At 40.9% G+C, this 66,497-nt stretch overlaps 3 protein-coding genes across 4 annotated transcripts; 1 reads left to right on the top strand and 2 right to left on the bottom strand.

Annotated features, from left to right (window-relative positions):
* Positions 1 to 559: 559 nt before the first annotated feature.
* On the bottom strand, positions 560 to 2,539 carry DNAJC28 (DnaJ heat shock protein family (Hsp40) member C28). 2 transcript variants are annotated; one of them, XM_009954294.2, is made up of 2 exons: positions 2,322 to 2,539; positions 560 to 1,870 (listed from the first exon to the last, which is right to left on the bottom strand). In XM_009954294.2, the coding sequence occupies exon 2, from the start codon at positions 1,815 to 1,817 to the stop codon at positions 696 to 698; it is 1,122 nt and encodes a 373-aa protein (XP_009952596.1). In that variant the 5' UTR covers positions 1,818 to 1,870; positions 2,322 to 2,539; the 3' UTR covers positions 560 to 695. The 2 variants fall into 2 exon arrangements, with proteins under 2 accessions (XP_009952596.1, XP_086317426.1); XM_086461300.1 differs by having other exon boundaries at positions 2,355 to 2,380.
* Positions 2,540 to 8,037: 5,498 nt separating this feature from the next.
* On the top strand, positions 8,038 to 29,476 carry LOC104348762 (trifunctional purine biosynthetic protein adenosine-3-like). The gene is made up of 21 exons (XM_009954118.2): positions 8,038 to 8,182; positions 8,981 to 9,076; positions 9,740 to 9,914; positions 11,530 to 11,641; positions 12,091 to 12,150; positions 12,985 to 13,110; positions 13,802 to 13,889; positions 15,070 to 15,155; positions 15,651 to 15,819; positions 17,937 to 18,168; positions 18,304 to 18,398; positions 19,133 to 19,242; positions 21,283 to 21,481; positions 22,063 to 22,314; positions 22,606 to 22,758; positions 24,057 to 24,263; positions 25,290 to 25,433; positions 25,757 to 25,887; positions 27,328 to 27,469; positions 28,624 to 28,739; positions 29,204 to 29,476. Exons 1-21 carry the CDS (start codon positions 8,038 to 8,040, stop codon positions 29,474 to 29,476), a joined length of 3,111 nt encoding a protein of 1,036 aa, XP_009952420.1.
* A 4,085-nt stretch (positions 29,477 to 33,561) lies between these two features.
* GART (phosphoribosylglycinamide formyltransferase, phosphoribosylglycinamide synthetase, phosphoribosylaminoimidazole synthetase) lies at positions 33,562 to 64,574 on the bottom strand. Its single transcript, XM_009954117.2, has 21 exons — positions 64,430 to 64,574; positions 60,202 to 60,297; positions 59,312 to 59,486; positions 58,778 to 58,889; positions 57,476 to 57,544; positions 55,357 to 55,482; positions 54,398 to 54,485; positions 53,900 to 53,985; positions 53,121 to 53,289; positions 52,294 to 52,525; positions 49,362 to 49,456; positions 48,065 to 48,174; positions 47,304 to 47,502; positions 42,898 to 43,146; positions 42,382 to 42,534; positions 41,014 to 41,217; positions 40,555 to 40,686; positions 39,814 to 39,944; positions 38,154 to 38,295; positions 34,944 to 35,059; positions 33,562 to 33,744 (listed from the first exon to the last, which is right to left on the bottom strand). The coding sequence occupies exons 1-21, from the start codon at positions 64,572 to 64,574 to the stop codon at positions 33,562 to 33,564; spliced, it is 3,012 nt and encodes a 1,003-aa protein (XP_009952419.1).
* Between the last annotated feature and the right edge of the window lie 1,923 nt (positions 64,575 to 66,497).

The raw sequence follows: 66,497 nt of genomic DNA, 5'->3' as shown, positions 1-66,497 counted from the left end.
TATTCTAAAAATATTTAAATGGTGCAACTACTTTGAAAATTAATATTCCTTTCTCCTCTTGCCTCCAAAAAAGTCGTGACTAGGGTACAGTCTTGGCCTGTCCTCCTTACCTGCTCGGATGCTTTCTCAGACCTCCTTCTGTCTTAAAAGCCAGATCCAAAAACTGGACTTCCACAGAACGTAGTCCAAGTCCAGACACCCAGAACCCTCCCTTCGTTCCCATTTAACCTCAAAGAGATGAATGTACTCTTAGAAAAATGCATGAAACCTGCCAACAATTTATGAGCTGTAAGCATTTAAATAAGGAAAGACAGAGGTCAAACTAACAGGGCCCAGCAAGACTTTTACTTCCACTTCGTCCTTAACGTGGTTTTGTTATGCCTCAGTTCCACCTCTTGAAGAGATAGCAGACTGTAAAAGTGGTTATGTTCCATGCCAAAGTGAAGCGTTAATTTTGATTTAAGCAGACGTAAAATGAGCTAGTAACTGAATTTATTAGTTCCTTGACAATATTCACAAATAAATCAATCAAGCACCTGCAAACTGCACATCAGACAACCCAATTGATTTTAAATAGTGTAAGAGTGGACAGCTGGATTTTACATTTTCAGTATACCTGAAATTTCTCTAGTGCTACAAGTTCCATTAATAAAGTGCATTCAAAACCTTGACAAGACAGATGAATTTGTATTATCTTATTTCAGTGGAAGGTTTAACCACTTGAATAGAGAAGACTTCCACCCAAACCGTTTAACATTTTCCTCTTCATTTTCCTTTGTGTCTGAATTAGAAGCCTCTCTGTTTTCCATCAAAGCTTCGTAAGTCTTTTGTGCTCGAACAATTTCTTTGTCTGCACTGAAGTGCACCATTTGTCTGCTCAGAATAGGAACAACTAAATTGAAGTTGTCGATTCTTTTGTTTAATTTCCTGATATCTTCTATAAACTGCTCACAAATACGATTCCATTGCCTTTGCCTATACGGTGTCATTGGCCCTCCAAGCTTACTTCTAGATGCCACTATGCTCTTCCTTAACTGCTCAATAGTTTCCCGGATTTCTTTCTGCATCAGGATCCACTCTGGCTGGTACCCATTGTCTATCAGAATCCTGTTCAAGTTGTGAGTCATAGGGTCGATATGGGGACAGTCTGAAAACTTCTGCAAAGGTTTTCCTTTGCCGCTGAGGTTGTCGAAGTCTCCTTTCGCCATCGATTCCTGGATGAGGTCCTCAACCAACCGTTCAACCGCCTGAGTTATTTTCACCTTTTTGCTCTGCCTCACATCTTTGGCTTTCATTAGGTCTGTCACAGCGTACTGGCCTTCAAGTCGCTGCTTCCGGTACTCCAACACTTGTTCAGTAGCACGGTCTACTCGAAATTGCATGTATTGCTTCTCTCTTTGGCTTGGTGTTCCAAAACCAACACCTTCAAAACTCAAGTAGTGTCTATGCTGTGGCGCTTTTGATTTGAACGGGTCTTCCTCCTCTTCATTATTCTCGTTTGATTTCTTTTTGGTCGCCACATCACTGAGCACAACTCTGTACGCTTCTTCCACTTTCATAAATGCTTCGGAATCGGCTGTGGCAGAACCGCTGTCTGGATGGTATTTTTTGGCAAGACTTCGATAGGAGTTTCTGATATCATCAAGGGAACATCCTTCCTCAAGCTCAAGAACTTTGTAAGAGTCCTTGATGTTGCTTTTAGGTTTGTATCCCGACAGCATTCTGCTGCCACAAATGTAGGGAAACGGCTTCAGGTTTCTTGGAATCATTGCTTGACGTACCATCAAACAATGATGCCCTATGTTGCTGGTCAGCATGACACAAAGCCACTTTGTAGTTCTTCCGATGCAGCTACATTATAAACAATGACCTATAAACACATGTTTATAAAAATTGTGTTAAATACACTTTTTAAAAGAACTTAAGACTTATCTTTAACTTGTTATATTATTTGAAGACATCCCTACAACATTTCAGAACAGTATGCAACGTTCTTTTCTTTTGCAGGCTAGTATTGAAATCTGCACTTCTTATTAATTACTATTGAAGTGGCGGTATTACAGTGTAAATTAAAATTACTTCACAATATAGTTTTCTCCTGGCACAGCAACAGTAGCACAGGTCTGTTCTGGCACTGCAGAATTCCCAAAAGGCCAAAGCTTTATTGCCTTTCTGCAAACTCAGTGCAATGTAAACTGGAAATACACTTTATGTTGAGCGGTAACTGCTGAAACAAATCTCTCCCTTTTCCTCTATACACCTACATGCAGCCATCAACTGAATTTTCTATTCACACACATCAATGCCTCAAGATCGACTACCTGGTCCATTCTCAAAGGACTTCATTACAGTACCCTTTTGGTATTTCACAGCAACAAGTGAGGCAGTGTCCAGATTATAGATCCATTTAGATTAACTCTTGTATCCCGGCAGGGCTTTCACATCCTAGTGGCCAACCTCCTTCGTTTGTGCCAGGTAAGGCTGTAAATCTGGAACTCAGAACAGATCAATAGCAGACAGTATCTCATTCAGTCAGGAATATCAGTGCTTCTGAATTATTTTGGGAATCAGCAAAAGCAACACCTTTAGCAAATGATGACATAAGTTAAGTCTTCACGTAAAATCAAAAGTAGAAAAGTATCATACAAATGGCACACACAATTCATGCATCAGCTAACTTCTCTTTATTAATGAAAATCCTAAAGCCACATACATGGTGTTAGAGCCTCCTTTTTGCAGATTCATCAGTGACTGCAACATATCCTTTGATGACTTCCTTTCCAACAAAAAAATAGGTTAAACTAAGGTTAAGCTTCAGGAACAAACAGTGTTTAGATGTTCTGCATATAACAAACTGCCCTGCTGTGCTAACCTATCTGAAAAGAGAAGGGAAAGCAGATATACTTGGAACTGGATCAAACCTGAATGTTTTCAGTTGATTCTGATCCAAGTAATGTATTAAGTCATTAGTTGTGGTTTTAATAATGGACCTTAGGAACATGGTGGGGTTTTTTTATTTATTTCCAGTACAGATTAGTGATTTCTTTCCTTCTAGGTGGTTGGCAAAGGCAATCATTAGATTCCGTATGGCCATAAAAGCCCACATTACTACTACTTAAATGGAAAGATCAATGAATACACTTTTGAAATTCAACATCCTGATCTGAAGCAGACTTCCTCATAACTCCGTAGACTTGATTTTAATATATTTGTGCTTAAAAAAACCCCAAACCTGCATCAACCTGTACGCACAGCCCTCGCCCCACAGCATCGAAGGCTGCCGGCCGGGTGGATTTTTATTCCCCGGCTCTCTGAATCCAGGTCTCCCCGCTGCCGCTGGGTAAGGGGGCGGGGGGACAGGACCGAGCCCCCCTGCGTCAGGCCGAGGGCGGCGGCACCCAACGGAGCCCCCTCCCCCGCCGGGCCTGCCGCACCAGGCAGCTTCCCCTTCCCCTCTGCAGAGCGGGGGGGGGGGGGGCCCCCGCGGCGCCACACGCCCTCGTCCGCCCAGCGCCCCCGCCTCACCTGCTCCCCTCCCGCGCAGCGACGCAGGCCCGAGGGGGCGCGGCAACCGCGGGCCCCGGGGCAGGGCGCCAGCCACGGAGGAGGAGGAAGAGGCGGGGCGACGGCTTTTACCCTTCGCTCAAGGACAGGCGCCCCGTCCGAACGGCAGAAGGGGCGCTCGGGAGGGAGCGCATGTGTGAGCGGGCAGCGCGGCCCGCCCCCGCCCCCGCCCCCGCCCCCGCCGCGCCGCTCGCCAGCGGAGGGAGCCCGCGGCCCGCTAGAGCCGGGCGGCCCGTGTTGTCAGTGCGCTTGCGCAGCTGGTTGTGACGGGCCGGCTGGCTGGCGCATGCGCAGTGCGGCAGGGGGATGGGGGGGGGGGCTTGGCGGCTTCCGGCATGGCGCCGGGTTTGGCTCGCCAACGGCCTTCGAATGGGGGCGTGTGGGAGGCGCAGTTTTGCTTATTCTTTTATTGTGTATACGCATATACGTGTAGACCTTAACTGCTTTTTAGCCTTTGTTCCCCTGAGTGAATTCCGCCTTTGCAGGTGATGAGTCCTCCTGCCTTTTCGGCTTGTGAAACGGCTTCCCCTGCAGTGCTGCCCCTGGCCAAGGCTTGGTCTTCCACAGTGTTCCCATCCTTGCCCGTAACACGGTCCTCCGAGTGCTGTGAGCATCTCTGAGCCGCCGCGCCAGCAGCAGGGTAAGCTGGCATTTGCTGGGCTCACCCGAAAAGGCTGTGCTGGAGCGGTTGTGACCTGGAGCTCCTGGCCTCTGCCGCCTCGCTGCGGGGCAGGGAACACCTGATGGGTAGGCCTCCGTTGTCCTACAGCCTCCGTGCGTGGCGTCAGCTGGCTGTGGGGGAATGTCAACTTCAGCTACAGAAACCCCCAGCCAAGAAACAGTTCTCATCCTCAGCCTGGAAAGGAGGGCCCAGACGCACAAACTAAAGGCCCAGCAGATGGAAGACAATTAACAATTTGTTTCCTCCCTGAACACCAGCATCTAGTATTAAAAACAAACAAACCCCTTTTGTTTTTTATTAATGGTATTTGATGGGGTATGGTCGAGCATGCTGCATGCCCAGACATTGAAATGGTGGCACTGACATCTGAAAGGAAGCAACAATGACATAGAGCATTCTGCTTTGTTTTACAGCTTCCACTATTACACTCTGACTGCTCATCCTGTTACGGCTTTGCCAGTATGCTATCTTGGTGAATAAACAATACTAAAATAGATTGTTTCAGAGAAATTTTCTCTTCTAGGTATTAAGCTATGGTTTTCTACATAATTTTTTTTAAAATTCCCTTTCTGTAAATGTTAAATTTTTATACTGGAATTTTCCATATATATTGTCTTTCTCTGCTGCATATTCATTTCATCACCTAAGAAAGCAATTTGGTCAAATAACTGCAATACGAATTGACCTGCTGGAATGAATACAAGTTTAAATTATCTTCTTCTGGCCAGTCATGTAGCAGACAGAAATTTCAGGGCTGTATGAATTCCATTTCTGACTTAAATCATCACAGCCTCCTTAACTAGAAGAAAAAATTCCAAAAACTGTTGCAAAAGAGGGAGACATTTTATTGTCTTATAAGAAACAGGATTCTTCTTTCCTTGTGGCAGTTTGCTGTTCAGTCACAGACAGAAAATGTGAATTTGCAAATCTAAGAAAGGCAGTACTCAGAAAGTGATGCTTAAGGCTACTGTAGCAGGCATGTCTCCTTAAACTGCGAGGTTCAAGTACAGAATCTGTTCAGCAGTACATAAGCCATTAATTCCGTAGAAGTTTTAAAAAAACTTGGCAGATTTCCTTTAAAAATTGTGTTAGTTGTGTGAAAGGGTGGCTTCTGTTTCTATGAATGTATTTTTTTATTTCTCATTGCCTGACTTTAAGGCACACAGATACTCCTCAGTGCTGTGTTGGGATACGTTAATTTTGCTTTCAGTAAAGAGTGGTAGCATTGCAAGCTTGCCAAATGTTAACCAAAGGATTTTGGATGCTATCATGAAAGGACTGGGCTGTTGAAGAGAGTGGTGTAGGAAGCAGTGGAGAATAAAATACCACATTTTATATATTGTGTCTCTGGCACTGCATGTATTAAATGTCTTAAAAAGGTAAAAAAGGTAGTAATTAAGGGGGGCACAATTCCAGATGTGCTAGATATTAAAATAACAGTTATATATACATCCAAGGATATGTTCCGTTACAAAGAACAGGGCTGTGGGAGTTATGTGTGCAGGTTTTAACTGGAGTGTTTCTGTTTAGCTGTAGACCATGAAAGCATGGTTTATTTTTGTAAGTTGTCTCTGAGATTCTTTACTTATTGGAGGATATGAAATTGCTCTTAACATGGGAACTGAGCAATGATCTCAGCTTTTTAATACTTCATTGTAGCTTCTTTTTTTTTTTTTTTCCTTGAGGTTGAATCCTGTTAACGTTGTAGGACTGATTGGTGGGGAGGGTTTTTTTCCGTTGTTCGTTATGGAAAAATGGAAAGAGAGGAGAATGGTCCATGCTGCTGAAGTCTGTGGGGAGGTCTGTTTGGTAGGGCGGTCAGCGTTAAGGGGGTCCTGCTGGGGATCCTCCCGTTAGATAGGAGGATAAAAGGGGACAGGGCAGCATGCAGATCTGTCTGCTTCTTTCACCCTCTCACTCTTGTCCCTGGCTTTAGGAGATCAGAAATCATTTGGGTCTGAAGCAGGAGCTGAAGGAAGAACTCAAATCCATCTGTAGGACTCCGCAGCCTTTTGTGTGGAGAAACAGCAGTGTCTGACACGGTAAGGGAAGACGATTCAAGTGAGGTGTCCCTCTCTACAGCCTTTCCTCTAGGATCAACTGACTTACCAGCTTTCTTTTCTTCCAGCACACTTTTGAATTGGTTTGCAAAAAATGTCTTTAGTGTCCTCATAATGATGTGGCACGGAAATGTGCATTTTTTCCACAGGGTAGGAGGCACTGCTTGATTTCATTCTCGTCCGAGTCACGAACTTTAATTTATTCTGCCTTAGAAGGCTTCAGTGAATTGTGAAATTATATTTAAGGAAAAAATAATTCTGCTTTTAAAAATACTTTGGTTTTTATTAATAACAGTTGGACTGTAGAGCCTAATGAAGCTTTGTAGAGAGCATGTAGATGTCTCTGTTAGAGATAGAGCCGTTGTAACCCTTTGCTTTTAAATTCACAGCGACTTCCTAGTGACTCCAGAATTACTTGTCAAGCAGTGACAAAAGGAAAGACGAAGTCTGACATATTGGATAGTTACACAGTATAAAGACTTAGAAAAGCCTTTTGCAAGGAAATCAGTCTGGGAATTGGTAGAGCGTTAAGCATATGCTCTGTGTTTATATGCCTAGAGCACAGTACCTAAAACTTAAAATTAGTCTCTTGGATGATCCACAACGGTCTGTAGTCCCCAGGGACAGGCTACTCAAAGTACTTAAAATATTGTACTTGGACAATTTAATAATTATGAGAATATAAAGGTTAAATTTTATTTTGTTGATATTAGGTTAAGACATCTTAATACTGTCTCAGGAACTCTAAACATGATTATTGATTTGTCCAGTTCTATGAACATCTTTTCTGAAATATACCTCAGTTTCACCATTTAGCTTCTCTTTGTCTTTGGAAGCCATGTAATGAACTCAAACCAATGGTTATGATTTCTTGGGAGAAGACTGCTGACATGTTGCTTGCAAAGCTGATGTTTTATGGTGTCTTTAATTTATTATCTATTTCCTGGGTAAGGACTGGTTTATGCCATTAGCGTCTTCCTTAAAGGTCATGTTCTAGGGTGTTTTTTCTTGCTGACATTTGTCCACATTCAACACATATGGAAAAATTAAGTTTGCAGATGTGACCTGCGTTGAGTATGATAATATTTCTGAAATAAATCAAAACTAATTTGCCTAGAAATATTACCAAGGAACTGTTTTAAATGTCAGTGTGCTAGTGAAATTAACAGTTGTTCTTTTATTGAGCATGCTCTTCTGCTGAAGCTGCCGTCTTGGCAATTGTGAAAGTATAAAATCTGTTCTGAAAACTGTCTTTCCCATTTCTTACTGAGGATGTTTACAGTCGTAAACGTTCCTAGATTGACCACAGTGTTCAATTTGAAATATATTCATCTGGTAAGTTACCGAGAGCATTTGTATGAAACTTTCAGTCCTGTCCTTTGTAATTGTGGAAAGGACTTGATGAGACCTAGTCATGACAAGATTATCTCAGCCTGGATACTTGAGAGAGGAGATCTTGACTACGCTGAAACAAGTGGAAAAAATATTTCACAGTGATTTTATTGTTGTCGGTATTTAAACCAAATCTGAATGTTGCATCCATCCAGTGACACTACTGGTACGGTCACTCTGTTCAGATGTCTTATAGATACCTTTTTATAGAAACTGGATTGATATTACTTACCAATTATAAGTGAGAGATATAATTTAAATGTTTTTGCTCATTTTTACATGGCTTTGTGAAATAAATAGATAGTACTATATATGATGATTCTGGGTTTGCACAGGTTAATGGCCGATCGGGTGCTTGTGATTGGCAGTGGAGGGAGAGAGCATGCGCTGGCCTGGAAGCTGGCCCAGTCTCCACATGTGAAACATGTGTTTGTTGCTCCAGGAAATGCAGGAACAGCTGACAATGGAAAAATTTCCAATTCAGGTAAAAAGGGGGGCAAAAATAAAATATTGTGCCAAGCAATCAGTAATACAGGTGTTGGAACTGAAACAAAACTGACCATGTTTGTATTGAATCGGTAGGAGATGACAATTACTCTTCTTTTTTATCGGTACCACAAATTATTTAAGGCACATATTTATTTTTTTCTGTATGTTTTGTTTCTGAATTTTAGAACTGCCTAGTAAAACATCATGCTATATCTATTTTTAGCCTAATTTCTTAAGATTGTGAGGCTTATATGAGATGGTGTATTTCTACATCTCATCTCTTTCCTCCCACTGTTATTCTTGAATACACTGACCAATTTTGGCGAAACTTAACAGAGGAATAGAAGGCTCAAAGTTACTAACTTCTGGATACCAACTTATCCGATGTCTGCCCAGGCTGCTCAGCTAAATTTAGCTACATCGTGCACTGGCATTGAGTAAATCTTTGCTCAGTTGTTGAAATTGAATTTCCTTATGAACTTAGTTTTATTTTTTTAAAGTTTTTTTTTTTCTGTTAAGATAAGCAGCTTTAAAAGTTTATATTGATTATGTACAGCAAATAAAATACATTTAATAAGTTAGCAGATGTGTATTAAAAACAATAGTGTAAATTGGAAATATTCACTGGTCCTTCTGCACTCCGTTATTATTATATTGTTTATTTTACTTTGCCCTTCCTGGGCTGTTTTCATTATTTTAATCATACTTCTTAGGGAGACAGAACAATGACATTCTCATCTCCCATCTCTTATTTAGGCTTTACGGTGTTAACTCAATTATATTTCCTTTTCAGCTGTATTAGTGAGCAATCACACTATTGTTACCCAGTTCTGCAAAGATCATAACATTGGACTTGTGTTAGTTGGACAAGAAGCTCTTTTGGCAGCTGGTAAGGCTGAAATAAATTAACTTGACAGTAAAAATCAGCCCCTTGAATTCCTCTTTAAAATGACCTCTTTTGGCTCTTAGGACACACAATGATTTGATTAAACTGGAGAGCAAGAAAATTTGGATTATCTTGTAAATGTAAATTGTAGTCACTTAAAACATTTGGCTTCATAGCTGTATGCTGCTTTTTGTGTGTTAGAAATCATCAGGGGAAATCGTGGAGGATCAAGAATCAGTAATGGTTACAAGTACTCTTGTGTCTTCTGCTCTGCTTTCCTTTATATAAAGAATTTTCTTGCAATGGTCCTAGCGTTGTTGCTGTATGCAACAGTACCCGGACCATCGCGTGCATTTATTGTCATGTGGTACAGTAAGGGCTCCATGTCTTAAATAGTGAGTGAACAGAAGTACCAGACGGTCCTAACGGTAGTCATGGGGTGGTAACTGTGACAGTGCTTAGCAATGTCAAGAGCAAAAGACCTCTTAAAACTAAAGGATGAAACAGGTTATTGGATATGCAGAACCTTATTTTAGGGATGAATGAGCTGTTTGAGACGAGGAAAAGTGTAACAGTGCCGGAAGGGTTATGTGGTTTTCCTTTTGTCAGAATGACTTGGTGTTTCCAAAGACGCCACTTGGTTCTTTTGCTGGTTTTGATAATTAGGGATTGTTGATGACCTGAGAGCAGCGGGAGTTAGGTGTTTTGGGCCATCTGCAAAAGCAGCCCAGCTGGCATCCAACACCAGTTTTGCCAAAGCCTTTCTGGATCGACATGGGATCCCGACAGCAAGATGGAAAGCCTTCACCAATCCCCAGGAAGCTTGTAGGTTTATTATCAGGTACGTATTTTGATACTGGAATCTCCTCTGTCAAGACATTTATGCATTTGGCCTTCACCCATGATAGTTACCTAGAAATTGGTAACTTTTCAGCTCTTGTTCTTGTCAAGTAGCTGCTGAATGAACTAGTTTTGTAATTAGAGAGATGGTTGAAGGTGCAGGGAACTTAAACTAGTTGATTTTTATGTTCATGGATGACAGCTCTTCTTCCCTTTGATCAGCTTCTTCAGTTGCTGGTTAGCCATTTAAAAAAAAAAATTGTAACAGAGAAAAATACTTCAATAAATCTTTCTGTAAAGGCAAGAATCATTTCTACACAGACAGGTACCAGCAAAATGCTGTCTGTGGAGTGATTTGGGAGGTACTGGTCAAATACTCTAACTTAAGGAGGATACTCATATTTCTTCAAGGCTAGACAGCATCTCTCTTACATGGAGAGGGAAATGTAACTGCGTCTCTCTGCAATTGCTTTGAGCGGTAATGCCTCTGAAGTCACTGGGGATCCTTTGGGAGAGTACCTTACCACTGCGGCTAGTTTGGTCCAGTCTCACAGCAGCTGCTATGTTCAGCTACACTGGTCTGTGGCTGTGTGTTGGTTTCACAGAGTTCTTGTCTTTGCTGTCACGTGCTGCGTGTGGTATAATCTAGTGGAACTTTTTTTTTTTTCTTAAATAAAACCAACCTTTTAACTGACTTTACTGTTTAACAGCATTTAGTCTGTATTACCGCCGTGTAGAGAAACAGGCCAACAACTTCTATGTCTGTAAGCATACATAAGACTCAAAAAGAAAAACTGTATCTTGGGTCTGCACACTGAGACGTGGAGAAAGGGGGCTTTGTGTGAGCGTGCTTTGGCTGCTTGTGTAAATCTAGGGTTGAGATTTATCCTAATATAAATCGTAATGTGGAAAGGAGGAACGAGATGTTGTTTCAGAAAACAGGCTGGTGGTGTGTAGAATCAGCTCTTCAAAAGGAACATTTTATTTGACTGTCCGCAAGCCAATGAGAGGTGAATAGATAAAGTGTAGTTAAAATAAGTTAATATTATGCTGTTTTCTGCTCTTTTTTTCTTTTAGATTTAGTTTGTCTTTAAGAGTAAGTGGAGCAATTCTGAAGATACTCTGTTAATGCAGTAGTTCTAACATATTTTTTACGTGCAAGACCTAACTCAGCCTTAACCTTACAATGCTAAACAGAACTTCAATAGTGGTTTAAGGGATTATGCACTGTAATCTGGTGTTACAAAACTATAAATCATCAATAAATTCATCTTTCTAAACCTATGACAGCAATCAAATAGTAACCAAACTCAGGGAAAAGAGGAAGAAACTGTGGGGTGTTAAAGTTCAGTGACTTGTCCAAGGATATGTATTGAGTTGGTGTCAGAACCAACAATGGAATTCACGGATTTCTGATTCACAGTCCTGTGCTGAGGGCTATGAGAGTCTGCTTACCTTCATGACAGGATGGGCTAGCAGGGAATGTGCTTTTCTGATGTGTTATTCTTCAACTATTCAGAAAAAAAGGAAGAATATGGTGGGTATTCAACTTAAAAATGGTAATTTCACTGGATGCAGTAGGGGTGCCTGAAGCTCACTTTTACTTTCATTTAAAGCACAGACTTTCCTGCACGAGTCGTACGGGCAAGGGGCCCTGCTGCTAGAAAAGAAGTGACTATTGCAGCCAGCAAAGAGGAAGCCTGCAGAGCTGTCCAAGAGATTATGCAGGTCAGTGGGAATCGCGTTCTTGATGTTCTGTAGCCTCTGAGTTTCTAGTTTCAGCCACAAGAAGCAAGTATTTGCAGGAGAAACTTGCCTGTTTGACTAAGGAATTTCTCTGGGTATCATCCTCAAATTCCTCATGTTTGCCCTGGAGAGTGGGCGGTGAGCAGGGCTTTGTAGAGTTTGTGACCGAACTCTTGCTCCAGCACTGAGTCCTGCTGCCCTGCCCCTCCAACTTTTTAATTTTTCATTGACTCCCAGGATCTGATAAAGTGCATTTCAATGCCTCTTCCTTATCTCCAGATGAGATTCTGTTGGCTTTGGTCAACATAGCAGAATTCAAGCAAGCCGGTACTTTTTGTGTATGTTGTTTTTTTCTGTCAAAAGAAAATAAAGAGAGGATTTAGCCGGTAGATGTCATGTTTGCTAACTGGAGAAATATTTTTTTTTTACAGGACAGAATGTTTGGAGGGATGGTTGTTGTTGAAGAACTTCTTCAAGGGGAAGAACTTTCTGTATGTGAATGGTGGTATCTTTTTTTTTTATTCTTTGGCATTATTGCTATGCCCTACGCATAAACATGCAAGTTTGTTTCAAATAGTTTTTTGGTTTATTTGCACTTAGATAAATAAATATACAATCTAAGCAATTTGATGTCATACTAATCCATGTATGTTGTCAGTAGAATTTTCTTCTATATTAGCCATAAAATGGCAATTATGGTGATCTTTTTAGGTGGAAAATGATCTTTTCTTCCTGAGGTGACCAAAACCACGTTTGTATGGACTTTGTCTTGGTAATTCTTGTTACATCAATAATTCTGTGCTAATATTTCATGCGTGTTTTAGCACTTTCCTTACCATGGGTTACTACTCAGTGGCAGGATGAAGCTTAAGCATGCGTGTTATGTGCCACATGAAAACTGAAAACAAGTTCTTTGTGCAAGGTTTGTCCTGCACTGAGAATACCTCACACTCATTCAGGCCCCAGGTGTGCAAACACACAGGTTTAACTTGGAACATATGAATAATTCAGTCAAGTCGATGAAGACTGTTCTCATGCCTTAAGGTCAGCATATGTTCACTTGACTGATAGGTCAAGATCTAATTAATCAGAAAATAATTGTTATGGGGGCCACCATTTCTTTTGATTCTTTAAAAATGAGAAAGCAAGCTCAGTGAATCCTTCAGGTCAGTGGGCTTGCAGCAGAATAAGTGGATCCTATTGCTTTCTAACTTTGATTCCTAAATTTTCCTGGCAGAACTGAGCCTCAGCCTGTCCCCAGCAGCGTTAACTTCCCTTAGGACAGCACATGTCACTGTTTCTATGTTGTGTGCGTCTCTTAACAGTGCTTGTGCTTCACGGATGGTGTCACCGTCGCCTCAATGCCCCCAGCCCAGGCCCACAAGCGATTATTGGATGGTGACCAGGGTCCAAACACTGGAGGGATGGGAGCCTATTGCCCAGTTCCTCAGGTATAGCAGTCCTCCTCCTCAGCCTGCAATAAGGCTTGTTACGTCTGTGCCTACTATATCTCCTTTAGGGCCCAGTCTTGTTTCTATCACACAGGCCAGATTTCTTCTAGAATTGATTGGCACTTTGCTGGTGTGAGTGCAACACAGGGCTCAAACTTTAGTAGTTGTTTTTAGGATTTAATAAGCCAGTGTTCTGAGAAATGGTCTCTCTTTTACCTTTTCCATTATTCCTGAACTTAGTGTTTCTCTGCTACGAGTAGCATCACTTGAAATGTCCCTGCAAAATTCCCTGCATGCCTGGAATCTTTCTGCCTTGAATGTAACCTTGGGTTTCTTGTTGTTGATTCTTAAAGCTGACTGCATTGCCCTAAATATGCTGCTCAAGGACGTTATTAGTGTATTTTTCTATCAGTACAGAAACAATCTTACTGTGTACAGCCCAGTTTTCCAGTGTCTCAAACCTCCTTAAAATTTGCCTTTTAAAGAAAAAAACAGACAAAAAATCTTGGGAAACAGAGGATTAGTGTATCTGTCCTTCAGGCAGCAACTCCTTGATGAAAGGAGCACACTGGCTGGGGGTGGGAGAGCAGAAAACATAGCTGAAGCATTTACTTACCCAGTCCTTCCAGGTCCTATGAGCTAGTCCAGCAAATGTCATCACTGTCTCAATCAGTTTGATGTTGATCGTCAGGTTCCAGAAGTTCTTCTAGAGAAAATCAATGATGCTGTCCTCCAACATGTTGTTGATAGTATGAGACACGAAGGAACAGCGTATGTAGGTAAGTAAGCATTCAACTGAAAAACAAGGTAAAGTCATACAAAGGTTAGCTTCATTGTTAGAGATCGCTTTTGAATTCCAAATAATATGTGTTTAAAAAAAAAAAAAAGTTCATTTTTCATGCAATATTAAGCCTCACTGGTTTGGTTTATAGCTCTTCCTTTGGAGAGAAGAACTTTCGACTTTTCTCCATAAAACATACTGTATTTTATTAAATATTTTTTATTAAAGCAGTTGCAACCAGACTCTGTAGTTCAGGGTATAATATATCATTAAGTTCAGTTGTACTCTTCACTCCTATGTAGACCAATGTAAGTTTTCTTAAGATCTTTGTCTTAAGGCTGTTTTGAAAAAAGGAGGTGATGCTCACAGCTGTCACTTAATGCCAGTGGCTGCTTTTGGGACTGAAGACTGTTGAGATCACAAATATGTAAAGTGTTGGGCTCCAGTCTGTGATGTATTCTCTGCTATTTGGTAACTTTTTTACGATACCCAAGTCTGCAGTAAGAACGTAGTGACCGTTGAGCATTTTCGTGACCATGCTGGAGGACGTAAAGCTTTGTGGGGTTTAAAATTTAACACTCGTTATTCTCTGGGGATTGGTTTTCTGATTATATGGTGAAAGGCCTGCTTTAGATCACCACATGCTTATATGCACGTTGCAGCAGAAATTACCAATACCAGCTTCAATGGCAGTTGTGAATTTTGTTAATGGCAGTTGTGAATTTTGGTTTGGTATTTTTCCCTGAAATACAGTTACACATCTATGTTTATGCATAACAATAGTGCACTTAACAGTAAGAAAATTGCAAAGTCTGCGTAATGAATGTGGTTTTATGGGAACTGTTTTTTTCACCCTGTCAGTCCCTTCTGATCTCTGAACGCCTGCATTTAGAGAGCTGTAGCAGAGGGCGGAACTCACCTTCCTGATTCAGAGGGGTTGCTTTCTGTTGTATTCAGTCTAAAACGTGATGCAGTGTTCCTTAGGTTGCTGCTTGCCACTTCATTGCTTATTGTGGGATTATTATGACTTGTGTATCAGTGCTTGCGGAATCCATGCTCCGAATTCCTTATGATTTGCAGAAATGCATCCCGCATTCCAAAATACTGTGTTGCATTTAAAGGACTTCTTAAAAATAAATGTTTACATTAATTTGCTTGGCTGTGTTCTTTCTGTTCAGGTGTGCTGCAAACAGGTTTAATGCTTACCAAAGATGGTGTGAAGATTTTAAACTTTAAATGTCAATTTGGTGACCCTCAGTGCCAGGTGAGTGAAAGATCCTGGAAATTTAAATACTCTTCATTCTTTTACCCCTGACTGTTCTATCTTGTATCTAGGGAAATTTGCCTGTTATGTTTGAATTTATGTCTCCCTCCCCCTGAACATGCAGAGCTGAATGCGAATGTCTTAGACAATGTATGTTGTAACTTAGAATTTTGGCTAGGCAGCTTGTGTGAACTATTTCTTTAAAGAACTGTTCCTCAGATTTTATTTTCTGGATAGAAGCAAAATGGGCGTGGCCTCAATTCGTGTTCCTTATACATAATCACACATCTCATGTTTGTAAATTTATGACTGTTGCAAAAACATGCTCCAAATAATGCTCACCTATAGTTTCCAAATCTACTGGTATAGGGAAACACAGTATTTTCAGTTTGGCAGGTAGAGATTTTACTCTATTAATTTAATTTTCCCTAAGTTGAATTTCAACAAGTCAGCAAAATAAAAAATTAACACCTATCCTATGAAAATTTTCTGCAGGTAATTCTTCCACTGCTTAAAAACGATTTTTATGAAGTGATTCAAGCAACAATTGATGGCAAACTCTGCAGCTTCATGCCAGCCTGGTCAGAAAATAGTACAGCTGTGTGCGTGGTCATGGCAAGTCCAGGATACCCGGGAGACTATGACAAAGGCATGGAGGTAACAGGTAATTGCAGTAGGTTGTTTACTGTTCAGTTTCAGTGTAATACTTCAGTAGGTTTGCATGTACCTCTTCTCCCAGAGATCTGTACAGCTTTCCTCCATCCCAGCCCTCGCACCTTACTGGAGTCTGCCTTCATCCATCGCTTCTTGTCCTTGTGGAAGGGCTAGATATTCGGTAAGATCTGTAAGCTACAGGGTATGCCTGTCCAAAGTAGCACAGGGGCTAAATGTTTAAAGTTACAATGCTCTGTAAAGCTCTGTCTGTAGCTGGTTGCTGAGATAAGAAGGTGGTGGGTAATTATGTCCTCCTGGAACAACTCTGTGTGTCCACGTGGAGTACTTCCACAAACCGTGCAGGCAACGTGGACCACAATGTTGTGAGCGCATCACTGCTTTTTTCCAGCTTTTCTCCCTTGCCAGGAGGTCGCACTGTCTTAGCTAATGCCTGACCAGGTGATTAGGGTGAGTCTTGAGGACCTGTGGCCTTTAAAATAGGAGCAGTGCATGCCTCCACCATCAGAGTGGTTCCTCCCCTTGTGCCAGCCAGCCAGGGTCATTGCTGTGTAATACCAATAAAGACCTTCACAGGGCTTGAAGGGTTTTTGGAAAGATGGGCACGCGGGCTTTACATCAATATTCATTTTCTTTATTAAAATTCTTTTGGTTTAATATCTCATTAAGATTTTTCAAGTGTTTGAAAACGGAGGGAACTGTTGCATATCTATTTCCTTCCCCCTCAGCTACTGCCTTGCCAGTCCAACACAGACAACTGATCTTGTATCAAGGCCACCTTATTTTTGTCAGAACTCCAGTTACCCTACATCACCCAGGCAGAAGGTCATGTTGTATTGCTTTTTCCCTTGTCAAGGTTTTTGCTGTCATGTTCTCCTCACCCACACTCCTCTTCCAGTTTCCTCACTGTGTTTATTTTGTTTTGTCAGTGATATTCTGGGGAACTCTGCATTTCTGTAACTGTAAAAATCCAAGCCACATAACTGAATTAATCCTCCTGCTAGCAAGCTACCTTTCACTAGTCAGATTCCTTTCACTAGTCAAATTCAGGAACTTAACTTTTTTTCAAGTTGATATTCATACCTTTAGGCGTGAGATTATATGAGCCCCCTGCTTGTTAATCACAAAAAAAAGACAATCAAAACAATGACATTCAATCCATGCTTTTATTATTATACTTCAGCCTCTGGAGTTGTGTGCGTTTAGGTTTTTTTTTTTTCCTATTTTTCACATTGATTCCCACGTTATAGTGCCTTAACAAACATTTTATTCTGAAGTATTCCTTGAAACATGATGGGAAGGAGTTAGGTTTCCATTGCAGCAAGGCCAGCTGGGGCTTAGCTTTGACCTTGTCAGGGCAGTGCTGAGGCAATGTAACACACTGTACCTTCAGCGAGTGAAAGGTCCTTTTTACTCATTTATAGAATCTATCTTGCTGACAGCAAGGGCAAAACTGTGTTTTGTTTTGCTTTTTCCAGGTGATGGCAGCAGTTCCTCCTCTTCCCTTACCCTCTCCTCAAAATATTAATCTAAAAAACCCATGAACGATTTTGCTTTCCTCTGACAGGAAAATACATGGAAACAAATGAAAAGGACAAAATATGTCACTTGTTTTAGTTATTGGATAGCAACCTGCAAGTGTTTGTAGAGCATTGATTCCAGGCATGGTAGGGAATTGTGTGGAGTGGGCACGGCAGAATAGCTAGGGGCATGCTGAGGTAACATTAATGGTTTAATGTCAGCGAGAGGGGAGAATCCAGACAGTATGCTGCTGTGAATAGTGATTTCATACAGGAAAGCCCTGCACAAATTATTCAGAATTAAAATATACAGCACAGCTTTGCCCTGGCACAGGGTAGGTGTATGTCCTGTTGTGTCTCCTTATTTCTGATCCTGTGTGATCTGTGTCCTTACTGGACATCTCAGAAGGGAGTCAGGGCCAGTGGAGTGGGATACCTTTCACTAGTAATGCTGTTTTTCAGAAGAAAGGTAAGGTGGGAAGCTTTGTTGTTGTTCTCCCTTGACTGAAGAAAGGACTTCAATTTTCACTGCTTTGCCAACATAGTCTGTGATTTTAAAATACTCAGAGAATTCCTTTTGATTTTGTAGGGCTGCTGCAAGCCAAAGAGTTAGGGCTGCAGGTGTTCCATGCTGGCACAACGCTGAAAGATGGCAGAGTGGTGACAAGTGGTGGCAGAGTACTCTCCATTACTGCTGTTAAGGAGGACCTGATGAAAGCACTGGGAGAAGCCAACAGGGGTGTAGCGGCCGTACGTTTCAAGGGTGCCACTTACAGGAAGGACATTGGCCATCGGGGTGTACGGCTTCTCAAACAGTCTCTGTATGTAAGCAAAGGCACTAGCAGAAATAGATGCTAGTCCGCAGTTTTATACCTATTGTTCCCATTTGTATGATGAACAACGGTCTATGCAGAAGATGTCACTACTGCTGCTAGCATGTCCTTTACTCTCTCCAGGGGTCTAATATACAAGGAGAGACATGTGGAAGCTGTAACCAGTGATGTTTTGTTTCATCAGCCGGAAACATCAATTGTAAGTGGTACCAGATCAGGTAAGACTGGGAAGAATCTTTGAATTGCCTCAGTATATTGAATGGAACAGAACTTTTTCTTTCCCAGGAGGTAAGCAATGCATTCTTGGCATTGAAATTGAGCTTGAGAAGCTGGGCTGGGGTGACCACGAAGAAAGAAAACTTTCATTTCTTTCTCATCATTCCTCTTTTGCTTAATTAAAAAATAGTTGGCTTACCATGGAGATGATGGCACTCTTTCAAGGTTAGTCTAGTGAACAGAATAATTCCTGGATTAATGGAATGGTTTTGTACATCACTGAACAGGAGTAATCCTACCAGCTGTATATACGAGTACAACATCCAAACAGTTACTGGGGTGTGGCTAACAATCACCAAACTTGTTATCTGCTCTTCAGACTATGTCCTCTACTCTTAGCAGTGATCTACTGAGGAAAATTTCTGGCTGACTTTTTTCCCCTTAGAAAAAGGAAGCTATGTAAAGAAAAAAGGCAAGCTGTTAACTTGTGGTAAAATGTTTAACCTTTGCTATACACAATCCATAGGTCACAAATACAGAATAATAAAGATCTATTTACAATGCCATGAAATATGTGACTTTGGGGTCTATGCTTCATAAAGTTGTGCATGTTTCTGTCAGTGGACACAGTGCTGTCTTCTCCGAGAAATCATAATTTGCAGTACTTGCCTTGGTGAGTGTTTTGGGTCTTTTTATTTCCCTTAAAAATGGTCCTTGACATGTTTGTGCTTGGCAGGCAGTCATTCAGAAGTAGGAGGCTTTGCTGGTTTCTTTGACTTGAAAGCATCTGGTTATGGTGATCCTATCTTGGTATCTCAAACTAAAGGCCTTGGACCTAAACTGCAGGTAACTTGCAACTTGACTGTAACAAAGCTTACATTATCTCCCAGGACTGTTTTAAATGCCACAGCCAATTGCACCATCTGCACCCTTCTGAGCATTACAAATACATCTCAAATCCACTGCAGTGGTCATTTGAACTTTGTAGATGGTCATTTGAGCAAGGCCTGTGCAAGAATGTGGAGTCTCTGGATGTTTTGTGATGAAATGATAATAAACCAAAAAATTTAGCTGACCACTTGAGGAAATAAGAACCAGAATTTCTGCTATAAAATAGAGGGTCCGTTGGCTTTGAGAAAGATCAGTTCAGAGGAGTACAGGGGAGTGCTGAAATGGAAACCGTCAGACTTCACTTAATAAATTGTATGCAGAGAGGTAGCGTGAGTACCTCTGTCAGGGCGCTGGGGAAAAGAAGGATGAAGGAGGTAAACATTAAAGAGGAAGCTAAGCCAATAGATAAAGAATGCTGATTACACAAGAACACATAGGATAAGCTGAGCCAGGAATATATTTCTGTATTGAATCAGAAGAAGGCTTTCAGCCATCAGAGGAGTGGAGGTCTGAAGGTGTCTTTCACTGGTCAAGTACAGCAACTTAACTTGTTTCAAGTTGGTGTTTATACCTTTAGTAATGGGATGATATGGTGTGGCTTCCTGCAACAGCGGGAGACTGAACATAGTAATCCAGAAGGTCTTTTGCAGTCTTACATCCTTGGACACCTCTGAGCATGAAAAAGGGATTGGTGCTGGCTCTTGTGAGTCTTGGTTCCAACTGCTTGGCAGAGAGACATTCCCAACTGTGTTTGCACAGACTGTTCCCAAGACTTTTCCTTGGCCGATGCCTATATGAATTGTTAGTAGATCAGTGGGAGGGAGATGTTGTAACGCAACAAAGGACATGGGATGACTGGTTTCCGTAGCACTTCTAAATCCACTGGCCAGTGAAAGAAGTCAGGCTTGTAATCCAAACTCGGACTTTGTTTAGGTGCTGATCTGCTACCATTTTGAAGCCAGTGATGGTATTTATCTGCCGTTTTCCCTTGCCCATCTTCCTGTACTGAGCTTTTCTGCACAGGTGTAGCTACAGAGATAGAGCTGTGTCAGTAAAAGGTAGTTACCTTGAAAATTTTTCCATACATACGCAATCTTTGTCTTGTTTCAGACCCTGAAGTGGTAAACTGACAGAGATGAATTGCACTGTGTGTGCTGGTGCTGTGCATCTGTGTCAGCAGTTGGCACAAGCAGAGCCGCTCTGGTGTGTCCCTGACAGTGTAGACACCTCTGCTTGTAATAAAGCAGTGTAAATGTCACCACTTTATAGAAACTGTGATGTCTGAATCGGGTTTCGTTACTTGTAGGATGCAAACACCTCGATAACTTTTTTTAAAACCAAATAGCAGCCTTCCTGAGGGAAATATTACTGCTTTGTGAAAGACCTGTCTTTCAAGGGAGCCTACAGACCAGGCCCATGTTGTTGTCTGTGACATGACGTAGCTGAGATCAAAAGACTCCTTGGGGAGGGTGGGAGTGAAGAATCTCATTCTCTGTGGATTTGGAGAAAAGGAAGAAAATTACCTAATAAATTGTTTCATTTTTGCTGCATAGCCCAGTGAAATTAGTGGGCAAAAGTAAAGCAGAACACACAGGGATGTTTGAGCAATGTGATCTTACTTTTGGAAATTTCTAGGATGTTCTATAGGTTGAATATTCTGGGAATTTTTAATTGCTTTTAGACAACTCTTATTCTGGATTTGACATAATATTCCAAAAAGCAAACAAACAACCCCAAATGACAATTTCTGGGTAGCTGGAGCTAGAATTTGAATTAATGTTTCAAAAAAAACCCAAAATGGATTTTTCTTTTCTCTGCAAGAAAACGAGCTGTTTCCTCTTGATTTAAATTAGATGATGCACCAGGTTATCTTCTGCATGCATGTTCTATAGTAATTCTTTTCAGGGAAAAGAAGATTTCTGCTTATTTGACTGATTAATATCCAAGTTTTGCGTATTTCTTGTCACCATTGCTGGTTCTCACCATGTTTTGCAGATTGCACAAGTGTGTAAGAAACACGACACCATAGGTCAGGACCTGGTTGCCATGTGTGTCAATGACATCCTGGCTCAAGGAGCAGAGCCCCTCTTCTTCCTCAGTTATTTTGCGTGTGGCAAACTTGATGTTGAAGTGACTGAAACAATCAAAGAAGGAATAGCTGAAGCTTGCAGAAATGCAGGATGCATTTTCCTGGGTACGAACACCCTCTCCTTTGAGATTTGAGGTTTCTAATATTGAAATGATTACTAGTGAAATAGACTTTGTAGGCTGAGGCAGTATGTGGCATTGGAACTGTTGGTTTCTGTTTGGTGGAAAAAAGTCAAACATTTGGGCTTAAAATCTACTTTGTCTGTAAAATGGGTCAGCACAGAGGGATGATTTTTACTATTTGTGCATTTGAATCCTAATTCTTGCTTATGTATCCTTGTACAAAGGAGAGCAAAACTGGATGCCTCACATTCTTGAAGTGTTAATGTTTTCATTCCCTGTTAGATACTCAGTCAGAGCAGGGAGGTGCCAGAAAAGTAGCATGAAATGGAAAAAAAAAAAAAAGTTTCTTCTTGCAGTAACTTCATGAGGCTTTGTTTTGTTGAAGTCTTATGATGAGGCAAGAAACCCAGAAGGATTTTTAAAATGTATCTGAATGTGCTTCTTAGGCTGCTTGTCTCTGCAGCCATCTTGGATACGTTGCTTATTTTGGGAAATGCTGTCAATTTAAAGTTAACAATAAAACATACTTACAGCTAGTGCTGACTGCTTGCTTTCCCCACTTAGGTAGGGAGATGACTGAGGTGACTGGCATGTATTCTTCTGGAGAGTATGACCTGGCTGGCTTTGTGGTTGGTGCAGTGGAGCGAGGCCAGATGCTTGTGGGGCTGCAGAGTGCTGATGAGGAGGATGTGCTTATTGGACTGGCCTCTTCCGGGATTCACGGCCGTGGCTTTAGCATCATAAGGAAGATTCTCTTAATGTCCTCTTTACACTACTCCTCACCAGCGCCTGGCAGTTGTGGGGACAAGACCCTAGGTACAGTACCTTTCTTCTCAAAAGCAAACCCGCAATGAATTCTGTTCAGGCATTTTCATAACTAGGTGCTGCCAAGGGCTGTTTTCTTCAGGATGGGTTAGGGTTAATCAGTCTTTGGAGCAGGTATGTGGGCTTGCGACCACAGTTTTGGGAGGGTAGGCCAGCACTTTTTGCTACTCCCCAAGGTTGTCTGCCACAAATAGCAGAAGGGAACCTGTTCAGAGAAGCATTCCCACTAAACATCTAATGACCTTTTAAACAAATTGATTGAATGGACTGTTTTGTTTGCAGGAGATATATTGCTGACCCCAGCAAAGATGTACAGTCCATCTTTGCTGCCTATCCTTCGCTCAGGGCATGTGAAAGCTTTTGCCTTCATCGCTGAGGAGGGGTTGCTGCAAGGCATCTCCAGAATCCTGCCAGAACGTGTCAGCGCTGTCCTAGGTAAATATCAAAGATGACTGTTTCTGTTTGACAAAATTTATATATGGCGTGGACTTGACTTTTCAGCTTCAGATACAGAGATACTCAGAAATGTATGTGTCTGCATAGTTGGAGACTCAATGACCCGAAGTCAATGCTTTTCCAACGAGCCTACCAAAAGCATTCTTATTTCAAGTAAGCATCAGCTGATGAGCACCATTCTCTTGTTGGAGAAGAGAAATGTAAGGAGAGTTCGATGGCAGCTCATCTCTAGGACAAAAGGTGTTTGAGAAGACTGTGTGTTCTGCAAGACACCTCTCCATACTAAACCTTTTGACCAAACAGTGGAGCTTGTTGAGAGAATTAATTTGCATGATTTGCTCCACAGTACATGGGTACACACGCACACATTTAATGTAGTTTTGCGGTAGGTGGTAGCTTCACGACAGATTAGCATTTGACATCTGTAAGTAAGGTAACTTTTTCTGTTGAAGCCAAAATTGGGTAAAGTATTCAAAAGTTCAATATGTTAAAGAAAACCGTATCTATGCAAGTCCAAAGATATTGTGGAGATGGGGAGGGGGGAAGGAAGGTGTCTGTATGTCTGTCTGCATTTCTGTAGAATGAAATTAGAAAGGAAAGAAGTAAACCCAGCTTACTAAGGTGGTGCCTAGCTCGCTTGCCAGTGCCTGGAACCACAGACAAGGTAACGAGGCTAAGGGATTGTCAGTTTTCTAAAGTGAAGTAGAGATGGCAAGTCTGCACCATCAGGCTTTCCACAGACAACCTGAGGCCATGCCTGCATGAGTAGGATCACTGTGAAAGCCCATCCCATCCATGTGTAGAACACTCAGCCCTGTTCCATTCTGCCCATCAATACACCTAAGTATACACTCTTATACTAATTATTGGTTCTTTGAAACAGAAAAACAGGATCTGCTTAAGTAGTCCAAAAAAGCCAGAAGATGATTTGTCCCAAGGCTCCTTTATCTTTTACAGAAGAGATGTAAGTCATCTGTAGCTTTTTCCTTCTGGCTGATGAGGGATGAATACATTTTAATTCACCATCGTTTCCTACGTGTTCTCATTAGAAAGCCTAGAGAAGACTTGGCTCACACCAATTATGGCTAGAAACCTCTAGCTAAGCAGCACCTGTAAAGTTGGCTGGAAGTTGGGTCAGTGTCCTCCTTGGACAGTGTCCTTCAAATAGCAAGAATTAGTCTCTACCAGCTCTTGTAATATACCGCTGTCATTGTATATCATAAAAGATGGATAGCAAACATTTGTGCTGACCATATACTAATTTCAATCATTTTCAGATGCCCTCAGTTGGAAGATTCCTGAAATCTTTTGCTGGCTTTACAAAGAGGGAAACCTCTCTGCAGAGGAGATGGCTCAGACATTTAGTTGTGGGATCGGTGCTGTCTTGGTTGTGCAGAAGGACCTGGCTCAGCATGTTCTCAAGGACATACAGAGATGTGAGGAAGCTTGGCTGATTGGGAAAGTTGTTGCCCCTTGTCACACAGGTTAGCAGGTGTCCTAGTGGGAAATGAAGGCACCCACAAAAATTAAACAGAGTGTGGTTTGATTCTGAGTGTAACAGATTCATCTGTCTCACTTCAGAGGGGTTTCCACTTAAGGGTGTGCTATTTAATTTTTAGGTTGATACAGGGTAAGTTGTTTTAGAGTGTGATTCTGTGAAGTGCTGAGCATCTCTTGGGAGGCACCAGTTTTCCTCAGTTCTGTAGGCACTGAGGAGACTCCCTATTGCAAAATTTGTGTAGTTTACATCTTTTTTTCCTGTCGTTTCACTAGGCTGGAGGCTACTTGACACCTTCACATCTAGATTTCATTGTTCAATACAGTGAAGCATGAATGTCTTGTTTTTAGTGACAGTACTTGAATAATGTCTTACCTAGGTACATGCTTGAGACTTGAGTAAATGCCTCTGATGACTGTCTGTAAGGACTCAGACATTAGTTGATTACATTTTACCACCATCATGGTAATCAGCACACCTGCTTTCCAACCCCTTCCCTACTCACATGGATCATGTGTAAAGATTGGGAATAGGCCACAGCTGTGTACAGTCATATGTGATGGGAAGTCTTCATCCTGGTACGTCCACCAGTGGTGACTCAGCAAGACATGAGCCAAAATCACTCTGGAAACCAAACAGCTTGAGGAGCAGTTTGGGAAGCCAAAGTGCAACCTCAGTTCTGTCAACATCATTTTTAGTGTAGTTTTGCAGCGTGAAAGAAAGAGGAAGACAGGTATAAAAGATGGGGATAATCCTTGAAAAGACTATGCCATACCTAGGGCTTTGTAAACAATTCTGCAAGTGAGTAACACCAAAGAGATCAGCACAACTAGTGTGAGTTGGTTTGTTCAAGTAGTGGGTGTTTTTGCAGTTCAGTTAGCGCTCACATAAATTCATTGCTGATGATAGGTTTTCTCTTAATTGAAACTTATGATTAATAAACAATGCAAAGTAAATTTAGATGTAAAAATAAAATCTAAGGTATTTTAACATTTTCCTTATATATTTGGAGGAGGTTCTCAGATCGAAGTCGAGAATCTTCTAGAAGCTCTGCAGCTGAGCAGCCCTCCGCATCTGCTGAATAACACCATTGTTGAGAGTCAACACCAACCCAGAAAGAACAAAGTTAAAGTAGCCGTTCTCATCTCTGGAACAGGTGAGCTTTCACTTATCGTTACACAGAGAAGTGTCCTTACAAAGGAGAGGCTGGATTCAGCCCTGATACGGGTGCATCCACCATCCCTTTTTTCCGGTAGAGTCTATGGAACCTTCTAAAATGCAACCAAGGTTGCATTTTGACTGGAAGTCAAGAAGTTGTGTTGTACTGCCTAACAAACAAGCTGTATTAGCACAGAAATTCCTTAGTTCTATTTGTGTAGCTGTTGAAAATGAGACTTTTGTTAGATAAACGGGACTGAGAGCCAATTCTCAGTGATGTAGGTGCTCGTCTGTTTCATGAATGTTTGCTCTCTCTTCAAGGCACAAACCTCGCTGCGCTCATCAGTTACGCGAAAGAGCCAGGCAGTTGTGCTCAAGTTGTCCTTGTCATCTCCAACAAGTCTGGTGTGGAAGAACTACGAAATGCAGCCCGGGCTGGAATTCCCACCAGGGTAAAGACACCCGTTTCCTTTCTTTTTTATCACCAGCTCACAGCTACCAAATCCGTAGGTCTTTATGAAATGCTTAGAAAGCATTCATGTTTCACTTTTGTTTAAAACTTGTACCATGATGTAAGCACAAAGCTGTCAAAGTTACCAGAAGAGGCAGAGCTAAAAGCTATATGGACAGTATGGAGGCTGTGAGTCTTTCCCATCTCTTCAGTGAGTGCTACAGTCCTAAGTTAGGAAGGGACTTAAAACTGCAAGTGCATTGATGATTTGGGTCTGAGACTGCAGCCTATGCAGCTTCAAGCTTTAACTGAAATCAGTAAGACTTCAGGCTCTGCAAAACACATAGGCATGTTGTCTCCTTGGCTCATCCCTTCTTAGGAAGACTTTTGTCTCGTGTTGTGCTCAGTCAGCGGCACCATACAAGTCTTTTCTCCTGCCTGTGGTCAGTAGAGTAGCGCTGTGTTACAGAAACTTTCACTGGTTTGTTTCATTAAAAAAAAATAGAGAAAAGGACTACCATCGTGTCATCGTATTTGTCCCAGTATAGAACATGGCTTTTGAAGGCATTCAACAACTTAGGATTTGAAATGCAGCCCACCAGGAACTCCTTCTTCTAACGTTAAATTATTTTGAGCAGTTAATCATGTTCATACAGCTATGCACAGATGGAAATAAATACTGTTAGAGGCTCTCCATGCATTAAACAGTTTTCAGCAAACTTCCTCAACAGCTGAGTTGGCTTTACATGACTTTTTTTCCGGCAGTATAAAGACTCATCTCTAGAAAAAAAGTTACGTTATTTCAAAATTCATTCACATTTTTATAGGCAAGAGCACGCAGCTTTGTTAGCCCCTTATTTGAATGCCCTCATGAACAGAGTCAGGAATCAACACTTACCTTGGGGGCTAAGGCTGAGAGGTGGAGTAGAAATAGAAAAGTTCCTGACTCCTCCTCCCCTTACAGAGAATGTCTGGCCTGTTTGTTGTCTTTTTAGGTAAGTTCATGGGTTTCAGTAAGCCACTACAGACTAACTGGTGGTGATGTTGTCAGTGAGTCATTAGTATTTTTTAGTCTTTAACTAGACATTCTGGAGTAAGACGTCAGTATCTTCCAACGTGTTCCCCCTTATTTCCCTCTACCCCAAATTACCCACATTTCTCTTTTCACAGTTGGCTTCAGTTTGTGCAGATTTTCTACGCATCCTTGAAAGCAATCTGTGTGATACAGCAGTGTTAGCTAGCAGGTGATTGGGGTGGTCCCAGGAGTGTTTATATGACTGTGAAAAATTGCAAATGTCCTGAATAATGTCCCAACTTAACAACTTTTTTAAATCCTCGAGTGTCCTGGAGTGAATGCAGTTTACTTTCTCTTTGTTGCCCACGTAGTGTTCACACCAAATTATTTCCTTGATATGGCTTTTGATGTGTTTTAATGTTTTAGGTGATTGACCATAAGTTATATGGGAGTCGCTCTGAATTTGACAGCACAATTGACCGAGTTCTTGAAGAATTTGCTGTTGAACTAATATGTCTTTCAGGATTCATGAGAATTTTGTCCAGTCCTTTTCTCAGAAAATGGAAAGGTAAGAAAATATGGATGCTTGGTCTCACCAGAATTACGGACTCATAGTTCTTCATCTTTTGGTTAAATCTCTCACAGCCTTGCTGACACTGAGGTTTGCATGTAGATCAGTGGGGCTGCCTCGTGCTTTCGTTTGTTCCGGCCAGTGGGACCGCACTGGGATTCTGTCTGTGCATTGGCCAAGAAACGCCTCATGCTGCCATGATGAATAACAGGGGGGTAAAATCAGGGCCACAGAGCTGGCCCGTCTGCCTTCCTTCCAGGAGGCAGAAAAGCCTGCAGAGCAGGCAGGAGTTTGGGTCTGTCTGCGGTAGGGGGCAGGTAGCGTAGCCGTGTCGTTTGTCAAGGAGCTCATGCTGAGCTTCCTCCCTGCAGTTGTCGCTCAGAAAAAAAATGGGAGAGAGACCGATTCCTCAGTTCATGTCCCACCTGTGCTGCCCTGAGGGCTGCACAGCGTAGCACTACTCTGCACTGTGTGCTGGAAACACAGCCGTTACAGACCCCTGAGTGAGCGTGGCTCTTTTCTTTAGGCGTGTTCCAGGCCAGCAGAGCAGGGAGCACACACTCCTCGCTCCTCATGGCTCTGGGCGCCAAGTGCCAGCTCCTGAGGCCTTGCTCAGAAGCTGCTCAGTCACTGTGCGGATTGCACTTGGACAGGCTCCTTTGGGAATGATGTTTCCCATGAAAATCACTTCTGTCTGTGCAGTGGCTCTGCATGAGGCTGCAGTGCGAAGCCCTCTGCTTCCAAGCCCCTCGTCTGCAGCACGAGGGCTGGTCACCTGGGAGGGGAGAGACTTGCCACTCTGTCTGTCCGTCCACAGGCACAAAAGCAAGTGAGGCCCTTGGCCTTAACTGAAACATGCTTGCCTGGCTACTGCCAAAGCCTGCACACCATCACCAGTGTTTCCTCAGATCAGGGCAGCACTTCCTCAGATTTCCTTAGAGATTGTAACGCTATGTATATGTTTTGCTTTTTAACCTGAATCTGAACGTGCCCTGTTACGTTCTGGCTGCAGTTGAGAGCTTTAACCTCCCGATTAGTGATCAAGGCTGTTGTTTTGAACTGATGATCACATCTTAAGTCTTATTCTTAAAGGAAATTAATTTCAAATTGATTTTTTTTTTCTTTTTTTCTCTTCTCACACTGATGCCCAGGGAAAATTTTGAATGCTTCCCCATCACTTTTCCCACCAATTAAGGATGGAAATGCCCACCAGCAAGCCCTGCAAAGTGGATTGAAAGTCACAGGCTGCACTGTGCATTTTGTCCTGGTAAGTGTCCTCTTACCTAACACTGTTATGAAAAGGAATTTGCTTTTTTCTTTTCTTTCTGAAGGCAGAAACAGGAAGAGGTAACAGGAATGTGTGGAAATCTTGGGACTGTTGCCAGTAAAAACAGGACTATGTGGGGGTTACATTGCATTTGTGGTTTCCTGAGGTCCAGTCTTCTTCCTTCATGTTATGGTGGGGTTTTTTTTTCAGTTTCTCCTACTCTCAAAGCAAACCAAATCTTCTAGCCCATGTCTCTCTTCCCACTGCACCTTGTAATGTAAAGTAGGTACCCCTAATGGAGGTGGCAAGCCCTTCTAGATGTACTTGAAGCCTCCTGCACACGACTACACATGTGCTCGCTGAGATCTCTCATGAGACTTTTTCTGCCCCATCTGCACTGTGCGTGACCTTCCTGAGACTGTTCACCAGCCTTTTCTAAAAGACTCCCAATATCCCCGTTTCAGGAGGAATCTAGTCCGAAAGCCGTGATCCACCAGGAGCCGGTATCTGTGAAGGAAGATGACACTGAGGAGACATTATCAGAACGGGTTAAAGAAGCCGAGTGTCGGGCTTTTCCCATTGCCCTGCAGCTGGTGGCCAGTGGAGCAGTGCAGTTAGGAGCTGATGGTAAAACCTACTGGAAACAAGAGAGCCACAGTCTGTACCTTGAAGAAGAGAAGAGAGACTGCACATCCTCTCTCATGGCTCTGGAGCCTCAAGAAGACGATGTGGTGTAGCCAAGTTAATGAGTGGCTTGCTCTCTGCTCATCTTTCCCTCCTCCCTCCTACTCCCTGCCCTCCACGTGCTTCTCTTTGACTGCGGGCATATCAGTGTCACAGGTTTCCATTCTGAGCCATGATCCTTTTCCCTTAGCTTGCAGCTTTAGTTACACTCCTTTTGCAAAATTGGCAGTGGAAGCCGAGCTATCATTTCAGATTTTGAATTTCTTTGTTCTGTTCTTTCGTCTGTAAAGGAGATACTGTGTTACACAGCGAAGAGGGGGCTTAAGCTGTAAAAATGGTCTAGTGTTCAGAGGGAAATTAATTCTTCTGAGTTTTTGTTGGCTGCATCACATTGCAGAGCACCAAGAGCTTCACAAAGCAACCACAAACAGGACCCATGCTGCTGCAAGAGGGTGACCGGCTCCTGTTGGATGGAAGAGGCCAGGCATATCGAGGCAGATCAGAAGTGAGGCCCAGCCTGGCACAGTGTGGATCTGGGGGTGAAGCACTGGGGACAAATGCATAGTTCTGTGGGAGGAGGTGGGAGCCTCCAAGGACCTCACCTCCAAGGTGAGCCCCACCACCGTGGGAGCGCTTACAGAGGAGAAGAGGACATGTAAACGTGCACCAGAGTGGGAGCCAGAGCCTAGTGAGCTGCCAAGGAGAAGATCCAGAGGCCAAAAAGGCAGGGAACCGTTATAAGGCGAAACAAAACATGACAAACTCCCCTTCACAGATTGTCAATACGATGTAACAGTGCATACTGAACATACATCTAGACACTTTCCCCTGTTCCTTGGAAGGGGGTGGTGCATGGACATTCCTAGAGTCTCCTATTAAAACATTTGGATCTTGAGGGATGAAAATTTGATTAGAAGGACTAGAAAAACCATATTTCAGGCCTTTTTCTTCCTCCATCCTTGAAATCAGCAGAACAAGACATCCTCAGCTTAACTTGCAGTGGCATGGAAAATCTCATTTTTCTTTGTTGACTGAATGATTGGCTTGTTCCAGAGAGTAGCTGCTGTCAAATAAAACCTTTTTCTGTGGGAAGCTTATTTTATATCTGCCAGAATAATTACCTGCATGCAAGTGACAAATCAGAGGAAGAAAGCTAGCTAAGCAGCTACTTGAACAAACTAGAAAAGAAGTAGCCAGAGCTGAATTTTCCAGAGGAGGGATCACTAATAGCCATTCACAGTGAGAACAATCAGCCCTTGGAATAATCTCCCCAGGGACGTGGTGGATTCTCCGACACTGGACACTTTTAAGACTCAGCCGGGCAGGGCGCTGGGCCACCTTGTCTAGGCCTTGTTTTTGCCAAGAAAGGTTGAACCAGATGATCCTTGAGGTCTCTTCTGACCTGGTGTTCTGTGATTCTGTGATTAGATGCAGCAAAAAAAAATGTATTCTTGTTTTGGTATTACATGTACTGTACTAATAAGGGCCATAGGGACATACTCTACATCTTGCTCTTGGCTGTGTCAGGCTGTTTGAGAGCATGAGTCAGCTCCAGTTAAAAAGTCTACATTTTTCCATGTGTAGCTAGTGGTGTTTCAGTAGTTAGGGAGTGGAGAAAAATTCAGTTCCCTCCTGTAAGCTCTGCCATTTATGCACAGAAATCTGTATTTGTCTCCTGCAGTCCAACAACTGGAGCAAGGAACGTGTACTTTTCGTGATCTGGGAGAAATAGGAAGAACTGTAAGAAGGCAAGATTAACAAGTGTTTGGTATATGTAGATAATTTTTATGATAAACACATTGCTTAGTTTGCTTTCAGTCCATTGTAACTGTGTAGTAACTTCCTGTTGTATATTATTTGAGTTGCACAGCACGCATGACTGAACATTCGAAACTTAACAAATAAAATGTTAAAAGAGAATAGGGTGCTAGTTATTGTGCTCTGATAGGGCTCCAGACGATCACCATGGTATCGAACAATTCCTTTTCTAATTGTGTTCCTGGCATCTCTCTGCAACTGGGTGTGGTGACAGTCTGTTATACGGAGTGGTAATCGAAGCAAAGCCATCTATGGTCCAGTTCACAATGAAATTTCTTTTTATGCATTTGTAGAAATATAGATAGGTGCTTAAATCCCATTTGCCATCAGCCTTAGATGGCAAAACACCCGAGTCTTGCTCAAGCTGTCTGTGATGGAATGGGGTATTGGATTTGGAGCACCCAAGTCTTCTGCTGCTGGCCTTTCTCGCAGTGATCAAACTGCTTTTATCAATAATGTTGTATTTATTAACTGTACAGATAGTGATTTCATCCCTAGTGGTCTTACTTCTTCTAACGTGTGAGTTAATTTAAGAACAATTTCTTTTGACTTGCAGAATGTTTCCTTTGTCGTGGCTAAGGGACTGAACTTGTGCAGGCCAATCCCCTGCCATTGCTGGACGCTTCCCGCATCTTTTGCATTCCCACTGACAGAGGCTGGGTTTCAAGCCTTGGCGGGCAGTTTGCCTGCGGGGGAGGCCCTTCTGTGGGAGGGCAGGTCTGTACAGAAAAATGCTGGGATGAAGGCTTAGCTTTTATTCTTCGCCCTCTACAAGCAAATTAAATTTGACCATGTCATTTTCCTCTGTATTTGCTTGAGGTTTATCCTCAGTGACAAACGATGACAGGAGTATGTTGTCAGCAAGTTTCTTCATCACGGACCATCTGGCCACTGAAACAGTAAGGTCACCACACTTGGCGAATCATTACTGACTTAGGCAGGATTGCACATGCCTGTAACCTCACAAACTGATTTACAGTGGCTGTACTGTAGACAAAGTTACAATTCTGTTTCACAAACTCCTCCTCCAGCTTATACCCCTGGTAAAGGAATTCCAAGGAAAGATTTTGATATTTGATTTTTTAACTCTATTAGACTTTATTTCAAATCCAAATTGAGATTATATCAACACAGAAGTACCATAAGGACATCAGTGCAAGAATACGAATCGGCTTTCTCTGTATTAAAGGGGAGCGCTAAAACATACATAATCAGCTTCAGTCAGATGCTTCTGGTTTGTATGGGGGAAAATTGATTTTTTTAGTAAATACATCAAAATGTTTTAACAACTATACTAAAACATTAAAAGAAAACCAGATGCTTTTTCACAAGAGTCGAGCTGTGCAAAAAACTCTTACTTGTTTTCAGAATGATAACATTTACTGGGTTTCCATTAGTATTATTCCAGGTGAAAACACTGTTCCAAGAATAAAGGCACTTAACTTCAGCTTAATTTCTGAAGAATGTCTCGCCCGCCAAGAACACATTTTGCCTCTAGTCCTAACTCGCTTTCTGCTCATTCAAAAAAAACCCAACCAACTCTTTTGGCTCTGAACGAATCTCTGAGGGGAATTCAGATGTGGATTCACATGGGGATGCTCAAAGACAAACGGGCAGCAGACATTTAATTCTACTTAGCATCTGGTTGATAGCAGGTCTGATATTTGAAATTACGGGGTATGGCCAGAATCTGGGCCAGACAAGATCTACGAACACTAAAACAGAAACTATATGGAAAAAAATCCATTTCATTATCTGCAAGAATAGTTAGTGTTTTGGGAGGACAGTTTTTCTTGTCTTGGCTAGAGATTTTTATGAGTAAAGTTTTTTGCCTGTAGCTGTCTCCTCCATTGTACTAGTTCCATTACTTTTCCTCATAAGCACTTCACAGCACACGACAAGAGAATCCCCTGTTACAGTCTGTATGGTCTGTTAGAGAGTAATACTGATGTTCCTAAGTCAATCTCAGAGATGTTCAGATCTCTCTGTAACCAACAGAATGGTTTTTTATTTGTTAACAAAGTGACTGAGAACCAAAACGTTGGCCAAGGAGGTGATTATCTTTAGGAAGCATGTGACAGAGCCATGGCCGAAACTACTGAGAACAGCCCCCTGCCTTAATATTCCCGTTTGTGGCTTTCTCCAGATTTTATTTTGAACCTTTAACCATTTGAGTGAGAACATGACATGGTAAACTCTACGTTGAAAACACGTTGTGAAGAGAATTCAGTGTGCGTGTTAATAGGAAATGTGACCTCAGTTTTGATCAATTAAGGCACCCCAGCTGTCCCGCCTGAGGATATTTGTAGACACGCTGCTCCTACTTCCAGTAGATCTTGCCGGCCTCCCCCACCTGTACGGCCCCGCTGGCGACAAGCTGCAGGGCAGCCGGGAAGGCTCGGTGCTCGGCCTCCTTCACCCTTTCGGACAGGGTCTCCACTGTGTCACCAATCTTAACTGGAACTGCCTCTTGAAAAATGATTGCTCCAGCGTCAACTTCCTCCTGTAAAAGCAATAGCCAGGAAGTCTGTACAGCTGAAAGAGGAGAGACAAGGGGGCCCAGCTGTACGACAGGGAATGCAATCCATCTGCCTCGGGGATCTGTTTATCGTTACGTTACTACAGGAAACATGGATTTGGGCTAATGTGAGGAGTGCAGAGAAGATGCTGGCACTCACACTGGCCTGTGAGGGACTAAGAGAAGTGTAGGGTTCCAAGAAAAAGAAGAGGTAGGCAGAACACCAGCGAGTAACGTTTCTGCTACAGAAAACAACAAAAGCCATGATAACTGGGGACGTGATAGGCTACATTGGACAAAACAATGACATTTCAATTCAGAAGAGAGAATTAGCCAAGCCTTGGCATGGAGCTGGACTGGAGGACCCAGCAGATCTTTCTTTTGCATGTTAATGAGGCAGATCCCTGCTGGTTAGTTATTGTTTCTCAGTGCACTGCCACACAGAGAAGAAACCTCAAGTCATATCATAGAGAACGGAATGCAATTTTTCCTTCTATCTGGAAAAATAGTTCTTGTTTCTTTTTCCAAGAGAAAGCAAAAGTCATGAGAACACATTTCAGGAGCAGTGGAAAAGGGGAGGATAATCTGAAGAATGCAGCAGAAGGGAGATGAGTTACTGTCAACCCTGAGAACTGAACAAGATGGAAAAAATGCTCCCTGAACTTATAAAAATGTGCATCTTCCAAGCTGAGAGATGTCTGGCTTTTGTTTTCTTGTTTTTTGACTAACATAAATTGTTACGTTTTTCTCTGTTCCCACAAACACTGGATTACTTCTTAACAAATCTAAGTTTCTTGTGCCATTTCCAGTGTTGTGTTTTCTTTTTCTTGATAGCAACAAATAAGGAAGGTTGTATGATAAAATCTAAGAAGTTGGTGCTGTGTAGTAATAAAGATTTTGGGTTAGCCAAGGCCTTATATGAACTAGTACCCCCACTCCAACTGGTGGAAGGCAGCAGTGGGAAGAAGTTAACTTAAGTAAAGCTTAAACTCCTGTATAGACTATTCATTTCCAGTTCCTTCTCCAGGGACAGCAAACTAAAGCCCTATATTGTTTAATAATGTTATGAATGAACAAAGGAGAAAAGGTAATCAAAGCATAAGGGTGTTCCAAGCAAGCTCTGAGGTGAAAATATTAAGACTAACGAATTATAGAGTTAAAGGGAGGGAGAAGGAAGTACTTACAGCTACAAAGTGTACAGTACAGCCTGTGACTCGGACTCCAGCTTGTAACACCAATTTGTGGGCATTTGCTCCCTTAAAAGACGGCAGTAGAGATGGGTGGATGTTCAGTATTTTCCCTGGAAAATTATAAGGGAGGTCATTGTCTTTCAGCATTCAGCCTTACCAGAATGTTAAAAGTACCATAATCCACAGAGGAACAAAATACGTTTGTGAAAAATATTTTTCACAAGTTTTGCATGCACTTTTTTTTTTTTGATCATACTGACAGATAACCAGCCCGAAGCATTTCAGAATGTCTCGCCATTTCAGAAAAACCGAAGTCAGCAATCACTACAATTAATTGCATGGCTAAGACCTATTTCTCCAGTGACTAATAATGATTAATTTTTTGATGTAGCTGTCCTTTCCCTCAGCATCTTATTCTTCTCTTCTTTCATCACAAGCACATTCTCTTTCTTACAAACTCAGCACCCACAAAAGGCTCAGTGCAGTGTCAAATGACGTAACAGACGCCCCGTGACAAGGCAAAAATTCTTTAGCCGGGACTTTTCCTCCACACCTGTTTTGGCTTAATAAAAGACAACAGCTGCTTATGTAGGAGCCCTTCTCTCTGCCCTTCCGAAAAGCACCTGTCTACCACTACTACTTTTCACACGGAAAGTTGGCTGGGGGATCCTGAAATGGGTAATGCAACCTCTCATGCTCAACCAGGTGCGACCGTGGTTATAACCCCTGGAAGCCCGTACCTTACATTTCCCTTAAAAGAGAAAGAATATGCCTGAGTTCCTACCTAGCTGTAAAGTCAGGGAGGGTGGCTGCCCGTGACCTCAGGGTCTCACCACTACAGCAATGCGATGGTTAAACCAGAAGAAAACCTTCTTTCTTCTGGCAGACTTCCCCTGTCTGCTCCTAATATGTCTGTAGTAACTCCTTCTGCCCATCCTGGACCACAGTGAAGGCAAAAGGTGCTTGACAGCCCTAGATCTTCTCTTAGATTCAGTACAAATCCTTACAGGATAAAAAAAAAGTGGCCATCGATACTATTTATACCGCAGTATGCTACGCCCACGCCGTCTCTGCATGCCTCCTGTTTAGGAAGACTGTATGTCATCAGGATTCACTGAACTCCACCTAAATGCCAAGCAGCGAGACTGAGCTGACATATGCTGGCGGAGGCAGCAGTGTACCGAAATAGAGGCTTATGATTTTGTAATGTGAAGTGAAGGCCATTTCTGGCAGCACCATACGGAACCTGCACTCTTCACTGCAGTAACTCACGCAGATACTGACCTGCGCAACTTAGAGAGGCAAATGTATCGACTGATCTCCAACAACATCTCAAATGTGTTTTGTATCTCAAAAATACCCCTTTTTAAAAGCATCGGCATCTCCTTGCCTGCTGCTTGAGCAAAAATGATTTGGGGACAGTGAGCTGAAAACAACGCTCTGCGCTTCTGGCTGAGCCTTCCCAGTTTCTCATTACAGTACTGTCAGAAAGTGCCCTAAAGGAACATGGGTTTCTGTTTGCTTGTTCTTGTTTTGTAATCTGTCCTTTATGCTAACATTCAAAATTAACAGTCAGGGCCGTTAAGCAAGAAAGTGTTTCACAACTAACTTCACACTCCATGTTCTTGTGATTGTGAGAGAAAGAAAAAGTAACACCTCTTAAGAGAGGAGCAACAAGAATTGATTACTCGTGGATAACGTAGGGTGGTCAGTGCCTAGGCATGGCTGGGTCAGAGTTTTACAGCAGGCTCCTGATAGCTGGCACAGATCCCTGAGGTGCACTGAATGTTTGAGCTCACATCTAAGACCTGGCTGAAGCATACTCTTGGTCAGATCTCAGGTAGGTATCTGTTTTCAAGCTCAATTCAATGCTGGGCATTTCAAAAATGAGTTAACCATCCTGTACTGAAGAAAGTCTTTTCTTTTGCTCTCAGGCCAGTCATACATGTAACACAAATCCTGCACTGTGCAGGGCGATCATCAGTGCTGGAACTGCTCTGTCCCTAAATCAGAGGGAACGAAACTCATCCTGTTTGCGCAAGGTCTCTGCACTCGAAAAAGTTCTTTTCCATTCTCTACACAGATACTCTACTCAAAACACATCTCTTGTAGTGAGGGATTCCTCTATCCTAACTACAGCGGTCTACAGCACAGACATTCACATCTTCATTTTCTGGACTCCGTAATGCATGGAGAGAAATAAAACCAATTCATCTGACTTACTTTAGCTGACAGCGTTAGCATAAAACCAGTTGCCTCCCAGGAATGTCTGTTTTGCTCCACTGATTTTAAAGAGAGGTTTGAAAAGTAGTTCAGGTGTAAAAGGTCTGTGTCACAGACACACCCAAGGTAACACAAAAGTCACCATGTGAACAATAAAGGCCGCCCGAAGAGCTGCAATGTATAGGCTGACCAGCCTGTAACTGGTATGAGCCAGAACGAGTTTAAGTAACCGTGACTGAACCCAAGGCAGGGCAAACAGTGAGAAGAGCAGCTGCCTCTCTATGATTCAGGACTCCCTAAAAGAAACAAAACGGGATAAGAAAAGGAACGTAACAACTGCGGGAGGGAGAGCAGCCACTGAAGAAGGCAAAGGTGTTACCAGCCTCTAACAAAGACCTGGAAAAATTGTAAAAGGTGACCACGTTGGAGACACTGCGAATACTTTGGACAAACGAGAGTGGATCTGTCTGTGAAAGACGCCACCCTTGGATTCAGACAGCTGCTGGGATGTCTGACCAGAAGACCAGCAAGTTCTCGTTAACAGGAGCTGCACATTGCTGCCCAGTTTTGCCGTTTTACACGCTGCCAAAACAGCTCATCTGTTAGGGGAAGGAATTCTCATTGGCTGGATGCTCACCTCTCCCCCGACAACACCTACTGCTTGGGCAACAATTTGCCCTGCACCACATGTTGCAGAGGTCTAAAGTCTTCACAGCCTTATTTTAAAATATTTTCTAATAAATCAAAGACTACAAGATTGGCATTTGCCCTTGGCTTCCTCTGTGGAAATGACAGAGAGAAGGGGAAAAATACTGCCTTTTTCTTTCTCATCCTTTTCCTTACAAGTTGGGAGGAGTTTAGTTTCCTGCAAACCCAGAATTAACATGGTCCCTTTTCTATATTTTTCCCATTTTCTTTTTCCTGAGGATAAGCTATAAAATTACTTTTTTTTAAATGCATACAGTACTGTGCTCTGCTTACCGTCCCATTTTTTGACAAAAGGACCTGACAGTATTCGCATAAATCCAGCCAGACAGATCAGTTCAACTGAGAATTCTTCAAGGACTTTGTCAACTGCACTGTCAAATTCAGTGCGACTTTCATACAATTTATGGTCAATAACCTGTGGTAACCCAAGAGACAAAGAAAAATAGACATGGTGTTAATTTAATCTAAAAGTACCAAGAGCACAACGAAATGGTACCCTGGAGTAATAAACAAAAAACAATCTCCACATGTGACTCAAGATGGATGCACACCCACAGCAAGAAGAACAGTTCATAATCACATGCAGCTAATGGACAAACATGCAGGCTTTATTGCTATTCACACAGAGCAATCATCAGAATAAACAAGAGTTTTGTTTTATTAGGACACAATTTAACAACCTACGTACGTATGTCAGTAAGACAACCTAAAGTCTTACAATGATTTCACTCTGTTTAAGGCCTCTGATGGTTTTAAGCAGTCAAAACTTGCCAAAAATTACATCGCAAAACCTTGAAAGAACGGCTAATCACAAACTTAGAAAACAGCCCCTACTGCATAAGGTCAATATACTCATGTGTTTGCTGTCCAGGATACAGCCCCTAATTTAAGCAGGAAGAAGGCAGTGCTACATTAACTTAAAACATTCTACAGTCTTTTAAATAAAAGTACCTGTTAATCCCTCCAGCTTTATCACAGTAATTTTGAAACTGGTTGGGTGAAAAGGTGGCAGAGGGCACTAGAGATAGAGCCCAGCTCAACACTGGGCTGAACTCTGCCGGGAACCACCAGGTAATAATTGGCACGGCATGTACTCCTCAGTGCCTCTGTTTCACCACTCACTCTCCATCTTAACCACTGACACCATCAGCTCTCCCAGACTATATTTTTTTTCCTCACTATATGTTTGTTCTTCCCCTGCATACCATGGATATATTTCACTCGTGATCTTTATGTACTCCCAAATAAGAGACGGCAGCACTAACGTTCAGATCCTGATACTACTGAATTTAATGACAAAGCTTGCACTGGGCCCAAATCCTATGTCTGTAGTTATCCGTGGAAAGTGACTGTAAAATGCTCCTAAATCAGAACAGCAGCATTTCACATCTGTAATACAAATGACTGCACAAAGGGCAAAGCAATACAGCACTGGATCCAGTGACACTAGGGGAAATACAGTTTGCTTTGAATGAATCCTGGAGAGCCTGAAGCAACGCCCAGGGAGTCAGTGGAGGGCCCCACTGAGTTTGACCCCTGTTTCATTCAAAGGAACTACCATGTCTGGTTAGCAAGTAATTTTAAAATTAGTCAGATAAAATAGCTTGTTACTTTAGTGGAAATGCACTACAGATAAATAAATGGCAAAGTTTAAACTGCAACTGTGAAAGTTTTGTCCTGGTTTAATATAATGACTGTTCCCAAAACCATCAGGATTGCTGGCAGCAATCTGAGAAGGAGAAAAGGAAGTATTTTGCTTCCCATGTTAGGTCGTTTGCCCAAGGGCACAAGTTCATGACAGACCAAAAAAGAAAAGCTCAGGCTTCCTATCAAACCATCTCTTACTCTGGTTAAAACTCATTATCTCACAGGTATCTTCCTGCTATAGTCAGAGCTAATGATGGCTAATTTTAAAAGGATGAGAAATACTTACCCTTGTAGGAATACCAGCTCTTTCAGCTTTCCTTAACCCCTCCACACCAGCTTTGTTAGAAACAACAAGAACTATTTGTGCGAAACTGGTGGGCTTCTTTGTGCTATTTATGAGGGCTTCCAGGTTTGTCCCTGTGAGTGAAAAAATAATTCATCAAATAATCTAAATTCATCATCATAAAACATATAGTTAACAGCTAGAAGAGGTTTTAAATAAGCAGCAATGTGGCGGAGACCCAATCCAAAAAACAGTGACGTTAACAATAATCCTTTTTTAATTGATCTTACTGGGAACTGTATTTGACAGCTGGAGGCTACAGGGCTTTTACTAGCAATTAAATTTGTAAACTGTCATTTAAGGAATTGGAATGACAGTCTACTTCTTAGCAAGTGAGAATATGGGAAACCCTGTATGGCAAGAGGAAATTCTGATCTATTTGTGAAATAATGCTGCTGCCCCTGCAGTGCAGCACAGTGGCTGCTTGAGTCTGAAGACTTGCAGAAATTTGTAGATAAAATGAACGCAGATGCGATTCATAGTCAGTTTGCAGCAGAGGTTAAAGATTATTCTGTTTGTGACTGAAATTAATCCAAGGTCAAAATCTATTCTGCCTGTTACTGAAAGCCTGTTAGAAGCCTATCAGAGCCTCCATGGAGAATCACATGGAGAGATTTTAAATCTGAGCTGAAGTTCCTTTTTCAATAGCCTGTTTTACACTGTAGTAAAGAATATAACTCTCACCCGATCCAGAGATAAGGACAGCAACCTTCACTTTGTTTGTTTGGATTTTCCCTTGGATATGGCTGCGCAAAGACAGTGACCTATTTGCTTGCAAGGCTCGAAGCAGATTATGGACTTTAACACAGGCAGAGCCTGAACATGTACAAGAAAAAAAAAAAAACAACAACAAAACAACATGTGAATAAAGGGAGACACAGACAGAGGAGAAAAGTATCCATGACAAGAGATCAATGGCACTGCTTTACTTCTCATTATTTATTTATAGTTCTGGTGACATCTGACATTGCTAAGCACATGTTCGACGGACTCAGACTGAAGTCGTGAGGACTATCATTTTAATACCCTGTGCAAAAAAGCCATGGAGGTGTCAGTGAAGAGATTTTCAGCCAACCTCCATGGAGACTCACCAGCTAAGGAGTTTAAGGAAAATTTCTTTAAGGAAAATAAAAATTTAATAACCTTTTTGTAGGGCAACAACTTTCCCAATCAGCCAGGCTGCCTCGTGTCTCTGTATGTCCTTGAGGACCTGCTGAGCCAGCTCCTTCTGAACTACCAAGACAGCACCGATCCCACAATTAAATGTCCGAGTCATTTCCTCCTCAGAGAGGTTCCCTTCTTTATGGAGCCAGCAAAAGATTTCAGGAATCTTCCAGGTAAGAGCATCTGAAGAGAATTGAAAAATACAAATGAAGAGTGGAAATCACTACCAATGGACAAATGCTAAAATTATTAGATATTAAGAGGCAAAATCTGGCTGGAACGCATAAACAAAGTCCCACAGCAGTATCAGCTTAAATGAAATTGCCTTGCATGCATGGAAACAGGATGTTTTTTCCTTCCTTACTGAACAAGACTTGGGGGCAGAAAGAAGTGTCACTCTGGAAGGAAATTAATCATATTGCTCCACTGCAATCTGTTAATCAGTAATTCAAAATGGGCTCCGAGGCAGTCTTTGGAAAATCCTCTGCTTGAAGGTGACAACTCTGCTTCTAGAGAAACTCTTGTACCAGAACAATAGCCTTAAAAACTGACACATGTGTCTCACACTGCCCCCAATTCCAACAAGGTAAGGGTGATTTACAGTAGCATGAGAAATGCTTCTGGACAAGCCACTGTAAAGGAACTCCAAAGACAGTAAGTTTCTTTCTTGTCTTGTTATCTTTAAAATGGTATTATACCCATTTATATATATTAGGGTCCACTGTGGACAAGTGGAAGTATTACTTACATGCAGTTCCGGAGAGCAAAACTCAATAGTAGTTCTTTTATTTTATTCTACAACCCAATGAACATGGCATAACCTGTGGTAAGTCATTTACCTTTCCATATTACACTTTCTCCACAAGTAAAATACTCTTTCTAGCATACCTGATGAGATTGTGGGGAGGATTAATTAAGGTATGTCAAATAGCATGAGATAGACTTGAGCTAGTAACCATATCTGAATGCTAACTGAAGACTTCGTGAGTATCATTTAATTAGCAACAATTTTGTAGGTTATTGCAAACGGTGACACTTTGGATTGCTTTTAAAGTTGTTTTATTTTTGCAAGTATGGACAGAGTTTCCTAAAAAAAATCCAATCCAAAACACCGTCAGGGGAAGTGAAGTCAATGGGTAACAGTCTTAAGACTACAAAATGTTTTGACTGGCTGTGGTTCCGGCACAAGGAGAAATTCAGCAACAACGAAGAAAAAAGCAAACATTTCTGGGCAGGCAAGTCTAGCTCTTGCAGCCCAAGTCAGCTGACACGGCTCCATGTACACAGGCTTCCACACCGATCCATATTAACATGAGGATGTTTCCATAGCTTTTCTTTCTATCTCACCTAAAACGACACCAAAGGACTCTGGGAGAACTCTTGGGATGTTTTCCAGCAAGCCCCCTCCAGTGATGTGGGCATAGGCTTTCACATGGCCTGAGCGAAGGACAGGCAGCAGGGTCTTACTGTAGATTTTAGTTGGGGTTAACAAGAGATCTCCTGTAGATGAAAGGGGATAAAAGAAGACATTTACAGCACAGAAAGAAATGTTAATCAATATAAAATTGAGGAAATCTCAAAATACTAATTTTCTGGATACTAATGAGCATTGTACTACAGAGAAGGGCACAACGTTCTACCTTTTTAAGCATACAATTAGTTATTCATCTCTCTCCCTTAATTTCTTTCCTGCATAAATGATTCACAGGAAAAAAGAAGATCAGAACATGTTAAAGAACGGAATTATTTTTTTAGCCCCTTAGAAAAGTTACAAAAAGCAAAGGCACAGGCAAAACAATTGTGTGACATTTGCCTGTTCAGAAGTTCAAGCTATAATGCAAGAAACTGCATTACAAGTGGTACCTAATGTCTGATCACCGGAGACACCAACTGGAGAAGAGAAATCGAACGATGACTTTTCCACAATCTTCCTTACAAGGCTGTACCCATTGCTGTGAACCCCAGAAGAAGCTACTCCAATAACCACATCTCCATCAGCAATTCTCTCCAGCTGAGGCAGCATCTGTCCTCGCTCCACTGCACCAACAGCAAAGCCAGCCAGGTCATACTCTCCGGGTGGATACATGCCTGGCATTTCAGCAGTTTCTCCTCCTGTGGGAACAATAGAAAAAGAGAAAGGAGGTGTTGGAAAACCAACGGAACCAGCAGGCAAGCAATTTTTCACAGTTTTAAACTCGTAAGGCATTAACAGACTAGGGTTTTTAATTAGATAAACAAACATTAAAAATAATTAAAAGCATGTTTGTCACAGGCCCTTCAATTGAACAAGCGATAGCAAATTGGGAAAGAACATTTCCTCCCTCACTCTGACAAGCAGTACCAAACTGCTGTGCATTCACATTTTAAAATCAAAGAATATATTTAGTGCTTCGTATTTCCAAATTTCTGCCAGGATTAATATTCTCTATGAAAAACCTACAAGATACAAGAAATTCATATAAGGACATCAAAGGAACAACATAGCTATTAGTCTCACTTGCCTTCATCAAGATTTTGTGCATAGCGCTATCCTGCCTGCCACTCCTGCCCACAACCTGGCCATCATTATCACACCAACTCTGAACATCTGAGGTTTATAGACTGTTTTGGGAGAACACCTCTAAAGAGGGCCTTTCCTACCCATCCGCGCACATGAACTGTGGTCTAGGCTATTATCTTATGTCCTGACTATTAGGACATCCTCTTGCGTTGTCCTGAAAACCATCTTTTATCTGGCTGACCTCATTCAGCGTGCAGTCTGAAAAGGTGATTTTCCTAGCTCACACAGAGATGCACAGCACTGCTCAGACAGCATTCTCTCTCTATACATACCAGCACTGGCTCCCCTCTGCCTGTCATGGCTCATTCAGTCTAGAGTGGGGAACTTGCTGTGTTTGATACATGAAATGAGCATTTACTGCTCGCTCCAAAGTTTTCCAAACAGGCATCTTCACGCTATCCCCTCATACTGGGGAGAAACTCTCCCCCACTATCCTCACAGCCACCTCATTATTCACCTTCCAACCCCTCTGCTGGTCACAATGTCTACAAGAAAACAGCTTGATAATGATTAAGTTGCCATCATATTATGACCTCCCTCTGCCCAATACGCTGACCAGTACTGTCTTGTTTTTCTTTCGCACTCAGCAGGTTTCATTCTCAGGACAAACTTCTGTTTCCAGGAGGTGCCCCTGAAGGCTCTCCAAATCTACCCGAGCAATGGTGGAAGCTGATCTTGTGCTTAGTGCTTGACACTGCTCAATACGAGATTCTCTGGAACCTTTTCCTAGACTTTCTAGATTCTCTAGAAGCTTTTCCTAAGTCCTGTAACCTGGGTCGGGACAATCCCAAGCACAAATACAGAGTGGGTGATGAGTGGATTGAGAGCAGCCCAGGGGAGAAGGACTTGGGGTGCTGGTGGATGAAAAACTGAATATGATCCAGCAATGTGCGCTTGTGGCCCACAAAGCCAATCGCATCCTGGGCTGCATCAAGAGAACCTGGCCAGCAGGTCGAGGGAGGTGATTCTCCCCCTCTGCTCCACTCTCCTGAGACCCCACCTGCAGTTCTGTGTCCAGCTCTGGGGCCCTCAGCACAAGACAGACATGGACCTGCTCGAGTGGGTCCAGAGGAGGGTCACGAAGATGACCAGGGGGCTGGAGCACCTCCTCTGTGAGGACAGGCTGAGAGAGTTGGGGTGGTTCAGCCTGGAGAAGAGCAGGCTCTGGAGAGACTTTCTAGCAGCCTTTCAGTACCTAAAGTGGGCCTACAGGAAAGGTGGAGAGGGACTCTTGATCAGGGAGTGTGGTGATAGGACAGTTTCAAACTGAAAGAGGGGAGATTTAGATTAGATGTAAGGAAGAAATTCTTTCCTGTGAGGGCGGTGAGGCACTGGAAGAGGTTGGCCAGAGAAGCTGTGGCTGCCCCCTCCCTGGCAGTGTTCAAGGCCAGGCTGGATGGGGCTTGGAGCAACCTGGTCTGGTGGGAGGTGTCCCTGCCCACAGCAGGGGGTTGGAACGAGATGGTCTTTAAGGTCCCTTCCAGCCCAAGCCATTCTGTGATTCTACGATTTTCTAGGTTTCTACATTACATTGCTATAACTAACTTTAAAATCAGAATTCACTTGCTTAGATACACCTGTTTAAATTTGTACTTAATAATGTTTGTGCAAAACCAAGCCTGTAGATAAGCCCTTTAGTACCAGGCTATCAAATGGTGTGATGAGCTTAAGGTGGTTGAGCTAAATATTCAGCTATTGAAGATAGGCAAGGTAGGAATTTAGGAACATGATTCAAACAAGACTTTTATGAGACGATACTATACAAAGACAGACCTACATGCTATGTATATGCACAGTGAAATGAATGTGTGAAGCTGGAGCCCAAACTGAAATTTATTTCGATATTCCAGGCTACAGAAAAGCATTTCCTCCTTAGGTTCAGACTTACTGCAACATCTCTGTCCCTTCTTTTCTGAGCATGCCAGAAATTTGGAGAACAAATCATGGTTGTTTTATTTATGAGTTTGGACTCATTTTTATATTAGCATAAAAAGGTATCTGCTAACCTATTTACAATTTTGAGAAATTAATCTCTGGTAATTAATTTACAACATCCAAAGCCCTTTGTAGTTTTAAAGTATTCCAATTGGAAGTAAAATCTTGAAATTTCAGTAAGCAATTTCATGGCAAGATTTCACATAACATATACTTATGCTGAAGTATGAATGGTTTGATTATATTTGATAAACTGAGAGAACACCTTAAGACAAATAAAAAGCAGACTGACAGTTCATGCAGAAAAAAATTAAACCAGATCATAAATAGCCTCTTGTTCAAAGCTTGTAAACTGCCTCAAAATGACACACTCCCTCTCAGAAAAGACTTTTTACTAACTTCCTTAAAGAACTGGAAGAAAGGACAGAATTACTGTGTTATCAACTATAAAGTGGTACCTAAAGTAAGACACTTGAACTGTCATTTTTAGTCTCTTTTGGTCTTTTTTGAAAAAACATGGTAATTCTCCATGTCTGTTTTTATTAAAAAAAAAAAAAAAAAGAAGGAAAAACAAAAACCATATGTGAGGAAATGGAACTTTCTGGGCTTCATGGCTTTAAAATTTAACCCTGTGTTGTAGTCCTTTTATAAACTAAAAACTTATACAAAAGAATGTATTTTTCACTGACCTAGAAATATTTTTGATTTGAACAGTGTTAAAGCTGTATTTTTTAAGATTTGAGAAGTGAAATATTGTATCCTTTTCATGGATAACTAGATTAATGTATACCAGAATACATACATAATTTGTTAGTAAAATGTATTATGTACTCGTATTATAGGGCTGAAAAGGAAAGTGATTAAATTTGAGTCTTAACATCTTGGAATATGCTCATCTTGGTGAAATAAATCTTCTGCAAGCCTTCAGCAGACAATTTTGCTATTAGTTTTGTAACTAGTGAAACCTGGTTTCTTTTTTGTTTCTGTCTTGTGGTTAACTTCTGTGTCTTCAGTGAGCTCCGGATGAAGCATTTGTTGCATTCATAAGGACATTCTTGGGCTTTCTAGTTTTATGAAGCTTGTGGGAACACAATCACACAGAATCACAGAATGGTGGGGGTTGGAAGGGACCTCTGGAGATCATCTAGTCCAGCCCCTCTGCCAGAGCAGCACCACCTAGAGCAGGTCACCCAGGAACGCGTCCAGGTGGGTTTTGAATGCCTCCAGAGAAGGAGACTCCACAGCCTCTGTGGGCAGCCTGTTCCAGTGCTCTGTCTCTACCTTTCCTCTCAAATTTGGTTAAAATCAGCCAAGAGGTTCAAAGAATAATATGTATGCACACAGGGACATGTACATGCATAACAACACGTATAAATCTTATTTCTAAAGGAAAACTTGAGGATTTCCTTTAGGATAAAGGATAAAAATGAACAAACCTATCCATCATGTTTTAAAATTTACTTGAAAAATACAAAGAATTAAAATACATGAATTGTTAGTCTTCTAGGTAGCTGTTATAGTTGCAAAGTTAAATGAAAAGATACAGATAAGAAAATTCATATGCAACTTCCTGAGCTATTAGCAACATTTGCAGAGTACTGTCTCCTGCCAGTGGGTAGAGATTATGTTCTCTGAAAGCAAAGACACGTGAGACTTTGGGGTTTTTTTCACTCCTCTAAGATTCTTCAACAGAGTAGGAAAACAAACACGTTAAGACCAATTATAAAGACATCGCATAAGATTTTTCATATCGTTCAAAGAAGAGTGTTCATACCCAAAAGAGCACATCCAGCTTTTTTGCAAGCTTCAGCTATTCCTGCAATGACACCCTGAGCCACTTCAACATCAAGTTTGCCACAGGCAAAATAGTCAAGGAAGAAGAGGGGCTCCGCTCCTTGAGCCAGGATGTCATTGACACACATGGCAACCAGGTCCTGACCTATGGTGTCGTGTTTCTTACACACTTGTGCGATCTGCAAAACACAGCGAGAGAACCCGTCGGTCAGCTTTGAGAGACTGAAACGCAAGCGGAGAGTCTGCAATGGAAGGGGATCGAAATCACGCTGCTCCTCTAGACACTTTTTGAGGAGCAGCTTCATTTATTACCATCTCTGTGAGCCTTCTCCCAACATTTTCTTTCAGGAATTGTTACTTTCTTAATTGGCACGTACAAAAGGCACTTTACAGAAGGGGACTGAACTGGAAAGGGTTTTATTGCAGTTTGCGTAAACACAATAGCAAACGTATAATTAAATGTTTTTCTGCATGAGTAATCGTTTTGAGGGTGGAGATTCTACTTTAATCAGATGGAGTCCCTGATTACATACTTAGTATTAAAACCAAGTTATTTTAAGCATATTTTCAAGTATGGCTATTTACGTATATTTAATTCTTTTGCCTGAAGGAGGGCAATTTTATTTTTTATTCCCTTTCTAGAAAGACGAATAGGTATTTTTAAAAGACAGCTGATATTTTCTGCTAAAACATTTTCCCTTCTGTGCTATTTTCCTTCCTTTACACGGATTTTCACATTACCTTGAGTTTTGTGCCAACGCCATCGGTTCCAGATACCAAGATAGGATCTTCATAACCAGCTGCTTTCAAATCAAAGAGGCCAGCAAATCCTCCAAGTTCCGCATTGCAGCCTGCCAGCCAGAAAACAGGAGAAAATAGTAAATTTTTACTTTCATGGGTTCCTCCAGGACCTCCAACACAAATTCTCTCCAATGTTTGTCAACCTGACTTTGCTTTGTCACGAGGAAACTTTTCTCTGACATTTAGAGCCTCTTCACAGAGGCACCGGAGCTCCTGATCTTCTTACATTTGCTTTGTCTTTTTTCTTCATTATTACTGCTGGCTGAAAACCCAAAACTTTGTGACTGAACGTTCAATAATTACTGCGACTGATCTATTTCACCCTTTCACTTAGTATTTTTCTGAAAAACAGAAAAGGAACTGCGGTAACAGATCGAAGCCCACTGGGGAAAGATGATAACTAGGCATTTTCCAACTGAAATTTCTTATCTCTTTGTTAATACTGGTACTCATAGTATATTAAGACTCCTTGTTCCTAAGACTGGTTGTGATAGGTAAGTAAGGTAACCTTAAAACTAAAATAGGTTGAATCCTTAGAGTGAAACAAACATCATTAGAAAATACTTTGAATGCTAAGAAATTACTGGTTGTACTAGCGTGTGTGTATGTATCTGTGTTTTTCTCTCTATGTACACCTGATGTTATTTGAAGGTTCTCAGTTAATACGAAGTAAAAGTGTTATTTCGTAAATGAATGATACTTTAAATCTACCAAAAGAATTACAAGGACTTGCTAGAGCAAGATGTGCCTGAGATCACAACAAAAAAAAAGGATGAATTGATTCAGTTTTAACCAAGCAAAAGGGGTGTCTTCCACATCTTTCTCAAGTAATAGATAGCATCTCTGAGGCATTCTACACCTTGTGTATCTTTCTAAACATTCATCTACAAAAATTGTGTAGTTCACTGTGCAAGACATAATAATCCATGTAATCAAAAATAGCAGTAAATGGTAGGATTTTTGCTTGCATTTATCCTTTTAGAGTGCTGAACTGTGTTCTCTAACATTCATGACGTTCAGGAGATACAGTTTAGAGCCAATTTGGAAAGGACATCTGTAAATTTAAGGAAGTATGTTTTAAAGAAATCACAGGCATTTGCTTACCACAGATATTTCTTGTGTAATCTAGAAACACACAGAAAACCCAAATACAAGCTTTTGGATCAAGACCAAGATCAAATGATAAGCCTCATTGCCATGAACTGACTGAAACCGGAATAGAAGGTACAAATCTTACCTGACCTCGATGTGGCTGCAGCTAGGGGTTTAATTTTCTGAACCAAAGTATTCCCTGCTGCAATGTCTACTCCACTGTTTTTGTAAGTCAGGCCTCTGAAAGAACATTAAAAAAAAATAGTTACGGCAACTGATCACTAAATGCAGAAACATGTATTTTAAAATAATATTTACTTCTTTACATCATTGTATCACTAAGGGGATTAATCATTCAGAATCCTATTCTACTGTCAAGTATCACTATTTTCCCGCTTGTACAGTATCTTTGCTCATATAAAGTGATTTCTAAGTATTGCAGTACTCATTTCAGGCAGGTTCAATGGCTCAAAGGTTAATCTTTTTGCTGTTTGGAACCTGACCTCAGACATATACCTGAAGATAGGCAGTATTATACCAAAGAAAGAAAACTTCATGGATTTGCACCACAGAGTGGTGCAAATAAGCAGTATTGAAATAGCTCCAGACATTTTGAAGACAGCATCAGAGCATCAGTATCATATGCTATCCCATCAAATACCACAATAAAAATGAAGCAAACAAACAAACAAAAACACCAACAAGGTAAAATAGGTGGAATAATGGATCTGATTTTGCAAGGTTTGAATGCCTGGTCCAGATATTGAGGTGTCACATTGTATAGTTCCTATGCTCAGACAAAAACAGATACAAAACTGCACGGCTAAGTCAGAACACCTCAGCACCATGCAGGATCAAGCTCAAGTTAGCTTTTCAAAACAGAAGTACCACATAAATCAATAGTCCTCGATGACACTTGAGAGTTTTACAACTGTAGCTTAAAGGTTGCCTCTCCTTATCACCAGGAATGACACCACCACAAAACCAGCAACAATTTCTCTTACTTAAATGGACTTTCTATTAAAGTATGTATTTTAAAGTTTATTTAAAAAGACGTCAGGTTCCTAAGGTCCATTTTAGCAATCTAGAAAAAAAAGGTCCATAAGCTGCAGGTGTTTTTTTTTTATTTACAGCCCTGTAACAGAGAAACACACTTAGTACAAACCGGTGTAGGAAACTTGTCTGTCCATACAACTATCTGGGGACAGTAAGTACCATCCCATATTCACAGAAGGACCTTTTCATTTTGGAGAGAGTGAGTTTAATGACTTTTAATTACTAGTTATACCAAATGTATCTCCCTCCAGTTAAGCAATTGTTATTTCTGTGCTGTCAGTGGCATGAACCAGGCTACCTGGGGCATCCCTGTTTTAGGTTCATACCTATTTTAGCTCTTATCGAAGTGATTCAGTTTTAAGTTTAAATTCTAAAGGCGAAACACACTGTTGATTAACAAGGACAAATACAACAAAACAACTGGCCAAAGAGTGGTGCTACTAGGAAAATACAAATGTATCTGCACTCACATTATATCGCTGCCCAAAAATTTGCAAGAGGAAAATAATTATAAGAAGCAACTGTTCAGTGCGTAAGACTCAAGGAAATACTGGCCTCCAGTAACAAGTGACCAATGTCAGGCCCTTTCAGTCTGAACATGATAAAATATTCACCATATTTTCGCCTTATTTGTAAAAGTATGGCATCTACTTTGATTTTTTAAATGAATCTTTAATTCTTTAAAATTTCTTAAATATTTTTTTATTAAATAAATAGTCTGGATATTTTCACAGGGTGAAATGGATAGGACTTAATCCAGCAAAGCTGCCAAAAGGAGGTGTGTCCTCAACTTTACAGAGCCAATCATCTCCTTTCCTTAACTGTGTGCAACACAGAGTCCAAAGTGAAACGTGCCTGACTGTGTGTTCTTCCAATTTCTGGGCAAAAGTCGATGCAGACGCAAGGACAGTTAAACAGGCGCTGACTGTGAACTGTTCCCAGGAGTCTCCTTCATAAGCTAGGGATCCTCCCAGCACACAGGCACTCCAGTCAAGAAACTCGCTGGCTACAGCCCATGAACTCAATGTTTTAGAGAACTGTTCATTAAAGTACCTTCTTCTCTTGCCTCACAGGCTGACCTCATTTTTTTTCTACTGCAATACAAATGCCAATTACACATTTTCACATATGTTTCTCGAAAGATGCACAGAACTTGAGAGAAAAATAAGACTAAATACGAACGCCCTTGTTCATTTGGCAAGTTTATTGATCATAATTTTACAATATACTAATCAGTATACACTGTCAGCAAAAATGGAACTCTTCCCAATATGCTTCACAGACTACAAAATAACCTACTATCAAAAGGTATGTTTTGAGCTGATTGGAGCATAGGAAAGCAGATAAGCTTCCACATGGTAAAAATTAGTCTAAAAACCTGCAAGAAGATCTCAGTAACATTAGAAAGATAGTAGGATACACTGCTTTAAAAAAAACCAACCAAACACACCCATATAATCTCAAGACTGTTAAACCAAATACTGTGAAACTAAAAGGAATAATAATAAAAAGGAGCAAAAAACCCTACCCGCATTGTTAGCCAGCTATTCCATTAAAATACGTATCCCAACAAGGTAGGTGTTTCATGACCATTTTAACCATTTCAAAAAGCTCTAAAATGAACCAATAAAGTAGCTCAAACTTTGTTCATGTATACATTTCATGGTATTAGTATTAGACTTATGGACAATACAAATCTAGAGCAAAAGCTGTGGTTTAAAGCCCAAGAACCAGAAGTTCACCTTCCCTAAAACAGATAAAACAGCAACAGCACAAGTTATTCCTATATGCTTGTCACTGTAGTTTAACTCAGACTTGGGAGAATAAGAACATGGATGAGAGACCCATCAAAATCCTGTTCCTTCCTTGGCTGGCCTTGCTTGGATTGCTTACAAGAATGGTAGTTAAAACTTGCCTAGTGTTACACATAATATCAACATCAGTTTATTAATGTAAACTCGTGATGTCTTTAAGTCCCTTTTACACCAGTTAGTTCCATTTCAAGTATTTCAAATATCTACCTGGATTGCCTCAGGAAAGCTATAGCCCGATAACCAATGTCCTTTCTATAAATGGCACCCTTGAAGTGTATGGCTGCTACTCCCTTGTTGGCTTCTTGCAGGGCCGTTGTTAGATCATCTTTAATAGCAGTTACTGTAAGGACTCTTCCTCCACTAGTCACCACTTTGCCATCCTTCAGGGCTGTGCCTGCATGGAACACCTCCAATCCCAGTTGCTTTGCCTTAGAAAGTCCTGTGTTCATTGTTTAAGAAAATAAGTGCAGAACAATCAATTGATTAGAATATTCTCTATTAAATTACAAAATAATAGATATTCAGCACTTGTTGACTGTGTCTAGAAACCACAATCAAAGCCAGTGTGATCATGCTGGGAAATAGGAATGAATTCGTAAAAACAACGTTTTGAGGAGAGACAAGTCTGCTACTTGTATGCTCAGAGACACAGAAAGAGGTATTTAGCTGAAACATCTGCATACAACATCTAACTCCATTGGATTTTGTACTTCACTGACACAGACACCACAAAACATATCAGCATCAACATTACGTAAGAATCAGTGACCAGCCCAGAACTACTTTACTGTAACACATGTTAAAGAAACGCTACAGAACTTAACAATATAGCGCAGAGAACTGAAAATGTGGCGAGTGCATTACCAATAAACTCTGATGTGTGAAAATTCAGTTGTCTCTTCCTGACCCGTAACCACAAGACCTACAGTTTCTACAAATCTCAGTTACGCTGATTCACCTTCATCTTGCAAAAAGAGAATGGAGACAGGGCAGGAGAGGAATCGAACTTCTGCAGTTTCTCCTGCTATATTTACCTGTTATTTCCAAACCCTTGGGATATGTTCCTGGATACCCTTCGCTAGCCATGACCACTGTCACAGCTGCACTGTCTTCAAACCAAACTGGCATGGAACTAGACAACTTTTTATTGACAACCGCTTGCATAACTTCATACAAGTCACTTTTCAACAGTGGAAGAATTACCTACAAAAATACAGATTAGCAAATTAAAGACTTTGTTGCATTTCCTAACTGAGCTTTTAAAAATACTAATGCAACTGTAAAAATAACATTAAAAAAGTATGTTTAATATACTGTATTTTCACATATATATATATAATGTGCATAATCTATGTACCTTTAAAAATACTCTTCCTTGAAGATAATTTCTACGGGTAAAAGTACTGCTACATATGGAGTGGAAAAGGTAGAGGCCAAAGAAACTTCTTTGTTCTGAAGAATAGAAATGAAGGGGTTTGTTCCACTTGTAAACAGGGAGTGGGGAAAAGAAATGTTCACTTCTTTAATAAAGTAAAAAAAAAATCCAACTCCATCCAGAAAAGATAGGAAAGTGCTGAGTTTCACTCACGCTTGCTCTTGTAAAGACCATATTTGAGTATAACCTGCTGAAATCTTCTCTGGAATAGAACAGTTTCATAAAAGACCTCTGTCTTGAATAAACAAACCAAACATTTTAAATCTCAGTGCAATTAGCTAATTATTCACCCAAAAGTTAGTTAAGAATAACGGTAGATGGTAACACACTTTTCTCCTCCCATAATGCCTAACTGTACCTACCTACAAAACAACTCACCTGACATTCTGGGTCACCAAATCTGCAGTTAAACTCAAGAACTTTAGGTCCATCTTTGGTGAGCATTAATCCAGCATAAAGCACACCTAGAATGAAAAAATTATATGAGCAACTGCACAGGTCATTTGTTTCAAATGTATTCATAATAGTGTTAAAAAGGATCCTACCCGTGCTCATTTAAAGGTAGGATGTTAACACTTGAGAAATGTTAAAAATAAATCAGGCAGAAATAGCTGTGGTTACAATTTTGCATCTTATTTTCAAATGTCTTCCCTTCTGTTCTTCCTTACTTGACGATTATCCACCATTAACAAAATTATATCCATTGATTTTAATGGACTCTAAATCAAGCCACTGATACCAAACCCAGTCTCCAAATAAATCAAAGTTACCTTCCTTAACTCACAGTGTGAGTTAGGCCTATAAAGAGCACAAAGTAAAACAAACAAAAAACAGTCTTTCTCCTTATGATTAAAAAGCCCAAACTTCTGGACATACCAAAATAGGGGACACCTTCTTTCCTCATGCCATCAACAGTTTTTTGAAGAACAGTATCTCTTATTTTCTGCAGTAAATCTTTAGAAATCTGATAAAACAGGATTAGAAAACAACGTTTGTAAAAAGGGAGTGCGTGATTTTTCCTACTGTGACGGCTGGTGTTTTTAAGAGCCAAGCAGAACAATTGGATGGTCTCCTGCTCACTCCAAAACATTTCATACAATGGAAAGCTAATAGTTTTTTCCTCTCCCTTCAGACAACAAACTGTAGCATTAAAACAACTGCTTGCGTTTCCTCAGACACTTTTCCATGCTTAGATCTACATGTGCAAGCAATCCTGCTGGCTTCACTGGAACAAACCATTTGCACAGACATACTGGAATTTAGATAAGGCCTCCCAAAGACAAATCACAGTTGGCAAGCACAGTGATCAATGATCAAATTTTACTCAAGAAACAAAATTAACAGCTTTATAGAGGAACAAACCCCATATTTTTTTGAAATAAAAAACGAAAAATCACTGGCCGTGACATAGGTGAAGAGAAAGCAGTCAGTCCTTTTGCAAATAGAAATTCCTTGCCAAACAGAAACAAAACTACCTTAAGCCACAGGAAAAATTTGCCATTAGCTTAGTTCGGCACAAGATAAAAATGTGGTTTTAAGCATTTGCTTCTAATGATCGGTATTTCATAACACTTTAAAAACCACATCAAAATCCAAGGTTGCAGAAATAACAACACTTCCACGTTTGTAATAAAAGAAATTGAGTAGAAATATCCTCCTCTTTAGAGAAACAAATGTATTAAGTTATGGACTTGACTTGACTATGTCTGTTTCAGGCAACTCTTCCCACCCACAACAGCTCGCTCTCTCCTGTTCATCACGGCAGAACTAAAAATTCACTCATGCTTTCAGTAGTAGAGCTGTAGCGAAACACCTGCTTATCAATACATCTTTACCTGAGGTGCTGGGGAATAAGCTCCCATCCCTCCAGTGTTAGGGCCTTCATCTCCATCCATTAATCGTTTGTGGTCCTGGGCTGGAGGCATGGGAGCAATTGTGATGCCATCAGTGAAACATAAACACTAAAAAACAAGGAGAATAATTAAAACTCCAGTGTATGATTAAAATTGAAGCACAAAAAGTGCAAATATATTTGATTTTCAGTGTTGTGAAAAGATATTTAAGAGTATAAATTCTGTCTCCCTGATAAAACAAACTATAGTATTCTAAACATTTCCCTCTGGAAGCAGTGCCTCGTTTTGTATGACCTTCCTACAGAAACTACCTTCGATGTAACATATAAAAAATTGTAACATAACATCAGTAGTTGTGCTGAAAAGAAATACTCAAAAAGTTAAAAAAAAAAAAAATTAAAATACTCCATGATGGAAGCTACTTCTTCCCTCCCCCTTCCTCTCCCCTGCTCCGGAAGGAAGGCATTACATTCCTTTCAAGATTTCCTTTTCCTTGTTGATAAAATTATTTATTTTTGAATTATTTATAAATTACTTATATAGCAGATGCTTTTATCCTCAGTATCTTCATAATAACAAGCCTGCTGGCATCTTCTGTAACTGGATGACGATGTTCACTGTGTGCACTACTGTTAGCAGTACTCAAAAACATTTTAAAAAACAAGCAAGGATTCGCCTACAAAACCTGAAAATGCCAAAATATTAAAAAATACAGTCATTTGTGGAAGGTGAATTACTTTGACAGGCAAGACAAGCTGTATGTTTTCTAGACTGTTGTCGGTCATTATAGAAAAAAACCCTTCAAACTGTGTGTTTATATTACTGTGTTATATTACAGCAAGTCTGCTAGTATTCTAAGGACAAATTAAAGGCATTACATATCTTCCACCAGAGAATGAAGATCTGGGTAACCCCTTAGTTCCCAAAGAGGTCAAGCCAATCAGGAAGGAATACGGATGACCAATATCTGCGCATCTAATTTCTTCGTATCGGGCAGGAAACCAGACTATGCAAAGACTGGCAACAGTTGGGGATGATCGCTTACTTTATAAATACCACCACCTCCAAGATGAATGTTCACAACATCCAGTGTAAGTCAATTCCAGCTCTGGGACTCGGGAACCTGAGCTGGTACTTGGCTGTTCTACTTCGTGTGAGGCAGGTGTCAAGTTGCCCTGCCACCTCAAAACCTAGGCTCGCATTCTCCTTTTCTCCTTCACATTCTGCTCATTAAATCAGGTACACTTTTTAAAATGAAGGAATTGAATCAGCTTAAAACGAAGGAAATGTTCTCTCTACATCTGCAGAGTAAACCAACACTGTCAAAATATTCAACAGCCTTTGCTTCCAGGCCCTTTGTCCCCAGGTGCACTTCCACATTGCAGTATCTCTGCCAGTGAAACTGGTTAAAGTGGAACCTGCCTGCACCTGTCTGGAGTCAATTGTTCCCTTGCTCCAAAGGAGTTTCCTGCTCCCTCATGATGCAGTTCAACGTATTTCCTTCATCAGCAAAGCTGGTTAAAGAAAGTCTCCACCCTCCCTCACTTCCAACCACTCCTTGCCTTGCTCTGCACTTCACCATCCTGTTACTTGCACTGATTGAAATGGGACTGGGCTCCAAACCAGAACACAGAAAAGATGCAAGGCAGTGGTGTTGATTTCTTTGAAAAAAGGTCTTTAGATTGTAGCTTCATGAACAGGTGACTAGTATAAGTGAATCAAAGGCAAACAGCAGAGAAGAGGCAGCAATATGGAGGGGCAAGGACATCCTATACTGTCTTTGCTGTCGAGAGAAATCATAATATAGAACTGTGTGCTCAGTGACGCCCAAAATTTTTAAGGTTTGATTTTTTTTTTTCCATGTGTCAAAAGTTGATTACCATTTAAGTTATTTTTATTTAATTTTAATTATTTTAACAGACAGGAAGTTAGGTTCTTAACACAGCTGTCTTTAATTAATACAATTTTCTTTATAAATAGTTAACTGTTTTTAATTTAAGTAATAAAATCCTACACATCCCCTCTGTAGGTACTTACATAGTGTTTCCTAAATAGTTTAGAACACATATAATCAAAGTGTTACAGTGAGATGCACACTTACAGAAACTTCTTCTCCTTCAAGAAGTTCTTCAACAACAACAGTTTCTCCAGCTGTGCCAAAAGTCTTATCCTACAGTAAAAACAAAACCTCTTCAGCTCTGTTTCAGTTATTTTAAAATATTCAAAATGCAGCAAGAAACCATCTTTTTAATACAGTAAGAATAATGCGGCACAGTTTTGAGACTATTAATCCATTCTCTACCCTGGGTACATTAGCAATGGTAAAATCCTTGCTCCTCTTTCCTGTTTATTCTTAAATAAGTGAAGATTTTATGCTTGAATATTTTTAAATCGCAGATGATCTTTACGACTTACTGAGCAATTCCTCATGCTCTACCTTCAGAAGTTTGCACGCACAATATTGAGACTAATAGCAAGGACTTTCAAGCCTATAATCTGAACTTCTACTTTATAAGAAAATGCAATTCTATAGAATACATTGGAAGGGGGCAATATTTTCATATTCCAATGCAATGTTTGAATACTGACAGCACGTTTAAGCAATTATGAACAACCAACCCACACTGACAAGATAATTTTGTGGGTCTATAAGACTCTCTAATACGCTTCTTTTTTGTTTAAGACATTGGGCCACATGCTAAGACACGTATTTATTCAATAACCGTACACATACACACACAACAACAAAATGTGAGCACAGACCATATATTCTGACTCTTGAAATACAAGTGTGTCAGGTAATCAGCATAGCTCCAGAGTTGTAAGATGCTGTGCTGCTGACACCAGCTGAGGACCTGAGCTGTATGTGTCTTATTTTCCAGCTCTATGTTCCTAAATGTTCAGATTAAATTCCTTCATTTTGCTCCTTTTCAGATTTTGATGGTCCTAGTATATTTCTTGATTATCCTACTTAAAAGTATACTTAACTTGAAATAATTCCACTGGAATTTTACTATACATGTAAGTGTTATGTGACTGCAGTCCTAAAGCTGATGTTGCTTGTCAAGATCCAGCTCATTCACAGTGATAATATTACAGCATTGTAGTACCTGTTTGATTGCAGCAGTCTCAAATGATATTAAAAAAAAAAGGAAATAAGTATGGGTTTTCATTAAGAATTATTTTGCTTTAGTCTACAGGAACCATGCCTAGAAAGAGTACCCTGCCTCACGCAATAAATATGACAGAGTTTCATAGATGTTCAAATAACAGGCAAAAGATGTGATGTCTTTTAGCAAAGTTTCTATGACATAGAAATTAAGAATCATCTTTGAGACTGAGATGGTTAACAATGTATTTTGTGTGAGAACTCCTCCAGGTAATGCACGACATTTCTACTCACCTGCATGATTTCAGTAACAGCTTTGCAGGCTTCTTCCTTGTTTGAAGCCACAATTACTCCTTTGCCAGCTGCCAGGCCACTAGCTTTTACAACTAAAGCAGGGAAGTTTGCACTTCAAAGACAGAGAAGAGAGATTCAAGAGTAAACACTCTGTATTGCAAATATATTTTGTAGGCATTTTGAACATTTCAATAGTTGAAAGATCAAAATATTTATCAGCTTTCATAGCAACCATTTTACCTTATTGAATAGCATACAAATAAAAACCAGGCTTCTCATGTCATGCTACGCCTGTGAAGGATTTCTGCTTCATGTTTTTTCTCCACCACCAAATTTCAGTACTGTTCTGAAAGGTTGCTTTCCTTTTAATAATTTACTGTTGTATCATTTTTGGGTCACCTGGATGGTATTCTGATGAGCAGGTAATCATTTGCTGAGTAAGTCTCCAATGCAAAATCTGATCGTTTGTTTTGGATACCTAGCACGCTGTGCATTGCCGTAAAAAAAAAATGTCTAAAATGATGAGAATTTTACCTGTTAATAAAGCTACATGCTGCTTTAGGATCAGTAAAAGATTTCCATCTCGCAGTGGGGATCTCATGACGATCCAAAAAAGCTTTGGAAAAGCTCTTACTGGACTCCAGCTGAGCTGCCTTTGCTGTTGGACCAAAACACCTTACTCCAGCTGCTGTCAAGTCATCAACAATTCCTAAAAATGGCAACACAAAAAAATTTTATAAATCACCAGACGATTTATAGGAGTCAGGTAGTCCAAGTCTACAGATGCACTGATTCATTGGAACAAGTATGTCAGGAATGATAAGCCATATGTATCTGTCCAGTGCCTATTTTACCAGATGGGCCTTAGACGCATTCTTCACTGTAATTAGGAGCAGGTAACCCTAAAATAGCTGGGGCTAAGAAGATCTGCTGCACTTGGTAAGAGATGACAATCGCCCCCTTGTTTCATTATAATTTTAGCTAGAAAGTTGACACTAGTCTTTTCTGAAGATAACAATTGTTGATCACGTAAAATATTAAAACAGAAAAATCAGCAGCAAGTTTATTATTTTTTTTTCCCAAGTCTCAAATTTTTATTATTTTAAAAAATGAAAACTCCGTAGGAAAATCAAAACTCTAGTTAAGGTTCCTATATGGAACACTTTGATACCGCTTTTACTAATCCCAAGCACTTAAAAAAACCCTGAACATTTAAGGATATTTTAACTGTCAGACTGCTCACAAATACCCTTCAGAAACTCATTTTCATTACAGCACAACCCTGAATTTCAGGGAACCTGCCCCGGAGGATCTGTTTCCATTCCTGTTGAAGACACTCAGATACTGCTGAGTGGTGCAGGGGCTAAAATTTACTTTTCTTCCTAAACTATGAAGGCTATGATTTTTAGCTTGCTTTCTCTTACCAGCAGCAAGAGGAACCTCTGGACCAACCACAACCAGCCTGATCTCCTGATCTCTGCAGAACTGGGCAAGTGCAGCATGATTGCTGACTGAAACAGCTGTCGAAGATACAAAAGGGCGGTAAGACTGCATTCATTACTGTTGCTTAACACTTATTTATCACATAACACTGAGGCAGCGTTTTCACCGGTCTCACATTCTTGAATGGCAGGTCACTGTGAGTCTGGAAGAGTGAGGCATACACTAATATGCAGACTTACACGCAAGGCTTAGACCAAAACACACCACCAAACCCCCAAGCAAAGGCTGTGGTTTGACATGCATTGTCAATCCACCTTGCTCTTGAAGGTGAGAAAAAAGTTTTGGGTTTGCCTACGCTGCCGTACAGTAAACTGGTCTCATCTCTGGGAACATCCTGTTTGCCAGCACAAGAAATACCGTGAAAGATCCAAGTGAAAAATAACTTGCAAGCAAAAAATAAGTATATATTTTTCAGCCAGTCTCCTCCTTGATTAGAGTCACCATGAAGCTTTACATGCATTCACGCCAGCACGGTGGAGGGGACAGGAGCAAACGGCTTGTGGTGGAATTGGAACTGCTTTCTTTTCTTTTTTCCTTCTCTCTGTAGCACCAGTTAAAAATTGCTGCACTAAACTGACCCCACTGAAAGAAAGGGGAATTAGAACATTTTTTCTTATATTAGGCTGAATTTGATAAGGGCAGGTGCTGTAATTATGGGTAGGGATATTTGGTCTTAGGTTTTTATGACTGTTATCTTTCCATAAACAAACATTTAATATGACGATGCCTGGAATGCCAAAAACTCTGTAAACAAAAGAGAAAGCTTCATGAAAGACAATAATGACAAGTCTCATGATAAAAAAATTTACGCAAAGGCAATGCAATTCCACTGCTTTTATCAAGAATAAATAAAGCCAAGGTCTACAGAGGATGGGAACACGAACCCGACGAGAGCCAAACAAGTGGGTATCGCGGATTGGCTGACCCTGCGGGGAGGAGATTAACACATCAGGGCAGGAAGCTGGCAAAGGGAGCACGGTACAGCACAGCACAGACCCTCCTTGCAGCTGGATTACTTTGCTTTAACTTTTGTCTGTCATCTCCTGTTAGTGACTGTACCGGCAAGTACGCCAGGAACTGATGGTCACTTCCAGCCAGTTTCTGGGAAGATGTCTTCCTCTGACGAGAGAGAAAGGAGAGGCTGGACAAACAGACACAATTTTGTGCCCACTGCACTCCTGCCATCCTGTATGATTAAACTGCCTGCTTCCACCAGACAAGCAGTTATTTCTGCCTAAGAGATGGCATAAAAGCAACTATCTGAAACCCTACATTTTGGTTATAGATTTGCCCTTTTTGGGTAGAGTGGGGGGGAAAAACAGACTGTACACTAATAAAAATTACCTCCTTGATACCTATTTAACAGTTCAATTATTTTGTTCCACCACCATTTATAAGTAAGGAGAAGCAAAGGCCTTTGACTTCCGTGTGCAATTTGTGCCAACCGACTTCTGGCTCACAAGAGAGAAAAACCAAAAGCATAACACACTTGGCTTTAAAGTACTGATTAACATAAAGGTCAATATTGTCTTTCAGTCCCATGGGGCTGTTGTGAAAGCAGTTGGAGAACAGCAGATCCCTCCTGAAGAGAGTGGGAGCTCTGGTGAGCAGCTGAAGAGGCTCAACCCTTGTTCCTCATGAGATTAACCCACGCAAAGGGGAGCAGGGAAAGGAAAGAGCCTGTAAGGTGATTACACTTTTCATCCCAAATTATCTTGCTGCAGGTCTGACCTACTAGTGATATGGACCGGGAATATGGCACAAGATTTACATGGTGTGGAAATGTCCTTGTAACAAACAGGAAGGAATAAATCACGTTGTTAATACGTAGCTTTAACTTTCCCCCCAAACATCATTTCCCTCAGGATGTAGACTGAAAGGGAAGATTTTTGTAGTTGTGTTTCATTTCTCAAAATGACAGCTAAACATTCCTTTCAAACCAGACAGAAGGACCTTGGACCAAGGTTTTCAAAGCTAAAGCTTAAAGTGTGTAAGTTACACTGGGAGATAAATTTTGATGGAAGGAGGTGTCGGGATGCTAAAGTCCATTCACAGACATGCACATGTCTACCTCTGGATTCAGCAAGCCATTCTGTAAGCTTCTGGCACCAAAATTGCCCTGCTAATTAAATATAAATTGAATATAAAACTATATTTATAGTAACTCAACCTAAATCTGTCTTTATTGTCAGAAACAATTACTGACTCAAATTAACCATGAAAACTTTGTTTTACTTAGTTACAGGCAACGTTTGAAGGATTTAAGGTTATTTATAGTTTTAAGCTCACCTTTATGTTTCAGAAATCATCTGAGAACAGAGTTGCAATGCTAATTAAAGGCAATCTCATGAACCATGAAGGGAGGATGAACTTTCAGAGCCAAATCTTGATTACACCAAAAAAACAGAAACAATGGTAGCAGTTTCAGAGACATTGTTGCCCAGACTCACCCAATATAATAATAGGGCTCACATGCTTCTGTAAAACTGTCTTCCATTTTCTCCCCAGAGTTAAAATCTAGACCCCAGGGGTAGGACTAAAATGCCTAAGCAGGTAAGACAAACTGTTTCCTTAAAAAACAAATAAGTCAAACTCTTCACAAATTCTGGATTCTTCCCACCTCCTGGCTGGCTGAGGATTTCTCTCCCAAAGTACACGTGAGCCCATAGTCTAGAAAAAAAGATTTTAGTACACACAGTAGCTTTCACAGACCTGGCTCGAGTGTTTTCATGCACATGGTCAAATATTGAGGCTGCAGTATTTTTTATGGAATAACAAGGTGAGAGAAAAGCACAGCAGTTTCTAAAATACACCGCTTGCGAAAAAGTACTGAAATAACATTCTGCAGGCCACACACACTGGCATTGACTCCATTTATCACAAGGGTAAAGATTTTTGTTTGACTTTCTGGGATGAGAGGGAAACGTATGACTTTCCTGTCAGGCTCTTCCTTGGGCCCTTTCCTCAGAGGCCAAATAGAACAAAAAAACACTTACAATATTGTGACTAGTCAAAGAAATTAAGGACAAAGTTATTTAAACAGCCTGTAATTAAGCATTCCAGTGGAATTAAATACGATAATTACCTGCTGCACAAGAATCTGACAGGATTCATGCTTCCACATGAGATGGTAACAAAAGCAGATTTTACCCAGACACAAATATGAATGCAGAAACTGATGTATATAATCCATGGTCACAGCCATACTATGTTAACTGTAATTCAGTAAGTTATCACATGTTTTAAAGTGGAAACCTAAGTCGGTTGTTTAATTTACCTAATTCAGGATCTGTTATATAAAGGACATAAGACAGGAATCTCTGAGTAATTACCCCTGGTTTTGTAGTGATTCACTGTGTGCCTCCAGGCAAGCACCTTAGACCTGTATTTTTTTTAAATGCAGCATGTAATTTTGGATGCTCAATTTGAAATACCTTAAGCTTGATTTCTCAAAACGAGTAACTATGAATAGTTTCAATTACAGCCAGTCAGAGCTTAATATATTAAGCTAAAAGCTCAAAACAGGCAGTCAGTATGAAGAGAGAAACATCAGAAAATAACCTTGACTTCTGAAGGTCACTAAGACAAAGGAATTAATGGTTTTTTAGGGTTGAACATTTCAGGTGAGAAAGTATTCTCATCAAAGGTTGTGGGGATCACAGGGCTTCAATGCACTTCTGAGAATATAGTAGTTAATTTAGTACTTTAGGTGCTGGCGTTTGCTTCAGGCACTTTTCAGCTGTTCACCACCCAGCTGTTGAACTGCGGTGTGTACCAGGAGAAACCACCATCCCCCTTCCCTGCAAGGCTGCTGGGAAGCAGGAACCACGGCAGCTATCCCCAGCTGTATTCCCAGAGGAACGTGCATCAGACAGATGGGAGTTTTGGCTGCATCCTCCGCTCCTAAACCTAAAGAATTAAATATTACAACTGAGATCATATAAAATGAATGGTAGTTGCACAAGGGTTCACTCAGACATTTCTTTCTTCTTAACTGCATCTATACGATCTATTTCACATGTCCAAAAGCTTAAAAAATAGTAATAATAACAAACCTTTCACATTAACAGCTGTGATTTCAGATCGATGAACAGAAACAACTTACTGGTTGAGTTATCAAATTGAAAAATGGTATTTTTTTGGTTTTACCTGAATTGGAAATTTTTCCGTTGTCAGCTGTTCCTGCATTTCCTGGAGCAACAAACACATGTTTTACATGTGGAGACTGGGCCAACTTCCAGGCCAGCGCATGCTCTCTCCCTCCACTGCCAATCACAAGCACCCGATCGGCCATTAGTCTGCATAAAACCAGAACACAAGCAAAACAGCCAGAATTAGCTGCGTGAGGTTAGGAAAGCAAGAGCTCCACAGACTGTGGTTTTAAGAGCTGGATGCAACACAACTCACAACAGAGGTGAATGTCACTTTGTTTCAGGCAACAATATTTCTATAAGGGTTTTGTTGGTTTGGTTTTTTTTTGTTTTTTCTTAAAAAAAGAGAGATGTACATGAAAATGGGTAACTGACTTAATCAGATGTGATATAAACTAAATGTCAAAGACTGAACTGCTCCAGAACACAGAATTAACTCACAGAGCAATCCATCCTGGCTTTCCTGTCATCAGATTGGCAACTGCTCCAAGCTATATACAAGTTAGTGATATAGGAAAACCCCTTATGAGTGACTGGGCTGTGATCTGTAGCCTACAGAAATTCCTGGAGGATCCAAGTCTGCAAAGGGCAAAGCTCTTCTGATGAATGAACTGTATGAACACAGTGTTGCAGTGTCAAGAGCTGAATGGGACCACTCAAGAGTTTCTAGAGGTAGTATCTGAAAGAGCCCTAAATACTTAATGAAAAGGAAAGGCTAAGAGCAATGAGACAGCGATATGAACTTCCAGCTCTGGCTTTCCTTAGGAGAGAACAACCAGGAAGACCAGTTGTCATTATTAAACAAGGTCCCCCTGAGAAGGTACTGCAGGACAGCCACTCCCCTCTCCCATTCCACTGAGTTTTAGAAAAACACATTAACACTCTTGGCCCACAGAAAGTAGGTGTGTGAATGAAAGCTGCAACTTCATTACAATTTTAAACTGTGCAAAACCTTTTCAGCGGTTTGGAAACAAAATAGTCACAAAAATCAAATTAACTCTCAGTTTTGCCCTATGTCATTATCTCCGTGTGTGTACACATAACTTATGCATATTGGACTGATGTCAATATGCCAATTTTTTCTTTGAGCAGGACTGAAACTTAACCTTTGCTTTTTAAGACTTATTTACTTCTATGCGTATTCTCTACGTATTTACTGATGTACGTCACCTCAGAATTGCTATCCCGACAATGATGCCACACAGCTAGCAATGGAATAGAAGAGTTCACTTGCACTGAAAAAAACTACTGGAATTCATAAAACAGTAAATAAAGAAACAAAGGAAGTACATAATTTATGCACTAAGTACATATGTCTTTATTTGGAGTTCATTGAAAAGCAAAGGCCAGCCTCCTAAGCTATTCAAAGAATAAGCTGTAGAGTCACGTTAGTCCAATTGCATATTAATGACATACACAAATGATGCCACCGCACTGGTTAAAGTGAGAGTTTTATTCAGAGAAGACAAACAGTCCCTGAAGAGGCTATTCAGCGGAGCAGAAAGCAAGCAACTACAAATAGGCAGGTGGTCCTAAGCCCAAGTGCAGCATGCACTACTTGCAAAAAATAATCTAAAAGCTTTAAATCTTAACATATGCAAAATAACAATCTAAACTGTAAAAAAGTTTATAAGCATTTTAAGTACTGAGAATAAAGAAAAAGAGTTTTGTGCTGAAAATGGAATAATTTATTCAAAGGGCTTTGCATGATCAGCAAAGATGTCTGATATGTCCCTCTGCCGTACGAATCGCCTCCCATTCATTGGGAGGAGGAATGCAGCCCAGATAAGAGTTTTAGTGAAAAGGAACAACCAGTCTCCCTGATGTAATCCCAGCACACGTAAAACGCAACCCTTGGTCGCTCCCTGTGCCTCTTCCATCAAGCAGCTGGTCATTGACCCGCGCTTGCCAATGTGTACAGTGCCTCCCAAGGTGAGCTCAGAGCGAAAACCCCAACACATGATGCAGCTTCAATACACACAGGTGACAGCTCCATTTCCAAGAGCAGAAAAAAGTCAGATCTCCTCTGCGGTCCCCTTCTTTACGGGAAGACAAGAGAGGATGAC

Source organism: Leptosomus discolor, chromosome 1 (genome assembly GCF_034619465.1).
Source record: "Leptosomus discolor isolate bLepDis1 chromosome 1, bLepDis1.hap2, whole genome shotgun sequence".
Classification (NCBI taxonomy): Eukaryota; Metazoa; Chordata; class Aves; order Leptosomiformes; family Leptosomidae; genus Leptosomus; species Leptosomus discolor.
The sequence above is the reverse complement of the archived record's forward strand: the minus strand, read 5'-3'. Positions and strand labels throughout refer to the sequence as shown.

Coding starts and splice junctions, on each gene's coding strand:
- DNAJC28 (XM_009954294.2), bottom strand. CDS start 1,817: ATGCTGACCAGCAACATAGGGCATCATTGTTTGATGGTACGTCAAGCA.
- LOC104348762 (XM_009954118.2), top strand. CDS start 8,038: ATGGCCGATCGGGTGCTTGTGATTGGCAGTGGAGGGAGAGAGCATGCG. Junction 9,915..11,529: donor GCTTGTAGGTTTATTATCAG/GTACGTATTTTG, acceptor TTTCATTTAAAG/CACAGACTTTCCTGCACGAG. Junction 28,740..29,203: donor GCACTGTGCATTTTGTCCTG/GTAAGTGTCCTC, acceptor TCCCCGTTTCAG/GAGGAATCTAGTCCGAAAGC.
- GART (XM_009954117.2), bottom strand. CDS start 64,574: ATGGCCGATCGGGTGCTTGTGATTGGCAGTGGAGGGAGAGAGCATGCG. Junction 58,890..59,311: donor GCATGTAGCTTTATTAACAG/GTAAAATTCTCA, acceptor CTGTCTTTGAAG/TGCAAACTTCCCTGCTTTAG. Junction 49,457..52,293: donor GCTTTCCTGAGGCAATCCAG/GTAGATATTTGA, acceptor ATGTTCTTTCAG/AGGCCTGACTTACAAAAACA.